This window comes from Gadus chalcogrammus, chromosome 7, assembly GCF_026213295.1.
Source record: "Gadus chalcogrammus isolate NIFS_2021 chromosome 7, NIFS_Gcha_1.0, whole genome shotgun sequence".
NCBI classification, from domain to species: domain Eukaryota; kingdom Metazoa; phylum Chordata; class Actinopteri; order Gadiformes; family Gadidae; genus Gadus; species Gadus chalcogrammus.
The window spans coordinates 23,607,079-23,678,294 of NC_079418.1; the positions used below are offsets into that span (position 1 = coordinate 23,607,079).

The 71,216-nt window shown below is 44.1% G+C and overlaps 3 protein-coding genes across 6 annotated transcripts in view; 1 reads left to right on the top strand and 2 right to left on the bottom strand.

Annotated features, from left to right (window-relative positions):
- Positions 1–10,869: 10,869 nt before the first annotated feature.
- Positions 10,870–31,716, top strand: dtx2 (deltex 2, E3 ubiquitin ligase). 2 transcript variants are annotated; one of them, XM_056593647.1, is made up of 9 exons: positions 10,870–11,542; positions 12,722–13,310; positions 15,512–15,570; positions 17,532–17,900; positions 19,428–19,489; positions 20,255–20,422; positions 21,734–21,895; positions 22,677–22,766; positions 28,750–31,716. In XM_056593647.1, the coding sequence occupies exons 1-9, from the start codon at positions 11,230–11,232 to the stop codon at positions 28,984–28,986; spliced, it is 2,049 nt and encodes a 682-aa protein (XP_056449622.1). In that variant the 5' UTR covers positions 10,870–11,229; the 3' UTR covers positions 28,987–31,716. The 2 variants fall into 2 exon arrangements, with proteins under 2 accessions (XP_056449622.1, XP_056449623.1); XM_056593648.1 differs by lacking the exon at positions 17,532–17,900 and having other exon boundaries at positions 28,750–31,363.
- Positions 30,739–57,497, bottom strand: gtf2ird1 (GTF2I repeat domain containing 1). The gene is made up of 27 exons (XM_056593646.1): positions 57,208–57,497; positions 51,829–51,958; positions 50,701–50,842; positions 49,386–49,577; positions 48,238–48,421; positions 46,007–46,356; positions 45,817–45,912; positions 45,208–45,291; positions 44,627–44,810; positions 43,740–43,765; positions 42,260–42,422; positions 42,065–42,108; positions 41,723–41,803; positions 40,615–40,797; positions 38,849–38,902; positions 38,640–38,717; positions 37,105–37,288; positions 36,872–36,933; positions 36,260–36,331; positions 35,547–35,814; positions 34,943–34,971; positions 34,788–34,835; positions 34,589–34,666; positions 33,876–34,068; positions 33,577–33,614; positions 33,354–33,463; positions 30,739–33,128 (listed from the first exon to the last, which is right to left on the bottom strand). The coding sequence occupies exons 2-27, from the start codon at positions 51,952–51,954 to the stop codon at positions 33,060–33,062; spliced, it is 3,138 nt and encodes a 1,045-aa protein (XP_056449621.1). The 5' UTR covers positions 51,955–51,958; positions 57,208–57,497; the 3' UTR covers positions 30,739–33,059.
- Positions 57,498–59,149: 1,652 nt separating this feature from the next.
- clip2 (CAP-GLY domain containing linker protein 2) overlaps positions 59,150–71,216 on the bottom strand; it is a 26,872-nt gene continuing 14,805 nt past the window's right edge. The window contains exons 6-18 of one of the 3 annotated variants that reach the window (XM_056594662.1): positions 69,610–69,807; positions 68,541–68,644; positions 68,171–68,231; positions 66,921–67,025; positions 64,932–65,309; positions 64,202–64,771; positions 63,988–64,042; positions 63,815–63,898; positions 63,376–63,532; positions 61,580–61,751; positions 60,858–61,046; positions 60,504–60,563; positions 59,150–60,403 (exon numbers count right to left, since the gene is read on the bottom strand). In XM_056594662.1, the coding sequence (XP_056450637.1) occupies positions 60,377–60,403; positions 60,504–60,563; positions 60,858–61,046; positions 61,580–61,751; positions 63,376–63,532; positions 63,815–63,898; positions 63,988–64,042; positions 64,202–64,771; positions 64,932–65,309; positions 66,921–67,025; positions 68,171–68,231; positions 68,541–68,644; positions 69,610–69,807 (2,160 nt within the window). In that variant the 3' untranslated portion in view covers positions 59,150–60,376. Of the gene's footprint in view, positions 60,404–60,503; positions 60,564–60,857; positions 61,047–61,579; positions 61,752–63,375; positions 63,533–63,814; positions 63,899–63,987; positions 64,043–64,201; positions 64,772–64,931; positions 65,310–66,276; positions 66,328–66,920; positions 67,026–68,170; positions 68,232–68,540; positions 68,645–69,609; positions 69,808–71,216 lie in introns of all 3 variants that reach the window. The other 2 variants (XM_056594659.1, XM_056594661.1) reach the window with 2 other exon arrangements.

Consider the following 71,216-nt stretch of genomic DNA (forward strand, 5'->3'; position numbering starts at 1 on the left):
TTCCTCTGGCTGTATATTTCTGTGTGTGTCTGTCTACCTGTGTTCTATCTGATTGCCTGTGTTGTCATTCTGCCTGTATATCCTGTCTGTCTGTTCATCCTATCCGTCGGTTTGTCTGTCTGTCTGTGTCGCTCTCGCTGCCTGTGTCCTGTCTGTCTCTGTCGCGCCATCTGTCCACCAATTTATCTGTCTCTATTCGCCGTTATTTCTGTCTATCTGCCTGTCTGCCTATCATGTGTCTGTCTGCCTGTTTCGTGTGCATCCCCGTTTATCCGTCTGCCTGTTTATCCGTCCACCTGTCGGCCTATCCGATGCAGAAACGTCAACAGAGCTGCGTGTGTATGCAGCTCGTGGTGAAGCTGTCAACGAGATCCACATAATTTTGCATTAACACCTTAACCTAAATAGGATGCATAGCAGATGGAAGATTGATACTGACAAATCTTCAAAGCCCTCAGCTGTTTGAGAATGAGCTGTATACCACCGCATGGAAAAATATATTTAGAAATATGTTAGAATGCGGGATGTGGCTCATCATAACACCCTAGATTGCGATATGGCGCCCAGACTGCTATCTTCACCACCAGCAAATGGAAGAAACAAATTATCGAAGGGGGGGCAATATATATATATCTTTTTACATGAACCACACGCACATGTACTCCAGCATGACAAGTTGTCTGCTTGGCCATGCCTCCATTGCCTTAATGGTCGGTGATTCTGCTTGCCCCTCCACTGGCTAAAGTTTCCGAGGTAATGACAGGGGTCATCGATGCAGCACTAGTCTCCCTGTCTTCCGAGAGAGGAGTTCTCCGTTTAGACCGTCCTCACTGCACGACGCCTTTCAGATCGACACATGCGGTCAACTGGGTCTGAATCGCTTATCAGTAACCGATCCACTTCAACACACAATGTGGTCCACCCCAAGAACATGCTGTCGGGGAAATCGCAGATCCACCCTTCATCTCTGGAGAGGACGAGTCGTTTATCGAATAAGTCCTCATTATGTCTCTTAGTTTGGCTCCTTAACTCTAAGCTGTCGTTTCTAGTATTCTGTGACACGGTATCATATTGGTATTAATGGGTTTCCAATGATGCACACACACACACACACACGCTGCTAGCAAAGGATGAACTACTAATGTCTCATGGCAGACAATATCAAATCTGGGCAAATAGGGTTTCGGTTTTCTTTGGCTTCTGATTTATTTAACCAATCATCTTGCTGGGGGCAGGGATCTAAGGCTGCATGTAACACGGAATGGGTCTCTACTGGATAATACCTGCCCGGCAGAACCATAACTAACATCATATGGCCGACCATTAATCTTGGGTCCTGAAGAAGACTGATAACTAAAACGATAGCATCCTCTTCCCATTGTTGGTATCCCTCCTTGGCCAGTACTGGTAAACTAAAATGAAGAATAAAACGTCCTGTCCGGACGTGTAGTAGACATCATCTACTGAAACCTTCCTCTCCAGCACAGTGAATGAGTTTATCTTCTGAAGAATATATCCATAACCAAACTGGAAACACAGCGCAACCCCGCCCCTCACATTTTCAGTTTTCCGTCTCTGGCGCTCTGAAGTCTCCCTCTAGAAGTTTGGCTTTAGCATTGTCAAACTTCTGGGCCAGAGCTTAAGTGCAACTCATTCTTTTCCAATAACATCACCCAGGATATTGACCTGTGTGCATCCAATTCCCTCGCTGTTAACGCGATGCTCGGCTTCTCGATTGCTGGGTAGGTGACCTACCTCAAATTGGATTTTCTCTAGTATTCAGAATGCCGATTTTAGCATTTTCAACTTCGGGGTTATTCTGCTTTCAGCCAATATACCGTAATTGCCATTTTCTGACATATAAATACCATTCATGCCAACACACAACCTGTTGATTACACCTAGGAATTTGATATCCTCCAAAAGCGCTGTTTATATCCAACTGTTCTTGTTTACACACTATTCAAAGATGCCCCTGGAAGAAAAAAGCAACAGCTTATATCTGTTATTTTGAACTAGATGGTCTCAAAAGCACTGATACAAACTCATAAGCTGCAATGATCTCCCCCCCCCCCCTCTGTCTTCCATTCACATGATATTAACGTACCATTAGCCTCCTATAGGTACACATGCAGTGGACAAATATTTAAAGGTCCCATGGCATGCTACTTAATGGATTCTTTAATGTAGATATTAGTGGGCCCCAAACACAGTATTTGAAGTCTTTCCCGAAATTCAGCTGTTGTGCTGAATTACAGCCACTACGAGCCAGTCGCACATTGAGCTTTACCCAAATGCGCCGTTTCGGTGTCTGTAGCTTTAATGAAAATGAGGAGGAGAGAGGCGGGTCAAGGAGGAGGGTGGGGGTGTGGCCCTGAGCAGCTTGCGGCCACGGTACCATGTGCTCTGTTTATAGTGGATGTATCGCAATGACGAGGCGCACACAGCCTTTGGCCGTGTTCTGTAAATATTCTAGATCATAGTCATCATATTATACATAGATATCTATATCATATAATATATATTATCACGGCCAAATGCTGTGTGAGCCTCCAGACGATATTATGAATCTCAAACGACTGTGTTGTTCTTCCACGTCCACATCAATCTGAAGTAGACTGAACCACGACATGGAGGAGAAAGGGATTGTTGACCGCGGTTGTCTCCCGGAGCCTCGGTGCTGAGGGACCACCGCCTCGGCAGCGCGCAGCGCTTAGGCAACACCCGCCTCCTGCAGCAGGCAGCGGGCAGCGCCGAGGCGGTGGTCCCTCGGCAGTGGGAAGCTCAAGTGGGAGACATTTGCGGGCAACTTCCCTTTCTCCTACGTGTCGTGGTTTATGTACTTCAGGGAGTCAAAGCCAAAGTTCCTTTCCCCTAATTCCTTCTCAACCATGGCTGAGATAAGCCCCACTACTAGTCTCATTGTGGGAATACCAGAGACTAGAGTCCGATGTGTTATGCGCCATAACACCAACAGCAGAACGGTTATCCAAATAATAAAGAAGTGTAGAACACTTGCGTGACAGTGTGTGTAATCACATACACACACACACACACACACACACACACACACACACACACACACACACACTCACACACACACACACACACACCCACACACACACACACACACCTGGCGCTCGCACGGTCGTAACTCATTGGCGGGCCAAATTCTCTGGGCTGACAAGGCAGAGAAAGGGGAGTTGGCATCTTCCCTTATGACGACATACGGGAAAATTCCAAAACGGCGTGTCTTAGCTTCGTTTTTTCAAAGGCAGAGCAGAATGCCTAGTGCTCGTTATACACCCAACGGAATTTCGAGCTACTGGGGGAGCCTAGGTAGGGTAGGGAAAACTCATATTAATGTTAGAAATCCTCAGAAGGTGAAATTTTCATGCCATGGGATCTTTAATGACCCCTTTTATTTGTACAGATCGCAGACATATTACAGGTGTGAAATTTTGAACTTGATTAAATGGAACACACACTTAATGAATGCTAATGAGCTACACCTGTGTCTTCCCCCGAGACCCTTACTGTTAATTACAGCAGTAGAAATATAGGAATAACAAGAACATTCTGTGCTGGTTTTCTCCTATAAACTACACAACAACAATTAAGAGAGAGAGAGAGAGAGAGAGAGAGAGAGAGAGAGAGAGAGAGAGAGAGAGAGAGAGAGAGAGAGAGAGAGAGAGAGAGAGAGAGAGAGAGAGAGAACCTTCTCTTCACATTGTCTGATCAGTGGGATGATTCTCTTACGACTGTGTCTCCCACCCCCATTATCTTGAATGAAAAGCCAACCAGCCTTCCTCCGTACCCTTTGTCCTAATTGGAAACCATCTCCTGCCTTCACCCTTTCAAAGTCCAGTTTTCCTCTTCTTTTTTTTTCTCCATTTAGTTGGTAAGTATATATATCTATCTATCTATATATTTATATATATATATATATATATATACACAGTATATATATATATAAATGTACGTATACGTTGACAAGAAGTAATTTGACGTTGTTACCTATTTAACTGCTTCACTTCCACCGAATACTACCTACATCCTCTGCTGAAGTACCCTGTATTTAGGGGGAATGAGGAGATTTTATTTCACTGAAGTTGCTTGTGAACAAAATAAGATCCAAGTTTTTCATTCACTTGTTTGAAGAGTAATACATGATTGCATCTCAAACATACAGCATACAGTGTAACTGAAAACAGACCCAAAATAAACACATTAATGCCTTATTTATCCTGACAGAACCCCTAAGGAAAAAGTAAATGCAGGACAACACGAAATTTGGTATCCACTGTGTAAAATCCATTTCATGTGTCTGGATTTAGGCCCCTTCGTCTCTTCCCCCTCTGGCTTTGCAGTGCCGTTTCTTTTGGGCTGTAGAGAATGGGCCGGTGTAACAACAGACATGCACTCTGCTGTGCTCCTTCTTTGAAACAAGGAGGTACTTAAAGGTAAAAAAAGAAATGTCTGGAGTCAGCTCTGGGAATACCGAGATTAGTGCGCAAATGTCGATTTCCTGAATTGCAATCTCCATTTGAAGATATTTATATATGTGTGTGTGTGTGTGTGTGTGTGTGTGTGTGTGTGTGTGTGTGTGTGTGTGTGTGTGTGCGTGTGTGCGTGTGTGTGTGTGTGTGTGTGTGTGTGGGTGTGTGTGTGGGTGCATGTGTGTGTGGGTGCATGTGTGGGTGGGTGCATGTGTGGGTGCGTGTGCGTATGTGGGCCTGTATGTGTAGCCATGTCTGTGTCCTAATTTTTTCACCGATTGTCTGCTGTTGAGGTGTCGGCTAACTTAAGATATTAATCCCCAACAGTGATAGAAATAGATGTACCAATTACAATATAGCTTTCAGACTAATATCTCATAAATACTCATATATCCAAGGTATAGAAATATGATCAAATGACTAATAGCACATAAGGAACATGACATTGTCTTGAAGGAAGAAACGTGGGATGTTTCTATCGAGGTCTGTGGTGTGAAAGTCATATGATTAGGTTGTGGTATTTATTGGCAAAATATTAGTGTTGTGGAGGCGTTAGAGGAGGAGGAGCAATATTAAATGTTACATCTAATATATGTGTCCTATGCATTATAAGTAGGGCAGGACTATTTGACCAGGGGTACAAACAGTTGACTCACTTGGTTATCCTACAGCCTTTCAATGCTTAATGTGAGCTATTGCATAACGTGCACTGCATGAGATTTTATATTCTAGTGGGATGCTACTCAGTGAACTACCAAATAAGTTATAGCCATAGCTCCATTCAACACAACGCATATTCAAACAAGCATTAAACATGGTTTTGCAGCCTGGCAAAGTATGGACGAAGACTCCTGAACAATGTACGGATGTTGAACTGATATAAGGAGCAGCGAATAAACCCAGTTTATATTTATCCCTGAACGTCATTATGTTTGACAGTTGCTGCTGCTTAGTAGCACCGTTCAAAGAGGATATCATGTCTAATAGCCCAAGGATGACTGCACAAGGGGGAATGATAGGGCGTGAATATTATCAACCATAAATATCTTATTGGAAGCATAGGATCTAGGGTCGGTGATCAGCACAAGTTGCCCCGAGGAGAGCTTACAGCAGTCAATTAAAATCACATGATCTAGGGCGCCGAACCCTGCCCGGAGCTCTCCACTCCCTCTCTTTATTACAGCATGTGTGCTGCGGATCAAAGATCATTTCCAGCTGAACTGGCTAATACGGGGTCAAGGCTTTCCCATCGGATGTTGGCAGATTTCTTTTAGCTCTGTATAACTAGGGGTACACAGACCCCCTAGGCCATGAAATTATATTAAGACTAGGATAGCAACAAGCATCTTTCTCCCCTATGCCCGTATGGTTCAACTTGTTGTTGTGAGTGAATAGAGTACAGGGGGAATTACCAGCACTGGTTTAGAAGAGGACTGAATATGGCCTTGCTGCGCTGCCGCAGTTACAAAGAAGGATTATAATACAATATAAAGATATAGGAGCTATGCAATATGTTCAGCTATAAAAAAATGCCAGATTCCATATGAAAGTGAAAGTTTAACCTCTAGCTTGAAAAAGCTAGAGGTTCAACAAGATGTTTTCATGTCTTTATAACTCTCGCTGACGTGTGGACCTACTTGGGCGCACTCATCTCGCTGCGTGAATAGTGTTCATAGAGAATAGAATCATCCAGAACACCTGACTTTAATTTGGGTTATTAATTACTGTTCAGATGCTTTTGTCGTGTTGATTTCACAATCAAAAGACTGCTTTGAGGTCATGGTAAAATTAGAAGAATATTGTCATAACTTTGAGTTTGTCTTGTGTCATTAATGGAAATGCCTTCTTTGGTTTTGTCTGCCATCATTAAATTAATTGCTAATGATGAAAGGCTTTTCTCAGGATAAAATAAAGTAAATGCATAAAAAGAATGATGAGTCAATATTTTGGTTTTATTAATCATATTGTCTTCAGTGTAGATTCTAGGAAAGAGTCCATTCCAGCAAAAAGATGCTAGGTTTGATTCAACTATTGCTTGTTTGTCTGGTATGCTTATTAATTCCAGTTATTTTCTATTTGTTTCTGCCTATTTATTCTGTACATTGCTCCACTGCAGACCGTCTCATGTTTCCTGCGAAGCTGGCCGGCTTTCCTGAGCTTATTGTTGCCCCCAGGGACTTTGAATAGGTGAGTTTGTCATTAATGAAAAGGCCTTCTTTAGTATTGTCAGGCATCATAAAAGGAAAAAGAAAATTGAAGAAGACCTTAGACTTTTCTCAGGATTAAATAAAGCAATTGCATAAATATAATGATTGAGTCAATATTTTGGTTTTATTAAGCATATTGGTTGCAGTGTAGCTGTAATTGATTCAATAAGTTCCAATGCAAGACTTAATAAAAATAACAACAATTATTCCCCAGCTTCTAAAAGAACAGACAGAACCTACTATTCAAACTAGTAGCTGCGCAATTTTAACAAGAGAACAGCAAGAGAATTCCATGCATTATTTTCCATAGCTCTTCCTGGAGGATATACATTTCACTCAGTGTGTGTCCAGGGGGGTCTGGTCCCAGGAGGCCATGCCTGATGATCCACCACAAGAGAAAGCTGCCCGGCCAGCACCCAGCCAGCACTCAGCCAGTACCCAGCAAGCACCTGGCCAGAATGCAGGCAGCACCCAGCCAGCAGCCAGCCAGCAGCCAGCCAGCAGCCAGCCAGGAGCCAGTCAGCATCCAGCAGCGGAGGCTCAAACTCTGAGGTCCACATGCACCACTAAGCACCTCACCCTATCGCCAAGGGTAAGAACAGCCGCAAGCAGAGGAGGAGGAGGAGGATGGGGGGGAGGAGGAGGAGGAGGAGGAGGAGGGGGAGGAGGAGGAGGAGGAGAGGGAGGGGGAGGGGGAGGGGGAGGAGGGGGAGGGGGAGGAGGAGGAGGGGGAGGAGGAGGAGGAGGAGAGGGAGGGGGAGGGGGAGGAGGAGGAGGAGGAGGGGAGGAGGAGGAGGAGGAGGAGGAGGAGGGGGAGGAGGAGGAGGAGGAGAGGGAGGGGGAGGGGGAGGAGGAGGAGGAGGAGGAGGAGGAGGAGGAGGAGGAGGATGGGGGGGGAGGGGAAGAGTGGGGATGGCTAAGACCAGGAGGTAGGAATGGTAGAATGGCTGTTAGTCGCTTTGGATAAAAGCGTCTGCTAAATGCCCTAAATGTAAATTTAAACCTGTTGAGAAAACTAGCACTGCCCCTGTGATCCTCCATAACTTCCACCATCACCAACACAGCCATCCAGTCTAGGGAACACTGGTCACACAGGGCCCCCCCCCCCCGGCTTTGAGCAGTCACGCCGTCCATCCCACATGATGTTGGTTTTGAAGTCAAATCACTGCATGACGTGTTTAATCGTTCTCCAAATGTACTGATCTACCCATCACACACACGTCTCGTCTGGGTGAGCAAACTCCCACGGTCCCTTGGTTGATCTGTGAGAGATTAAAAAGATTATAAAGTGTTCAACTGTACTGCAGCCTGGCTGGAATCTGCATTGGTCAAATATTGGCCTGGCATAAGCTTTAACCCCCAAAGGCTGAGCATATTCATTCTGAGGCCCTGTCTTATAAGGTACATACTAGACTGGAAGCAATCCGAAAGATAAGTTTACTTTAACAAAATATGAGTACTTAAATATGAAGTGCAGTTAAATATTAATTGCACTTAATTTGAAGTCTAGGCCCCTTAGTTTTTAAGTACACTTAAGGAGAATCATATAAAACTTAGTAAGTTGACCGCACTACACTATGCTTTCATGACTTTTGGTTTGATTACTATCCTACTTCATAGATTTTGTATTGATTACTGTTGTTTACCATTCTAGGAGAGTATAATACTAAAAGTACTTTGCATACTACTTCTTTATTTTTCTTGAAGACAATTCCAGCAAATAAACATGTTGAGAGGAGAAACAGGGTGTTCTCAAAGAAGAGAGACACCGAGATGCCTCATTGGCTGTGGGTCCAAGCCTGACAGTGTCCTGTATTTGTAGAAAATGTATTTATTTTATTTTATTTTGTAGATAGGAGGAGCCATGGTAACAGTCAATTCCAGCAGAAAGGTGCTAGGTTTGATTCACCTATTACTTGTTTGACTGGTATGTTTATTGATTCCAGTTTTCTTCTCCCTATATATTCTGTACATTGTTCCCCTGCAGATTCCTCTCATGTTTCCTGCTAAGCTGAGTGGTTTTACTGAGCTTAATGTTCCCCTCAGGGACTTTAGGTGAGTTTGACGGTATGGTGGCTTTAGGCTATATCAACCATGGCAAGTTGATCTTGGTTGTGCTTTTTTGTTTCCACTCATCACATAGCTCTCGCTTTGTCTCTCTCTTGTTTTATGGCCAAGCTATTTTTTAAGCAAAGCTGGAGGCTTTAATGTGCACAGATAAAGTTTCAGAATTGTTTATGTTGGAACATTTGTCGGTTGTAACGCCACTCTGGAAGTGCGTTTCAAATGTCCTAGAAAGAGTTGAATTAGGGTACTTTTCTTGCCCATACTTCCAATACACTGTGGCTTGTAAGCGTTATTTAGTCCTACTACACTTTAGGATGTAGGTACACATCAAGCCTACCATCATGTTTTTTTAAATGTATTTGTAATTATTATTATTTTTCGGCACTCTAACACTCTGACACTCTAAGAATGTGTATTTGTGTGAGTGTGAGTGTGTGTGTGTGTGCACGTCTGTGTGTGTGTTAGTAAGCATGCACGTGTGTGTGTGCGTGTGTATCTTTGGTTTGTTGCAGCAGTGACTACTAAAACCCATTTGCTTTGATAACTTTGCATCACTGTCGATTGAGATATTCAGCCTGATTTCAAAAAAGTGAAAAGTGAATTTATCCTTTAGAGGATCTAAAAGGAGGAAGCGTGATAGTGGAAGCAAAGATGTTGGGAAGGCTGTGTGCAATGGGATTAGAATGTCAAAAATGACCTATCATCAGTATAAAAAGACTTGAAAATAAATATATAAATTTTGAATTACAAAGGCTTTCATGATGTTCAAGGCTTCAATGCGTTTCAATTTCAGAATCCAACTTGTACTGCTTTATAAAATGCGGAGAATGCTCTACAAAATTTTACGAATAACCTTTCTCTTTTAGAAAGGGTTGATTACTTTGAAAAACTATTACATTTCTTTTTTGGGCCAACATTGGTATGAGCAGCATACATAATACTATATACTATCAATGCATGTTTATCTTATTGCATCTCTTTGTCATTTTATTTGGAAAAGTTTTGCCTTATAACAACAGATATTTGTAATGCTGAAGAATAGTCACAATAGCTATTGCATGTAGCAATACAATAGCTCTACATTGAATATTTATAAATGCACATATATATATATACATACAGTATATATGCATTTTTGTATCTATATGAAACAGATAGTGGTTTGCTGTTGGTCTGTCAGTCATTGCCTGTATTCCTCTAACACAGAGAGATGTTTTCACCTGCAGCAGCTCAACGTCACATGATAGATTGATGCTGACATCTATTAAATAAGGAATCATGTTTCTGAAGATCGGTTAGAAAACAAACATGTCCTACAAAACCAGTTTTTTTCATTATTAAAACAATTGATCAAATTATTTATTACACACTCAAAGACACTATCAGAGGAATATTTGATACCCACAAAAGCAAAGCACAGCTTGCACTGTACACTATCCTCCGGTGCGTGTAGAGAAGATTGGATCTTTGTGCTGGGATAACCCTGTGGCACATTAGTACAGTTCATTTACAATGCATACATCATTTGAAATCATATGGGGCATATTGTATTCATCAAGGCATGAAGCTGGAAAAAATTATGTATTATTTTATGTAAAGGCCTTCAGTTAATTGTAACAATGTTCAGATTTGTAGATCTAGAAAGCAATTTATGTATTCCATCCTTTGCTATTGTCTGAGGGTATTGTTTGTTCTTTTTTCAAAAAACAATGTGTTGTTTCTAACTTATTGACTTCTAACTTACAGTTGAATTAAACAATTCAAGTTTTCAAAGTATTTCAAGGAATAATGAATAATGATTAATAATGAAATAATAATCAATAGATAATAACATGAATCCTTGTTCATTATGTATTGCTTCTTAATTCATTCTGTATTCCTTCGAATAAAGCAAATGTTGCATTCATTAATATCATGCATTGCATTATAAAACAAAACTTTTGTAGGACCAATAAGCAATGCAAATTATTATATTTTGAAGTGCCATTATGACCATAGATACTTTACTGTATGGAATGCTACTATCACAGTGGCGCGTCATAGCATTTCATCTCCAGTCGAGGGCAGCAATATGCACGCAGCCAGCTCCACTGCTGGGGAGAAGAAGGAGGCGACAGGAAAGGAAAACGAAGAAGAAGAATAACAAGAGCAGGAAGAAGAACATTGGCAACAACCTATCAACTTCCAACCTTACTACAGCTCGGCTGCCTGTAAACGTATTACGGTCATTAGTCAACATGCCTTTGGATGTTCATTGTGTCCGTGTGTTGTTTGTTGTGGACACTGCCATCGCCACAGACGCATGCAAATGAATTTAGAATGGCTATTTTTAACGAGCCGAGCTAGCTGTGCTAGCTAGCAGCTATTATCGCTAGGCTTTGTCGTGGCAACGGAGGTAACTAGCTCGTTATTGGAGTGAGTTATTGTTATCAAACGTTAAGCAAGCAAGTGTGAATATGGCTGTTGTCTCTGGATCATGTGTTCGAGTCAACGGGTCCCGAAGTGGGCCCTCTGTGTCAGCCTCGCCCGCTGGGACGGTGGGACAGTCCCAGCCCATGATAGCGGTGTGGGAATGGCAGGATGATCTGGGCCACTGGCGGCCGTACAGCGGCCAGGTGAGCGGACACATCGAGCGGAGTCTGACCCCCAGACAGGGCCCGAGCGGAGGGGGCCCCAGCCCCACCAGCATCTGTCTCGGACAGTCAGACCCTACGCTGTCACCCTATCTCATAGACGTACCCAGCTTGAAGCAATTTCGGCAAGATACAGGTAAGACGGCTGGTGGCAGATGCTCATTTGCATACTGTGTTTGCATGTTCAATCCGGTAGTGCCTCGCAGAGGTCCACGAAGTAGCTAACAGGCCTTATGTGGGAAGTGGTTTAGCTGGGGGTTAATCTTACCAGTAAGGTGATCGGTGATCAGTCAACGTTATCTATTCAAACATCGACCTTGGGGTCCTTATGGACAGTCTATTACCACTGTCTTTTTGTTGTTGGGGATAGTAACAACTTAGTGTAGCATTCAATCCATTTGAATTTTTTAGCTGGTTACTTTAATTATTTATTGGCCTATATTGTATGTTTGTTATGTCTTTGTTGTTTTTGTTTGTTCTGTCTCACATTGTGCTGTGTTTTCTTTTGTAACTTATTTTCATAATTTATCTATGAATGTGAAGCGCTTTGTGACTGTGTATTTAATAAAATGCTTCATAAATAAAGCCTTATTATTTAACTTAGTTACCAACTGTATCATAGCCTAGACATTTGTGTGTTGACCGATTCAGCATGACTGTGCTCAAAACAGGAGGCAACAGGGCATGGAGGCCTAATAATAGAGCCGACAATGTCGTGTGTGAATGTTGCATCTGTGATCCTAAAGACTTTGGACAACCATAAATTATTCACGGAAACGTTGTGTCATTGACTTTAATTAGATGTCAACAATAATGCATATGTATCTAATTTCCTAGACTTTCATGAGCAGGCCCTAGTCAAGGGTCGATATGGTATAACAGAATTAATTGATCCCTGGAGAAATTGGGTCACATTACAGCTTGTTTTTAAAAGAACCAAACAACATGGTTTCACTATCTATTTAAAAATGTGAAACTAGTCAGAGGTCACAGGAAATGACAATGTTCCCAGTTTGTAAAAAACCCAACCCTAACACTGAGTCACCATTGTATTGTGTTTGATTATGTTACAAATAATTAGTTCAGCAACCAAACTGTAAGATTCACCTTTCTGTGTAAATTGTTAGATTGATATCCCTTTTTCTTTTGTGAGGCATGTACTGCTGTGAGACATCTGTGCAGGTCATAGGTTGATACCCATGCATAACTAAGTGAACACTTATCCATAAAACCCTCCTATGAAACATGCCTGAGTTGCTGTTTATAAGGAAGAAAAACCCCACAAATCACCAGAATTGTGTCGTGTTTCCTCCAGGGAAAACGCGCTCTGTGCGGCGCTCCCTGTTCCCCCAGTCCTCCGGGCTGGGCAGCGGCGTCTACTGGGAGTGGGCCAACGACGAGGGTGGCTGGACGCCGTACGAGACGCGCACCTCCATCCTGCTGGAGCACAGCTACCAGGCCCGGCAGGGCACGGCCGACCTCGGCCTGCACGGCTACAACTACATCGTGGACCTCACGTCGCTGGCCCAGGTCAACAAGGCCAGCGGCTTCAGGCGCCAGGTGCGGCGCCAGTGCAGCCTGCCGTACCCGCTGGCCTCCGCCGGCCACGCGGCCGGCCCCTCGGGGCCCGCCTGCTCCTGCCACCAGTGCTTGAGCCACAGCAGCACGGGGCCGATGCCCAGCCGCTCCCGCCACTCCCTGTCCTCCAACCAGCTCAACCGGCCCAGCCTCCAGGGGCCCGGGAGGGCCGTGGCGGCGCACCCGGCCTCCGTCTACTCCCCCTACCCGAGGAGACCCCTCTCCGTCGGGGGCTTGTCCTGGGGCAGCCCCTGGCCTCCGCCGTCCACCGGCGCACATGCCTCTGGGCCGATGCAAAGCAACTCCGGAAGTGCAAATGGATTGAGGTAGGGTGTCACGCTTCTGGTCATCCCATTGTGTTGTTTCAGCGTTGTGTTGTCGAGTGAATGCTTTTAATGTTTGGCTGTGAGAGGAACTCTTGTTGAAACCTGAGTGGGCATTTGCACATTGAGCCCAATCTTTCCACAAGTGAGTACTGGAGAGCTCTGCTGAAATGCATGTTAAATTAAATGAGTGCAGTCTGTACAAGATACAAACTGGATACCAGATAGTGGCTCCGGTAAGGGGGACTATATTTCCTCATTTGCCTGCGTCTTACCGTCTCATGTCAGGAATTGAGTTGTGCAGAAATATGAAACATTTCTTGTGAGTCAAGTTTCCTCGTTGTGATGAAATATCGTCTGGATGTTTCCCCAGCGCATACAGTACATTTTATGTTCGGTTGTAACTTGCTTCGGAACAAGCCATCGAATGTGTGTTGCAACAAGGTCTTCTCAGAGTGTGTAGCTCAACTGATCAGAGCCAGACACAGTGCTTTTTGGAACAATAACAAGGAAGATGATGTCCAAGATTGGATTTCAGTTCACGACTTGAAAGTCCCATCAGTTCATGTTGAGGACCAAGTGCTTTTAGCAAAAAGTCAACAACCAATCTTCTCATCGTCAAAGCTTTCCTTTTTTATAAAGTTTAAAGTAATGTGTGTGTACAACCCACAATACACAATACACCAGCACATCACATGCTAGGGCTAACAGTCCCCCTGCAACACGGGGAAATTAAGCATGAACAATTAAACAGAACATCTGTTGTGATTGCAGCAGCGCTGCGAACATTCCCTTTGCTGTGCTTAGCTTGCTTCATGTCGTAGACGGGCATATTATTCATCCCTGCTCGCTCTCGGTGCATCATAATGCCTGCGATGTGAACTTAAAACATGTCTATTTAGAGAGTGGTTAGGCTAGCACTCATCAAAAGCTTAATTTCGATGCTAAAAGCATTCTCTGCTGATGCTTGGAGCAGCTGTGTAGTGAGGTAAAAAGGACATGCCTTTCACATTTGGGAACACCAACTGTGCTCATCGTATTGTCTGGTGCTTTTCCTGTTTCCTTCAGAAGTGTCTGTGCTATCTGGGAAATGTTGCAATTGTATTGCTGGGCCCTTTGATTGATGTCTGATTGTATCACCGTTCGGGTTTCTAGACGCAAACATCTTTTGTTGGGTTGTTTCATGTGTTCTGATTTGCAAAAATAGAAAATACACTGCATAGCAATGTATAGAATGTGAGCAGAGCACTTTTTTTATCGTCATGCAGGCATTGCTTTGTCCTTCGGTGCACGTCTTTGTCTGTGTCTCTCTCTCTCTCTCCTCTCTCTCTCCCTCTGTCTCTGTCTGTCACTCTCTATCGTGGGCGAAGAAACAAGCTGTTTAAACTGATCTTGTGTTCTTTGTAATTTTCAACGCATCAATGAATTGCCACGTTGGCTGATCGTTGCCCTTAAGAATGTAAACCCGGGGTTCTGGACTGATTGCGAGATAGCAGATGCTGCATCTGTTGCACATTTCAAATTTAGCACCACGCTTTCATGAAACGGCTAACATAGCAGTAAGCCTGTCTGCTGCTATGTAATCAAAGGTTTATGGGGATTGCCTTCCGCTTAACGTGACAACTTCAATGGGGATGGAGACACCTGGAGTGCTTGAACTGTTGGCAGCTGATCGATCTGGACGATTCCCCGAGGGCAGGCGTAGCCTTAATGGTTCATGGGACACAGCTAGTGGGGAAAGGAGCGCTCTGTCACCGCAGAAGAGCCGCCAGGTGGGATGTTTCAAACACGGGTCGAACTCTGGGATTACTTTGATTTGGTATTCATGGCAAAGTGTTTGTATCGCCAGGTTGTTTTTTTGTTCTTTCAACCGATTTTTAGAGCAAAAGAAAAAGAATATAATACCGCTTGTCGAATTAATTACACAGGGCGGCTAAGCGGTTTGCATCGTTAAGCGGTTTCGTGGTGTCACGGGGATGAGGCCGCGAGCGTAAGAACGACGCAGGTACATGGGGAATGAACCGACGAACGACGAGACAACGGCGCTTTCATTTAAACATTTTAAGCGGTCGTCGAGTTAAGCCACCGAAGCTGATGCCCGCTTCAAACTCTGAGGCCTTACCGTGCGACTTAGCAGGGGTTGTTTACCTTGTGCATCTGATGATTTGAGTTATTTCCCCCTTTTTCTCTTCCCTTTCCTGCAGTGTCCCTGCAATCCCTGTCCAGCTGAGCGGATCCACCAGCATGACCTCCGCCCTAGCAGGTAAAGAGGTCGCGGGCCATCCGTCCCAAATCCCGCTTCCCCTATTCTGTGCCGCAGGGCCCGCTGTCAGCCACCCCTCCCCCCACCCCCCCCCCCTTCGGCTAGCTTACAGCTTCATGATCTGGGTTTATGCTTTGCTGGGGGCTAACTCTTTTTCTTAATCAGTCAGCCTGCATAGGAGTAGCGTTTGGCCCCCGAACAGACGCCATGTACGGGTTGCCATCAAGTTTAGCTATGAAGGCAAAGTTACATTAAGTTTAGTTTCTGGTCATTTAGAAGATTTGTGTGTCTTGTTGGAGATGCCAATAACAAACCAGTTCAGGTGGTTCTACTGCCCGGGCTACCCTTGCAGTTGATGCATATACTGCTGAACAATAACAAGGGGTTTGTCTGCATTCAGCACTTTTTAAAACGCCATCGCCTGTACGTACATATGGAGCTTGCTCGCCCACACTCAAGCTTCACAGATGAATGTTTGTTTGTTTGTTTCCTAAGCAGCTTTAGTATTAATTTTTTCACGGAGGGGGTGGTGGATTTTTGGTTTACCCGACAAATAGGATATGTTTAAAGGATTTCCAATGAACTGCTAGCAGTGGGTAAGCGCTTACTTTTTATTGTCACTGCACTTAAATGGATTCATCGAACAAAGCCATTGTTATTTCTTTCGGAATCCATAACTAATATCACATTGAGCTTAAATCCGCCTGGTGTAATTTGTTTAGATGTGAACCAATATTGTATAACAAATATATAGTCAACGCTGATTTAATTGTGGCAGGCTTTGGCCCCGACTATTATTACTATTGAATGGTGACCCCGTCTTTGGCTTTATCAGGCTCGCACAATGAAGTGAGTACAAAAGCTAATGTTGTGACAGCAGCATATTTTTAACGTGTGACACAGGACTTGTTAAGTACTCCATCGTCTATTACAGGAGAAAGCGCTTGCTATAATGGTACAAGGGACAACAGAACTTCCCCTGAGGGGGACATTGAACATCTCCCACGTGGATTTCAGTTCTGTTGACCTTTTTATGCTCAAAGAACAAAGCCGTTGCGACTCGTTCCTGTTTTTTTTCCCTCCTTAATGCCGACATCCCCAGTGAAAGGAGCGCAAGCAGTCAGCAGACAGTGTTACTTCCTGCGCACAAGTCCCAGTCTGTCTAGCCGACGGCAGATGGATGTGTTCCTTCTGTGCCGTCGACTTCCATTGTTGTCTATGCCATAGTGTTCCGGTACTCTTTTCTCCCTCTTTCTCCCTGCTAAATAGCTGTGGAGACCCAGTGATGCAGGGCTTGCTGTTTTTTTTCCCCCTCTGCATTGATGGATGACTCAATTGCAAGGATGTCTCTTGTATTTGGTTTTTTGGACAGCAATGGAAGTCTCGGGACACCATAGTTTGGAGTGGTCCACAATAACAAAGAAATGTACAGTGTGTTTTTGGGCTTTGAGGATATTGACTGACTGAAGTTCACATTATTAATTGATCAAGTGCATGAAATGTTTATTCAGAAAAGTTTTAGTTTATATTGTATTTAATCCTCAATTTATTTAGTCTGACCAAATAAATAGTTAATTAAAGTCATTAAAAGGAAAATGAAGATTCCGTGCGAGGTGGAATGACATCTCATCTCAGAGGGAACATCAGACAACCCGCCTCGCTGACTCAAACATACAGTCCCGTGTGGCAGTTGAGGAACTGCCCTCCCTTCCCCCCTCCCCCACGCTACCGCTTTCCTCCAAAAGACTCCTACATATCTCATACCTTTTTGATTTCTTCCTCCTCCTTTGCATACCTCCACTGGCTCCTCCACACCCTTGCCTCCTTCCCTTTCCTTCCCCTCTATCCTGCACCCTAAACCCTCCCCCCCCCCCCCCCCCCCCCCCCTCCCCTAACAACACCGACCCCCTCCTCCCTAACCCACTCCCCCCACCCCATCATCCCACCCTGCTCCACTCCAGGCATGGCCTCCATTTTGATGTCCGCAGTGGGCCTGGGCGTGCACTTCACCGGCGCCCCCCTCCATCACCAACAGCAGCCGCAGCAGCAGCAGCCGCAGCAGCAGCAGCCGCAGCAGCAGCTACAGCCGCAGCCACCCGCGCTCCTTCCTCTTCCTCCGCCCCTCCTGCCCCCAGGCGGCAGCAGCAGCACCGCCAGCACCACCAGCAGCAGCAGGCCTAGCAAGGCCCACAGCACCAGTGGCGGCGGCGGTGGTGGTGGTGGCGGCGGCGGCGGCGGCGGTGGTGGTGATGGTGGGGGTGGTAGCAGCGGCACCACCAGCAGCAGCAGCAGCAGTTCAGTTAGGAGAGCAAAGAGGCAGCACAGGAGAGGTAGCTACTGACAGCCAACAACACCCCCACCCTCTCCTTCTCCCCCCGCACCCTCCCTCCTCCCCCCCCCCCCCCCCCCCTCTCCCTCCCATTACCACCGCAGATCCGACCGCCTGCCCGTCTGTCCGCCTGCGCTCTCTGCCACCCTCCGCCATTTGCCTTATGGGGGGCCGCCCATCATCATCATCATCATCATCATCACCATCACCATCACCATTCCCATTGCTACAATTTACATCCGTCTGCTTTTGCTCCACTTTGAGTTCTGCCGCAGCAGCGCATTCCCGCATTGAGAGCAGGCCGTCCAGCAGCCCAGGAAAGATGTTCCAGCATTAATGTCTTTTCTAGCGGAGCGGGGAAGGGTTGGAGGGGTTGTTTGCGTTTATCGGCTATTGGCCGTGGTCCCCTGACCACGGCCAATAGGGTTTCCCTCTCTTTTCTTTGTATTAATGCAGTATATGAGTTTTCATTGTCCAGGCTAATAGGATGGGCTATAATTGTCTCCAACTCTCAAGTCCTTCACAGAGAATCGCCAAATTAGCACAAACACAACACCATTGGAGTATGTGTCTGTCTAGAGAGTAGTAGCACTCTCTGAGGCAGAGTAAATATGTTTTTCCAGGATGGTCATTTCCTGTCTCGATTAAAAACTGATAATATGACTCACTTTATAAAATGCGGGAGAAATTTGTTTTTAAATAAAAGTTTCGGTACACGTCTTAACGTTTAAGTAATTTATCAATCGTGATTGGATGAATTTGTCTTTCCTTGTCCCCGCATATTTATAAGCACACATTTATTTTTTTCAATCTCCTTTTTAGGAATATTTGCATGTTTCTTAAGATTTGTATAAATAATTCATCGGGCTCCCCAAGTGTGCATGCTGTGTGTAAACAAGTCATTAAACTAGTCGGGATCAAATCACAGGATTTTAAAGTCGATTCACACTCGCTTTAGTGTAAGGAGAGTGACTGAGAGAGACTGATGGAAGAAGAGCGTGAGAATCAACATAAGATATGCAGCACTAGGGGGAGACCTGACGATGGCATGTCTGGAATCTCTTCGCTCCTGTAACCATCGCTGGCACTAGCAGTAGTTCTGCCAGCACATGGTGGTAGACTCGGCGCCTTCCCTGCATGTTTCACTTCTGCATGGAGGACCCTACTCTGTTCCACTGTGCAATTTGCCAATCAGCCATGGATTCTTCTACTCACAACGCTTGACCATCCACATGCTGTTTCTTGCGTAAACAGAGTAGGCCTGAAAGAGATGTTTGTTTATTTTCGTTCTTTCCCCTCAATCCCTACGTGAAGGAAAATCCCTTCACTAATCCACCTCACCTCATCCCATCCCATCTCGGCAGAGTCTCATAAAACCCTTTTGTTTTGTTTTGGTGTTTTTCCACCCTACGGATGTCTCACTGAAAACCACCTTTCCTTCGGGGGGTTGATGTTGTTTTGATCCAGCCCATTCTGTTCCCTGTTGATTCGGTCTCCTTTACCCTCCACTCCTGTGTTCCTCCATCAGCCTCCAGACCAGAAGACGTCATCCAACGATACATGGAGCACCTACCCCTGGCCCCCGACGAGGTAGACCTTTTCACCTCAAGTTTTCAAAATAATCGATCACTCTCTATACACAGTTTTCATATTTCTGCTTCCAGCATTGGATTAGACCGAGAGTCCTGCATTTCCTTGAGAAAACGAAAAGGGCCTGTTTTTTTTTATTAACAAGATTATTATCTCAGAACTCTGAGAAAGCTTTCCAAGAAAAAAAAAATCTGCTTCTGCTTTCTGAATAACGAGATGATTATCTCAGAACTTTGAGAAAAGTATTCATGGTGAAAAGAAATGGCTTTTCCGAATTAACGAGATGTCTGAATGGACTGACTTAAAGACACAAATATCTCCCAATGCTTCAAACACCAATCAAACTAAAACTGGATTAAACCAAACAGGCAGGATATGTTTGCCTCCAAGCTTCCCTTTCTGTTTGAAATCAAGCTCTCAATTGAATGACGGCTGCTCTCGGGTTTTTTAAGATATCTCATGAATTCATGATATCTCATGAATTCTGAGATAATAATGTGATTATGAAAAAAAAGCAGCCGACACATTCCTTTCCGATATCAACTTTTCTCTGACTACTGAGATAATTTCTTCTGAAAGACGGGTCAAACATTTCTGAAGCGCACGTATTGCGCCCCCAGTAGGATTCTATTCGCGCTCTTCTACCTGATGTGTTTATTCGGAAAAAGAACAGGACTCTGGGGTCTAGATGGGAAACGTGACCTGACCGGTCCGTAACAAAATAACACCCCCTACCTCCCCGCCCCCGTTCCCATTCCCATGCAGGACTGCATTATCTGCATGGACCATCTGTCCAGCCCCTCCAGCTATGAGGCGGTGTCATCAGAGAGCGGCGGCCCGTGCATCCTGCCCGAGACCGTGGGCAAGTTCATCACGTGCGGACACGCCCTGCACATGCTCTGCATGCTGGCCATGTACAACAATGGAACCAAGGTGTGGACGCAGCCGCCGTTTGTAGTTTGTTTTTTAGACGGTTTGACGGTGCATGGATTATTGATAGTACGGTCACATTGGGTAGACTTTAATCTCACAATTCAGACTTTTAGCGGAATTTTGTAAGTTCCGCTTGGAGATGAGCTTAAATCTAGGGGGAGCAAGGCATATTTGTTTTTATTTGTTTCATATCTGTTTCAACCAATCGGGTTGCTTCAGGCATGGATCTGTTATCGTCTTATTCTGTCTGAACACTGAGCTTCTTAGGCAAAGGGTCTGTAGGGTTTTAAATCGACACCTTGTCTTCTTGCCACTGTAGAAATGCACTCGATAAAATCCCCTTCTTAAAGCTTCTACCTGTCACTCATATGAGTTTCTCTATTTCGGTAGAATACCTCAGAAACACAACAGAACAGCCAGGCGTAACTCTGCCCATTTAGGTTTTGGTATCCTGGCCATGCTCTGTGCCGTCTCCCCCTAACTAGGACTGCTGATCTTGTAGAATCTTTTAATTTGACCACCAGTTCGAGGCCAGGGAGGAACAATTGTGTGTTCACTTCTATCGATGTCACTCTTTGTCTCTTTGTTTTAGTCCTTTTGTAGGAGTTCTTGAATTTTATTTTATTTTATGAACGGTTTGTCCTTGGTTAGAGTTGATTTTAATTTTATAAAAAAAACATTACCTGGTGAAAGTGGCTTCAAAGTATTTCCCGATCCAATGTTAAGCCCACAGTCGTTGCTCAGAACCTGTGCCAGCGTGCTCCAAACTTGCCAGTTGGTGCTCCCAGAACCGTGTCAAAGGATTACCCCAACAAAATATAAACAAGTTTCAGGCATGCCAGCTGTGCATGGCTGCAGACCAGACCTTCCTCCCTCTCTCCGTCTCTGCCTCTCTGGCTTCCTCTCTGTCCGTCTCAATCAATCTCTCTCTCTCTCTCTGGCTCGCTCTCGCTCTGTATGTCTCTCGCTCTCTGTTTCTCTCTCTCTCTCTCGCTCTCGCTCTGTATGTCTCTCGCGCTCTGTTTCTCTCTCTCTCTTTCTCACTCAGCAGGTTGAAGTGGTCAAGGGTTTCCATATTATTTATTTCCTTTTCTCTCAGCCAAAGTTCCCCTTTGAGAATTACTTAAATATTTACTAACTTAATAATATTACAATTATTTGTTCCTTTATTTAATCAGGTTACTCCAATTGAGATAAAATATTGTTATTGATATAAATACCTATTTATTTATTTTTCCAAGATGGCAGCCAAGTTGTCTTCCATCTGGTTGCATGGTATTTATTTCCCCTGCCTCATGTTTGGCCCCGTAGGACGGCAGCCTCCAGTGTCCCTCATGTAAGACGATTTACGGCGAGAAGACGGGCACTCAGCCCAAGGGCAAGATGGAGATTTACAGCATCGGCCAGGCCCTGCCAGGCCACCCTGACTGCGGCACCATCCAGATCATCTACAGCATTCTGCCGGGCCTCCAGGTGCCTCCAAGCTCTCCCTGCTCCCCCTGTATTATCTCTTGTTGCCGTTGAAATGTTAGTTTAGAGAAATGCATTGTGTAAGGCGTAGAAGGACTTGTTATAAATCCACATTGCTCTTCGAGTTAGAGGCCATCGATATTCACATCACCACATAGTTGGGTGAACAGTTTATAATGCATGTCACTTGAATATGCAACATTAAAAAAAACAACAACTTTTGACTAGTAATATATACATACACTGGCTTTTTCACATTCGAAAGAGGCAAACAGTTCTAGTTGTAAAGTAAGCAGCCCTTCTCTTTGGCTGCAATTGCCTTCAGATCTTACTCTTAATGCATATCCCCTTCATACCAGCAAAAGTATCCTTTTAATGTAGTCTATAATTGAATGGCTAAATATAATCTCTTCACGGACCTCATAATGATGCCTATTCCTATGTGTTTGGCAAACTCTAATAGCCAGGTTTTGCCTTTCCATTAATCTCTGTAATCTCTGCGGTAATGTAGTCAATATGTATGAATTAATGCATTAGAGAAGCGTTTTTCCGAGCATATGGATGCCGACACCTCACAGATGCGCTTTTGTGTCGCGAAAACAACAAAAACTGAACATGCACACCGTGTGTGTGTGTGTGTGTGTGTTGTGTGTTGTGTGCGTGTGTGGACGTGATGCCAGCTGGTGTGCATGGTGTAATTAGCTGAGACAGGCCTCAGAGCTACTCGGTCTTCCATCGCTCCCAAGAAATGCAGCTAATGCATGTCTCCCCCCCCCACCCCCAGGGCCCGGAGCACCCCAACCCTGGCCAGCCGTACACCTGCAGGGGCTTCCCGCGCTTCTGCTTCCTCCCGGACAACGACAAGGGCCGCAAGGTAAACTGTCCGGGGCCCCCGGGGTTGTGTGGGTTTTAAGCGTGTCCAGCAGTTTGACCCGTGCCTAGTTTAGTACCGTGGTTTAGCCACCCTTACAATTATAAAATGTTTATTAGACTATATTTATGGGTAAAATGATGACCATGATATCGATTTACATTTAGGGCATTTAGCAGACGCTCTTATCCAAATTAACGCATCTCTTTTGAGGATCATCATCTCTATTCGGACATGAGAATGACAACTTCTTTGCCTATTTCATCCATCATGGCACGGAAATGTCAGTGGAACTTCTGGTTTAGCGTTTTCTGAAAGCCCAGATGTCCTATGAAATTTCCTACATGAGGCTTGATTCCAAGTTGAACCTCAGTGTATACAGCTACGTGTCACCACAGAGCAGCTAGGGGTAAGGCCTCCTGCCCAAGGATGTACCCAGGTAGACTGAAGCTGGGGGACGCTGGCTAATGTTTGCAGATGGTTTAGTGAGGTCTTTGCTCCAGCGTGGGTATACATTGTCTAGGTTGCATTTCGGCTAGGGCTGGGCGATTAATCTATTTTTGATCGCGATTTCGATAATAATCGAGTTTTTCGTTAAAAAAAATAATAATAATTTAGGTTTTAGGGAAAGGGCAGAACAGCTGGATACATATCTGTATATTATTTTAGATTGGAACATTTTCTTTTTGACCATTTTGTGTATTCTTTTAAGGCAAAATGTCAAAGTTCTGTTGCAAAGTTTTTTCTGGGTGAGACATGCTGAATAAATCCAGTGTTTCCCCTATATGCAACGTACCGCCGCTGCTGAATTTCTTTTTTTTAACAAGAGGAGAGGAGAGCTTCATATTAACGGAGGAACTTCCGCAGATTCGGAGTTTGCGGTTAAATAGATCATCAGTGAAACATCGTTGCGACACAATTGAGTCTAGTAACCCAGAGAATCAGCTACAACATTGTTTTCATCCAAACGAGCCGTCTTTAGCGAACGGTGAATTGCATTAGCTTCTACGAGCAGCCGGCTTTCAGCCGCGAGCTTAGGGACCGTCTGCAAAGTGCAAAACTGAATTGCATTGGCTTCTACGAGTAGTCGGCTTTCAGCCGCGAGCTTAGGGACCGTTTGCAAAGTGCAAAACTGAAAACGACCACAATGGTAAAATTTCAATAGCGTCGCCATTATTGAATCTAGAGCCCCAAAACTTGTTCCATAGAGGCATGGCCTCTTCATCGTCCTACTACAACCTTTAGTTTTGAAAAATGTATCTCATATCTTTTAAGATTTTTTATTTAGGAATAATTTTAATAGCGTTGCCATTATTGACTCTAGATCCCTAAAACGTTTTCCATACATGGGCTCTTTATGGTCTTACTGCAACCTTATGTTTTTGAAAAATATATCTCTACTTATTTTTAGGAAATTTCTTTTTAGCAAAAATGTCAATATACATATTTTTTAGAAACATTTTCAGTAGCGTCGCCATTATTGACTCTAGAGCCCCAAAACTTGTTCAATAGAGGCATGGCCTATTTATGCTCCTACTACAACATTTGTGATGGGGAGAGGGGAGGGAGTGGAAAGATGCATTGGTTTGAGGCACAGACCTTTTCGATTGTTGTAGTATTTGGGTTATGGGATTTTCATGCATAGGGTGGTTGTTGATATAAAATGTTTTTTGTTAAATAAATGTAAAAGATGGTTTTAAATATTATGCTTGTAATATGTACAATCTCCTCTTATTTCCCCTGCTCATTACTGTGCACAAATGAACTGTATGTATGTTGCCAGCAGACATATAGAAACCTCCCGGCAGGGTGCGCTTTGCGAGCACACAAAAAAAAATGCGCGCGAAAAACGTAACATTTCACCTCCGCTGCTGCAACTCCATCCTAGGGGAAACACTGAAATCCATGTTTTCAAATTCAAAAATAATCGTTTGAATAATCGTGATTTCAATATTGACCAAAATAGTCGTGACTCTTGATTATGATTTTTCCCATAATCGAGCAGCCCTAATATCGGCCCAAAATCAATTATCTTATATTATACCTCTTCACAAGATGGTATCACGTCTATAATCAGGGAGATTACCGATGGAATCGCTGTACAGATATTCATCTTCATTATCTTTGAGTGGGAGAGTTTCACTTCCCTCAAGGGCACAGTTTTAAGTGCAGTTTGTTGTAAAGAAAATACTTTCTTTACTTTGCTGTACTTTATCTTCTGCTGGGTGGGTCGATCAGTCTCCTCGTGTCATCTCAGGGTTGGCAACGTGCAAACACACACACATATACACACAATGCAAAAAAGTCTTTGGCCAATTTAAACGTACAGCAATATATCAATACAACCTTGGGAGGGGCTGGGGGGGGGGGGATTGAAATTGCTGTTGAATTGTTCACGCTTGCAGAAAGGCGTAACTAAGTATGAATGTGCAATTACCTCTCGCCGTCTGCTGCTGCTGTTGTCAAAGCCCTGACTGCAGCATCCTTTAAGCCTGTTTAACTTATGGTAATTAATCATCAGAATCGTGTAAATAACCCTCTTTTTAATTTTGTTAGAACTACAAGAAACCAGTTTACACTGTCTGAAAGGGTTATATTGTTTTCCCTACACACATGCTACATTAATTTTTTCATTTCAATTACATTTTATTTGTATAGCCCTTAATCACGGTCGCAGTCTCAAGGGGCTTAACAGCCCATACATTAATGACACTCCTTGACCCTAGCCCCCCAGAGGGCAAGGAAGAACTCCCTTAATTAGCAAGGAAGAGATCTTAAGGAGGAGCACGGGTGTCGAGGTCCCTCCCTCCAGGGATTGGTTAGGAGTGCAATGGCTGCCAGAATTGAAATGCATAGTAATGCAAGTAAAGATTTTTATTCATTAAAAAAATCTATGGTGATGAGGTGCTGGCCAGTGAGCAGGCTTGTTACAGTCAGGGGGGGTCCAGGCATCCAGTCAATCACTGCAACAGACCATACATCCAGTCAGTCATCGCAACAGACCCGACATCCAGTCAAAGTCACCGCATTAGACTAGACATCCAGTCACTGCAAAGTCAAAGTCAGCTTTATTGTAAATTCCAAAATATGTACAAGAAAAATATAGGAATCTAAATTGCATTTGTCTCTGACCCATAGTGCAATAAGTAGAAAATGATACAATTATGAAAAATTAAATTATATAAGTAATATTTCGATAAAATACATTTTAAATTGTGCCAAAAAAAATCAAAATTGGGCAAACAAAATTGGGCAAACAAAGCTGTTAAACAACACTGTATATATACAATACAATTAAAAAAGTAAAAGGTCCAGTGTTCTTGGGGGCAGATGGGAGGGGGTTTCAGAGTCCAGAGTTTGTGGGGGCAGAGGGGAGGGAAGGGAGAGAGATAAGTTTCCTTACAGCCTGGTGAAAAAGTCTGGTGGAGCCGGCACGGAGGCTGCGGTACTGTCTCCCAGAGGCTGTGTGAGGGGTGGCTGGGGTCCCCCACAATGCTGGCTGCTCTGCGGGAGAGGCGGGTTCCGTTGATGAGTGGGACACCGATGATCCGAGCAGCAGCCTTCACTCTGCGCTGCAGGGTCTTGCCGTTGGATGCAGTGCAGCTCCCATACCACACAGTGATGCAGCTGGTCAGGATGCCGGCAACAGACCAGACATGCAGTCTCAGTCACCGCGACACACTAAAACAGAGGACACGAGACCCTCCCCGACCTTCTCCATTGCACTGCTCAGCCTATGGGCGGAGTTCAGTTCTATGAGAAACGGGATGTTCTTCCTGGGGAAAGGGAAGGAACTGATGTCCAAGCACACTCCCCAGTCCCCACAGTGCATTAAGAAGAACTAGCTTTTGCCAGTTTGTATTATGGTGCAGTAAGCTGCCGAGACAAGTCGACAAGCAAGTGACCGGCTGTGATCCGAGCAACCTCAAGTACTCCACCCACAAAGAGTGGTGGTGCGGTTCACTAGAGGCCGAGCGTCAGTCATGAAAGACAGATCTGATTCTGAATTTCCCATTTTAAAAAGTTGGTGGCGGTTGTGTTCAGCTTATAAACACAGACCATTACTCTCCATTCAAACAGGACACATCGGGGATGTTGGGGTACTTTAAGGGAGCCCCCCCCCCCCCCCCCCCCCAACTCTGTTCATTTCTACAGCTCAGCGCGGTGCCGAGCGACACCGCAGGCCTTTCACAGCGTGCTCATGTGAAAAACGGTATCTTACGGTGTGCAGGTCTAGGTTATTTATTGTCCCTTTGTCACCTAGCAACCCTGTGGGTGCTGTCCGCCCCCCACGCGGGGCCCGGTGCGCGTGCCTTCGCTCCGAGGCCCCAGCGGTGCGCCCGTCTCCCACGGCTCTCCATCTTAAGGGTACCTTAAAGACTGAGGCTGCAGCCGCCCCGGGGGGAAAGCTCCAGAAAAGATTCACTACCGCTCTGCCCACATGAAGCAGCGGGTCAAGAAGAGTCCAAATCCCAAAATGAAAATAAAATACCTTTTTAAAAAGAAAATGCAAAAATACCCCCTTTAAAAAAAAAAACACATGCACACGAAAAGGTTTGTTTTCATGAGAAGGATATAGGTTTACTATCGGTCCATAATATACACATAGAGGGAGGGACAAGCACAGAACAACAGAAACAATGATCAGTGAGCATATATACCATTTAGCCAGTGCAGACCGGTGTTGATAATATCGATATTATTTTTATACTAAAAAACCTTCTAAAGTACACTGTTTCCTTCCTCACCTGAATCTCCTGCCTTGTCCTTTCCTTGTTCCCAGCCCTAGCTTGTACGTCCACATCTGGTAAACGACCGCATGTAAATGTTGTGGTGGAGCGGCCCGCAGCCCAGCCTGTACCCAGCGGGGTTAATAACGAGGCCTTCACAACAACGCCATTGATAAACGCTGATGAACGCACCCTCTCTCGCACAGGCTAATGGCCTCCGAAATGATGCTTCTTCTCTCACCCCCCCCCCCCTCCATGGGTGAGAGAAGAAGCATCATTTGTTTTCTGAGCATGGCCCTCGCCGTCACCGTCCACCTAGCCAGCCCATCTGTTTTCCACACCTCTTTTGTTTCTGTTCTGTGTGAGGTGTATGCAACGAGGGGCCCCTCATTCCGCCAAATCAGTCTTTCAATCAGAGCTCACCCAGGTGGACCCCTCCCCGGCCCCCGGCCCTCCAATGCACTCACCCTCCCGTAACGCACACCGATCTGTGTTTTGTGTTTTCCACTTGAAGCAGCGTGAGCCACGGCGGTTGGGCCGCTGGCCACAGGTGTGAATTGATGGGGCTCGTTTAGACGCAGTAGACTCCGGAGTCTGGAGTCTCTCTGCTGGGTCTGAACTACTTCCATCTGTCAGCTCGCTACCAGGAGATGCACCGCCCGGATAAAGTGGTTCCTACCTTTTTCTTTTGTTTATTTATTTACCCCCCCTGAGTTCTTGTTGTTGTTTGTTGAGATTAAAGAACAGAGAAGCCGGACGGCGTAGCCGCTGTCGGACGACGATCACCCCGTCGGAATAGATTATTACGTGGGCGGTGTTGTCGCGAGCCGAGTCTATTTCAGGGGGGCGCGGGGACGGGGAGTGACTGGCCCCCCCCCGGTGCCGCTCCTAAACACGCCGCTCTCTTGATTTCAATCTGGTGAGCGCGACAAAAGACACGCTGCGGCTCCACGCCTCGCCGGAGCGCGGATCCACTTCACTCGCGCTCTGAGGCTCAGCGGCCTCATCTCGCCGAATGAGAAGTCGTTTTCCCTGCCGAGCACTGGCGCTTTGGCTCAAACTCATCTGTCTAAAGGGTTTATATTTTTATTTTTTTAAATGTGCCTAGGTGGGCGGATGGTAGTTTTGTTTGGTACACTATTTTTTATTTATTTTTTAAGGACTGCTAAGGACTGGGCTTTAATGGTACGCACTCTACCCGGTGAACCACAAAAAAATGTAATCCAACGTCTCTGTGTGTGTCTTATAAACGCCAGGTGCTGGAGCTGCTGAAGGTGGCGTGGATGCGGCGGCTGATCTTCACGGTGGGCACGTCGAGCACCACAGGCGAGCCCGACACGGTGGTGTGGAACGAGATCCACCACAAGACGGAGATGATGTCCAACCTGTCGGGCCACGGCTACCCGGACCCCAACTACCTGGACAACGTGCTCTCGGAGCTGGCCTCTCAGGGCGTCAACGAGGCCTCCCTCAAACACCCGGGCGGCAGCTAGGTCCGGAAGGACCCGCCGCACCCCCAGCCCCCCCACCCCCTCTCCTTCTCCATTCGTGGACCACTAAGACTGAACCCCTCCCTCCCCCGACCCCTGATCACTGTTGACTGTTTCCCGGGTTCAACCTCAATAAACAGCAAAACGAATGAAGTGGCTTCGATGACCATCCAACGGCACGGAGTGGTCGGGTTTGAACTGCGTTATAGTCTGTTGTTGTCATTGTTAGGAAAGGCGAGTTAAGGCTCTGCAGACTACGCAAAATCTTCTGGAGGATCCTGTTGTGAGCTACCAGACGACTGTGGTCAAACCCCCCCCCTCCCGAAGTCTTGATGCCCCCCCAGAACAGTGAACGGCGAGAGATCCTCGTGGAGCACCAACCCTTGGTTACCTATATTTCAGTTTTTCTTGTACTCCACCAAGTGTGGAAAAAGAGGAAAAAGGTAAACGTGGATGCATTCAATGCTACTGGCTACGGAGGATATTTAGGATTTATTATCTTGTCCGGTTTTATTTTTTTCCATCGAGAGTCTCGTGTATACCGGCGTCATGAAAATGGCAGCTTATGTGGGAGATTAAAAGATCTCATTGAGCACTTTAGTTCTCGCAGTGCAACTAAGTAACATGGTTAGCTTTTCTTTTAATGGTTTGGGGGTTTCTTAATAGGTCATTTATGCAATGAAAAAGAAATGGAGTATTTTGTTTAAACCTTTGTGTTTAGTGCAAGGGCACACAGAAAAATCTATTAAGTAATGAGCGTATGTTTATATATGCCTAATTAATTGTCAAGGCAATATCTTTGTTGTACATGTTAACCCCAGTTAAACAAGCCTTTGATAAAAAGAAAAAAGACAAATAAATTATGAAAATTGATCATGTACTACACAAATACCACTAGAGGAAAATGCATTAATTATGTATTGTTCTCACTATTGTGTGATTAATCACTCATTGATGACATTATGGGGGTTATTCTTTCTGTAAAACCAATATCTGGCAGTTGCCATTCACAATTAATGGGTTCTGCCCAGACACGTGGACTGTGTTTTAGTCCGAGGGGACCAGATGGGACGAAACGTCAGTTGTATCGACAGAGCCTCGGCTATGTGAACGACACGTTGTGACAATCAAGACAACAGAGGGATAAAAAAAGCTCTTACTCAGACAAAAAGCAAATGTATATTGAACACCAATGTCTTGTTCACGGCTGGCCCACTGCTGCCTGCTCATCTGATTGTTAGCCTGTGTTAATCCTGCCTGTGACACATTGCAGCATTGTCAAACTGAGTCTTGAGATGTATGCAAACCAAGTATGATTTTAGGGGTAAAAATTGATTTCTGCAATAAAGAACGTAAACTGTAAAAACTGTTTTTTTTAAATTAGAAAGTCGCTGTTTGGTCTCGCTCCATCCCAAATTGATGTTGTTTATTCAGGACTACTTTTGCTCACTTACTGGTCAAGAACTGAATACCATTTAATTTGATTGCTGGAAATCAACACTGACTGGAAAATACTTTTAAAATAGAATCAACACAGGAAAGAAATCTTGTATGGATTAATTTACCTTTGAAATCTAGCTTTCTCTGGCTCTCAAATCACATATCCTACCTTTTAAGTCTGCCTGTGTTATTCACTTTTATCAGTGAGTACACACTTGTGTCCACAAACACATTCTTTTTGCTTGTGTTACAAAATTTCAAAAACGTAATTTCATTAAAAAAATTGTCCATTCCTGCAAGTAAGGTTTCCCTTTTTCTAAGGGAATAATTGAAGCACTTGCTGGTCCAACTACAATTTGTACCAGAACAATTTTGCCAAACTGGTCTCATGCTGGTCCGCATAATGTTGAATGAGGAGTCTTTTATTTTACACTTACCTGCTACTATTCCATTTTTTAAAGATATTTTACTTTTAAAATATATATTGCTTTGTGGATTTTTTTAAATTGTAAATGCTGGTGTGTATGAAAAGTTGATGGTGTCCGACGGTGGGGTCGACTCCTCTCGATCTTCTGGTGACCCTTATGAGGTCGACTCCGTTTAGCGCCCCCTTCTGGCAGGTAAAGGCAACTTCCTTTAAAAATCTATTTTTTAAGACGGTTGCATAACCAAGTAATCAAAGAATATCATGCTTAACAAGTATTGAGGCATATAAAAAAAAACAGCTTTCCCATCTTTTAACATACCTTTTATGGAAAGAACCCCAGGTAGTGCAGATCTATTACACAATATTGAAGTTGTGTTAAATAGAGATGCACTTATCCGATACTGGATATCTTTATCTCAGTCTTTTCTTATTGCGAAACCAAAAAAGATAATACAATGGGGATTATATTTTGTAGAAGTTTATTTTCAATTCAACAGATCGTTTTTTTTTGTTTTTTGTTTTGATAAACATTTATAGCATAAAATACTGTCCATTATTTTTTGATGGAGTTCAGAAATGGGCCAGCCTTATAAGCTTTTAAATCGAAAGAAACCTATTGGCATATGGGATCGGTTCTCTGCGTTGGCAAATATGTGTGTTGGTGCAACCCTCATGTCTATACTCTCCATGGTTGGCTAGATCGAAGGGGAGCTGGGAGGCTCGGAACCCAGTTAATCAAATTCTGTGGGTCAAATTTAGGTATTTCGGTCCTTTGTTAGGAATGACATATAGTTGTCTTGCACCTATAGGTAATATGAGTTTTGTAAAGGGAAAGTAAATTAAAAAAGTAACCAGAAACAACCAAGCTCACATGGCTAAAAATGTCACACAAACTCCTGATGCCTGGGTGTGTTCCTGAAAGGTGAGTTACACAAAAATACCTCGATGTGGAACATTTCCAGTGATTACTCCACCCGACAAAAACCCAATTAATGTTTACATGCTAAATAATAATGGTAATGGGGTATACTAGGGGTCATAATGGGGTTTGAGTGCATACATTCTTTGTTGGGGGCAGCTCTAACAAGGTTGTGTCATGGTTTACAAACACGCAAAAGGTCCAAGGCAACACATTTTATTTAAAAGGCCTAATTGGCATTAAGGTACAGCATTATTAAATATTGTTAGTCCAGAGACGGTCAATTGCAGAAATACACATACCATTCATTTCCTTTACATGTTACATTCAGTTTGACTTACATGAGTTATTTTTACATACTGTAAATGTGCTACTAACAAAAATGAAAAAGTGAGGCGGCTATATCTTTTTTTTTTAAAACATTTATTTTCTTAAAAACCAAAAGGTTTATCGTGGGCACGGCTACTACTGCAATTCCAACCATCTGGATAATCTTTCCACAAATGTTTTACAAAGGCTGATAGGCGAAATGTTCATGTTTATCATCCTGTGTCCTTGAACTCCTGATGGCTTGTGTGGGCCCGGTTAAGACACTTCAATGCCGGCTGTGTGATCGGTAGTCACCTCTTAACGCCTACGCTACGCTATGCAGCACCTCTGCCGTTTAGTGTCATTGGCCGTTCAGTAAGAACTTGGTATTCTTGTATTTTACATCCCTGCACATAATTTTTTTTCCATAATAAATATAATAAATAAAAAATACAAATATCATAATCAGTGGAACCAGATTGTTATCAAAGACTTGCCTTTTTTTTGTCAGTAAAGTGTTGCAAAGCAAAAGACGGATCCACACGGGATCCACGACGTCACCCACGCGGATGGACACTCAGTTAAATGCAAAGGGGAAATGCATTGTTAGTAAGAAATTACATGGAGCTTTTTCAAAACCAATGACACGGTCGCATCAATCCTCTTTTTCTTCTCCCTCTTGTCTCAGGTAGAAAACATTTGATAGCCGTCTCTTTGCTAGCTAGCTTTTCGGCAGTACTGAAGCCATCCAGTGAGCCGGCTTGCTGTTGACTGATTCAAAATACATTCCATAGTTCTTCATTCCTACTAGGTGGGTGGGGGGGGGGGGGTAGTTTTTTTTTGTGGGTTTTTCTTTTTTGGTAGAGAACTTTTCAGCAGCGGCACTCAGGCAAAGTGTAAATGTTCCCTGTGGAATAGCAATAAATACCAGGGTCGTTTCTTCATCTCCGTCCCTTGGACGTCACGGAAAGCTTAACTCCGTCAGTACTTGACTTTCCCTGGAACCTGCACATTCACTCCGCTGTAGTCTACCATGTACATGGGCCATTGCTGGAAGAGAGAAAACCACGTGAGTGATGCTGATAACTTCGATGGGGCTTTTAGCTATCGCATCGCAATCGCAAACCGGGTGTCAGTTTCTATTTGAGATGATGGTTTGGAAACGGATGTCACAAAAGGTCCTTATCATTTTGGTTTCTTTTAATCAGCAGCGCTCTGGACATCAGAACTCTTTGACTCAGCGGGCATGCTTATATATGATTGTAAAATACCCACCATTACTGGAATCTGATTAGGCGATACTCCCGTGTTGGATGATTCAGGGAGTCTGTTGCACTCCTGGACCCGCTTGCGTTTGCGTCGATTAATGGAGACCTCTGTCCCCTCTGAGATCAAAACCAAAACATAAAAGGCACATAAAGGCAGGCCTTTCTAAGCACTTAATGTTTCATTTCATTTGTTCAAAACAGACCCCCAAAGGCAGCCCAAGGTTACGTACCTGTGTTGCAAGCTTCGGTACATATTTCTGCAAAAGGCCTGCGTGAGGGGAATACAAGAGAGCTCAGATTGTGACCCTTTTCAGTTGGAAGTAGTTTTTTCTGCCACATCTACAGGCAGGGCTCACACCCAGAGAATTCAAGTTGAGTTCTCTGGGTGTGAGCCCTGCCAGTAGATGTGGTGAAAAATAGGTAAAACAAAAAATATAAACGTTGAATTTCAACGTTTATATTTTAATCCTGGCAAGAGAAATAAAGAAGAGTCCATAGTCAATGTTACTCCGATGGTGGGTCCACTCACTGTAGCTGGCTCTTGATGTCAACACTGACTTGGTCGGAGGCTTGGAGGATCTTCTCGAGGCAGAGCAGGTCGTAGTTGTTGGGGTTCCTGAAGGGGACGCCCTCGGGCAGGCCGCTGACCTCCACCGACTCCGGGCTGGCTCGGATCAGCTTGTACGGCACCACCACGGGCTGGTCCAGACCCAAAGCCTCACCTGAACCCACCGACGTCACACGTTTCAAACACTCATGCATCACATCATATCACATCTTCTGGAGGAGCAGCGAACTACGTGACTTATCAGGCCATTTCTCGTCTTTCTTTCTAACTTGCGTTTGCGCGTGCATCACCATTTGAGGCTGCTTGAATCAATTAACTTTTTGAATATTACTTGGGGGGGGGGGGGGGGGGGGGAATCTGCCAAGATCAGTTTCTTCAGCATCCCAAGGTGCGTTTGAAGTTGTAAATTAAGACACTGTATGCTGTGTGATCGTATACACGCATCCGTCTCTCAAACCAAAATAAACCTGTATTCACCACGGGGATTTTTTGAAAGCTTGTGGGCTATTACCGTTAATAATAATAACCTTGGGAGCTGATATTATATTGACATTAATGGTGTCCACACCGTAGCGATGAGCTTTGATAAAACCATGCTACACAACCCCCAGCCAAAGTGCATTGATGCATTAAGCTGCTTTCACACTGAGAGAGGTTGTTCCAGTTGTGCCCACCGTATTTCCTGTTGAACAGCTCCTTGACCTGCTCTCGAAGCATCACTTTCTCCCCCATGCGGTTGATGTCTTCGTCGTCTGTGGGATGAAGAGCACACCTTAGTGGCACCGTACACACTGCATAGTGATGGCCTAACCCTAACAGCCTGGTGCCGTTACACAAAGTCAAGAACAACGTTGGTGTTAATCCAGTCTTTACCGCTTATGGAGCCGAAGGCCTTCTTGAGTAAGGTGACACGCCTTGGTGCTGTGAAAGAAATACAAATGAAGGTTTGTTCATATCAAAGGGTAAAGTTTTATGGAGGCTTATAGGTACAGGGCAAAGAACTGACATTTTCTTGAGACTTTACTCACCAGGTTTTGGAATGAGTCCTTGGAAAGGTCTGCAAAAAAAATAAAGACATGCTGAGCATAAGCAAATAAAAAGGTTTAATGGTGGCTTTTTTATTACCAGGCATCATCAGCAGTGCAAATGAAACAAGTACGATAAATTATCCAGATAAATTGTTACGACATTGAAATTATGGTAAATTCCTACTGCGATACAAACACCCCTATTGATTCATTCTTACAATATGGAACATTTAAACAGTCTAAAATGGGTAATGCAGTTGGAATTCACAACATTGGAGAGTGTCGCCGCCTGGCCTCCCCTCCCCAGACTCAAAGCTCACGCGGGTTGCCAGGTTGAGGTCACTGAATTACCCCAAGAAAAGCAGAGGACTACAATATATATTTTAGAGAGGATCCCAGTAAGTCTATTTTGATTGGACAAGCTACGAGGACTTCTGCACTGTAAGGTGATCGGATGCCACATTTTCTGACCAAGAACTTAATTCAAAAAGTAGACCATACTGGCTGTAGCATTGTGGTCGGTGCGTCACGTTCATCCTCCGACACGACATCTGAGTGTATTCACGGACACACCGAGGCGTCCCTTTAAAGCCACAAGTCTCACCTGGTGATGGTGAAGCAGATCTTGTCGGCCACGGCCAGGATCCGCTCCAGGTTTTGCGAGCCGAAGGTGCAGGGCTTGCGGAAGGGGATGCCCGGCGGGAGGCCCTCGATGAGCACCGAGCCCGGGTTGCTCTTGATCCGCTTGTAAGGCACTTGCACCGGGTACTTGATGCCCAGCGCCTCGCCGTACTTCCGGTTGAACATGTCCTGCACCTGCTCCCGCAGCGTGTTGGCCAGGTCGGCCCGGGAGAGCTTGCCCTCCATGCACTCTGTGAGTCAGAGAGAGAGACAGAGAGAGTTGGATGAGAAGGTTGTATGTGCTGTGGTTTAAGTGCCACATCCGCTATTAGAGCAAGCCTCAGCTGCCGTGGCTTCCTTAAGTGCTTCACTGGGCTTGCGTGATATACCTTTTACTGACATGTGTATGTGCAAATGCTTGTGCATATTTTTTTTATGAAAACCCCCCTCAGATGATGAATATAAAGGTTTGCTTGGAATCTCACAGAGAGTGGATACTCTTTCTTCCTAAATATTATAAATTTGGCACAAACTGAAACAAAATTGTTTTTTCTTTCAGTTCTTTACAAAACTGAAAGAAAACACTACATTTGTATTTTCTATTCGCTATGTTTTTGTTATCTATTTGCTTTAATCCAAGGTTACTTGTTGACAGTGAGTCAGACATGTTTTTCTGTGTGGGTAGGTGGTGGTTACCTGTGTAGCCAGGTCTCTTAGATAAAGGGATCATATCATCCGATGTGGTTAAGGCATCCTTGTTATCCAAGTCTGCATGGAACGAAAACAATGTTTGTTTATTGATATTAGTTTTCCAGAAATATCCGAGATCGGAGGTTTGAGTTTTCCTTATTTCAGTGACACTATCAAACTTGGTAATACGATAAAAGGCAACCTGAAATGATACCCGTTTAAATTATCTTAATAAACACAGGCTTTAAGGCCAAGAAATTGCCACTTCTAAAGGGCATTCAAAAAGGTATTTGGCAGATTCAATTTCTCCCCAACCTTTGTTGAGTGCTATCTTAACATTTTAAAATGCCTGATCCATATATCAAACTTCACAATAATGAAAGTTGAAAAATGTCTGCTATGCTTGAGCAAGCAGAGGCCAGTGATATTTGCTTCATAAAACTAGCATCCAACTCTGTAAACACACACACACACACACACACACACACACACACACACACACACACACACACACACACACACACACACACACACACACACACACACACACACACACACACACACACACACACACACACACAAAATATACTCGTATCACAGGCAAGTAAAAAAAGCTACCTGCATCACAGAGAGGAATGGGGGGCATCTCCTGTTTAACGAGCTCTGTCAGCAGTTCAGGCCTGCAGTAAAAGGAAGCAGAATGCAAATCAACACAATTCAAATCCTCACAAAACAAACCTTTTTTTTTTTTTTAAAGCTATAGTATAGCCCATCCATCCAGTGGGTGGCGCTGTTCTCTCTTTCTACCGTCTCAGCTCACTAAGACATAATCCTGCTGGTCTCCTTCTTACCTCCGGATGATGAACTGGATCTGACTGCCGACGGCCAGGACCTTGCGCAGCTTGGCCGCCCCGAAGCAGTTGGGCCTCCGGAAGGTGACGCCCTCTGGCATGCCGGTGACGTACAGGTCCTGCGGGTACATCTGGAACTTGGAGTAGGGCACCTTGGCCGGCTCGGGCAGGCCCAGCGCCTCAGCTGGAGGGGCAGGAGGACAGAGAGGAAGGGAGGGATAGGGTTTATCGGTCTACAGCCCAGGCTCTCTCATCCAAACTTAAGGCTAGGGTAGGCAATGCGGAGATCCCGGCCAGAGTAAGCTCAATTTTGAAAGTCTCAACTTGAGGAATCTGAGCGACAGCCACAGCCACAGATGCAGATAATTATTTTTTGTCCGAGATTCTGATTTTGGATTGCTGTTGGGATGCAAAGAGAATTTCAACAAATATGACCAAAGAAAATCCTCCAAGATAAATCGTCTACCCTAGCGTAACCAGACTGTGACGCATTAATCTCAATGCTCATCAGAGCAACCGGTCCATATAAAAAAGTATAAAAGTGCGCACAGTGCGCTTCATGTGCACTTATGTCAAGGCGGGCCATAAGTGCAGGACAAGCACACTGATGCGTTTTATTCTGAGATACGCACTAAGAGGCTGGGATCTTAGGAAACCATCGATTCAAGAATACCAGGTTGTGCGGTTAAGATAAGTATATGAGAGCACTGCACGCGGTACAGAGCAGAGTTATCTGTCCGTATTCTGTCTCCAGTTTCCAGCTCCAGCTCTACAGCAATGTAATCTTAATTCACCCCGCCGCCCCCCCCTTACATTCTCCCTATCCTTACCTTAATTGTCAATGAAACACAGGTACTTCAGTACACATTGGTTGTGTGGTGCAAAGATATTTTTTTAATGATTTGCTTAACCACAGAATCACAGCAGAGGAAGGCCAAACCTCCAACATCTTTTGTAAACACTTGCTCAACGGCAACAACATCCCTCCCAGTGACCATCAACAGGTACTTTCTATTCTGAATCGGGGCGCGCTATGAAAGCCCGCAGCGCGGCGGCAATGAGGGCACCGGCGCCGCCCAGACAGCCAAGGACATCAGCGCTTCAACCCCAGTGGGATCCGGCTGTGAATCCCTAACTCAAAGCACTGGGGCAGGATGTGCACTGTTTGAATTTTCAAACAGCTCCCTCCCATTACGAACACGCACACGCAGTTAAGACACATATTCTGACAGTATTCAAATATATGTCACTCTACCCGCTGAGATTCGTGTTGCTTTTCGTTTGCTACGCCGTTTGAAAACTTCATGCTGGAATGGTTATAAAACACTGAATATTGTTTCAACTTTCAAATGACGCATCCAATATCCCTAATCATCAAAGACAAGGGTTGTTAAAATACTTGATTGAATACACTGATTGTGCTCAATCCATGAAAAGTGCATTAAAGGGAAAGTTGCAAGTTCTTCACAGTCTCCAGGACGACAGGTGCGTACATATATTGGGGATAAGCCTTCCCTTTGCTAAAACAACCTTACCGTACTTGATGCTGAAAAGGCTCTCAACTTGTTTCCGGAGCTGGAGAATCATTTCACCAATGTCCTCCACAATATTCCCTATCGGGGAACAATAAGTGAAAAACAAATGAGACCAAACACACACATTGTAGAACGAGGACAGACACTCTTATTGATCTATTGGTGCGATCAGGAAGGAACCAGATCTTCTTGTGAAGGATGTGAAGTACCTTCAGAGAGCCTTCCGGTGCCGTAGGGGCCTGCTTTGGGTGACATATCTTCAGCTGAAAGATGAAAGCAAAAACACTCATTGGACACTGGCTACACTCCCCGTTCCCGACCCCTTCAAAGCCTCCACCGCGGGTAAAGAGGCCATCATGGCTCGATGGTCTGAAATAGGGAATTATAAAATTAACTATTTCCTTAAGTTGCATCAATAAAAAACTTTTTGTGTGGGTTCTAAAGTTCCCATCCCGGTGCAGAGACGAGGGGATCCAAACATTCCTCAAAGTTGCGCTCATGAAAGCCCCCACTGCAATAACTTGGCACAGGCCCTCCTATAAGCCTCTTTAGCTTTAGCTAATGTTTAACAGAAACTTCCAGGAAAAGCTTAAGGGCTTGCCAGGCGTCGACCGGTAGCGGCGGGCGATAACCTTGCCAGATGAGGCTTTTTTTTGAGCATGGAGATATGAATCTTGTGATTCAGATGATATCTCACCCCGCAAAAAAAACTCAGCGCTTGGCTAATTGAAAACACACGAGGGCAGGGTTCCAGCTTATTGCCACAATATGCCACAGACATATTCTGATCGATGCATGTCTGTGAAATATTGAATCGTTTCTCTTTTTACTGTTTATAACTAAGAGAATATCTAAAAAGGTCGCTAACTTTTCTACATACACCAAACTCACCTTTACTTCACTCCTTTAGTGGTCATTTGTGAAAGAAAAAGAAAACTTAAAAAGATAGCAGAAGCAAATTAATAAAAGGAAAATACAACTGAGTCACTTCCAAAGAACTAGAGCATTTGAGGAAAGGTCCTTGGCTAAACAATTCAATGTTTTCCAGGCAGTCCCATCGCAGGAGCTACCCTGATCTATTGCCGCACTAAAAATGCAATATATACCCCAATTAAATGCAATATATCCCCACTTAATTGTGCTTTTCTGGACAAATATGCCTTATTTAAGCAAGGCGATCTTCTCAAACACTCTTGGTAGGCTTAATTAAGAGAGAGCCACTGAGCCATTTAAATGACTCACACATTTAGCCAGGAGCTAGGGGTCAGGATTTAAACAAGGGAATCTGAAGGGACCGCTTTGGCGCACAGAATTATTCAACAGGAGCCTCAGGTCCAGGACGGGAGGAGAAGGAAGGCTCTGCTCCCCCTCTGGAAACACGCATAATAGTCTCTACTGCAAATAGAGAGATTTCCCTGGATTATGACTTGACTTTCGCACCGGTGAGTCATAATTCTGTTGATCTTTGGATTTCGAATGACCCGATTTAAGCCCTGGATCACCGTTGCATAAAATGCACGTGCTTTTTTTCCCAGGGTGAGAGCAGAGCGAGGATGAGAGGCGCTTGCTGGTGGGTCCGGGCGAGGGGGGAAGACGCTAGTGTTCTGGGAGGCTAGGCGCTACTCGGCTACGGGGAGCGGTGCTGGGAGGAGAAGGGAGTGGGAGCTGCAGTGGAGAAGTGGGGCAGAGCTGGGGGCGTGACAAGGTGTAGGGGAGGAGGTAGTGCCTAAGAAGTGGTTCCATACGTGTGGCCGCGACATGTCAACCCCGAAGCGGATGCCGAGCGGGAGCAGGGGGGCCCCAGAGCGGCCTGGTGGTGGTGGTGGAGGTGCTGGTGGCGGTTGGAGTAGTGGTGGTGGTGGTGGTGGTGGCGGGGGATTGTGTTGGGGAGCGGTACAGGAAGAGAGAGGGGTGGTGTGTGAGGTGGAGGTCGGGTCGGGTGGGGGCACGGTTCGGGGGCGCAGGTGTGGGTTACCTGCGTGGTTCTCTGGGAGTTGGTGATGGAAGAGAGGGTGGGGGTGAGGGTGGAAGGGCGCAGAGGAGGGGGAAGTGGTGGCCGGGCACACGGCTGCGACCGGGGTCTCCGCCTGGGGCTCGGGGGGCACCTCGCTGGGCTCCTCCCCACAACCACCGCCGCTGCTGCCGCCGGCACCGGCATCTGGCCAGAAGGACATAGACAAGATAGAAGATAAGAGGAGTACACCAGAGGACACAAGGAGCGACGGTAAAGCGGCCCAAGATGACACCCTCAGAAATGTGGTTTCCGCCCTTCTTCCACTCATAACACCAAGCCGTTTAACTCCCTACGAATCAAATCACGCATCAACACTCGGGTGGAACACTGTTGCACGTCTGCAGGGATCACACAACATTTCGGGTGAAACAGGGAGAAATGCAGTTGTGGGTTGTGATTCAATTATTGCCGAACAATTTCATTTGCCCTAGTTCGGATTGTCATCACCTGGCACCAATTAGAGTCAATTGCCTACAGCTACGGCAATTAGCGGTTGTTTGGTGGCCATCCTGTGGAGTTGAGCCCAGGGTTGAGGGGCTCCCCCGGGGATTGAGGAGACTGCAGAGAATATCCCAGAATTTGTTATGCATAGCACAACATTTGTTATGCAATGCTACGCTATGACAACCCCTGCAGTACGGTAGGCCACTGATTTATTGGCCGTTGGCATACGTCTCAAGACTTTCCAAACTACTCCATGCTGCTCAGCTCTGCAACGGGGTGAACCAGTGAACTCGTATTTTTTTTTGTTGTTTTTCAGAAACAAATGAACTCACTGAACCATATAAGAGTTATAATAAGCTTATCCAAGAAATTATGTAGTTGACCCTTTTGTTGCCGGTCTAATGATATCATAGCATTATGCCAAACATTTTCCTGTTCTGCAATTATTGTCAACTTTCCAACTGCCTCAGGAGCCGGCTAGAGAGAAGTGTTTACAGTTTGTTCATTGTGTCAAAACTAACCCTGTGACCCCGAATTATGTCAACCACAGAATCCTTTACCACAGTGAAATAGCAACGCTTCAAGTGTTGTCACCGTGGCTGGAATGAGAAGCACCTTCCCGTACCTGCCACCGTCACCTGAATGATGTCCTCTTCAGAGGGCTCAGTTTTGATCCTCTTCAAGGGAAGGCACTCTCCCGAAGGACCTGGAGGACAGGCGGCAGAGGCAAAATAAACAGGTGGCACAAGAGGTCAAACAGCTCATCTGAGTCTGGCTTGCTAATAGGCCCGCTACCAATGCCAATAGCAGGCCTCCGGCGTTGGTTCCAAATAAAGAGAGGTTGTTTGTGTAGGGTGCCTATGTTTAGATATCCAGGTGTTGTGTTGGCGAGATTGAATGTCAATGCCCCATGGGATGCAAAGGAAAAAGTGAAACCAAGTCATTATTTGTGTTTCGTTGCACTCACCGGCCTCACAATCGACAAAGGGACTGCCACAGGCACTGGTTGATCTGCACCAAAAACAAAAACAAAAGATCATGTTACTGTGAACAGACAAGCCTGGCGGGTGTGTGCGTGTGCATGTGTGTGTGGTGTGTGTTTTTGCATGTGTGTGTGTGTGTGTGTGTGTGTGTGTGTGTGTGTTTGCGTGTGCGTGTGTACCTGCTGCTGCCATGAGGGTTGCTGATGAGCTCCAGGGAGGAGGAGGAGGACGCGACGGCGGGGATGTGCGGGAGACACAAGCTGTCCGGGAAGCCGTCCTCGAGCGAGGAGCACATGGAGCTCAGGTCGTGGCGCCCGTCCTCCTTGGCCATCTTGCCGGCAGCTTTGTGTTTTTTTTTTTTTTTTAAACAAACCCCACAAAGAACGAAGAAGACAGAAAGCGGAGGAATAAGTCAGTTGACCGAGGGGCTTGTAGTTCTTTCAGCACAAATGCAGCCCTGTAATTGATCAGTAGCTGGAGTTGAGCAGTTGACAGCCTCAGCCAACACACACACACACACACACACACACACACACACACACACACACACACACACACACACACACACACACACACACACACACACACACACACACACACACACACACACACACACACACACACACAGCTGTGTGGCCATTCACTTGAAAGTTAATGTCAACAACATGTCATTTTCAGGGCACTCTTGCATAGAGGCTTCCCGAGACGGCATGTCAAAAGTTGGTTGAGTTTTTATCAGCTATGTAATTCTTCACGCAAAGGAAGGTTTTTACACTATGTTAAAATGTTTTTCATCTTTTCCCCTCATAAACCCGTTCTTGTTTTCCCATTAGGATTTAAGGGTCCTTTTTTATCTATTGGTGGACGGGTTGTGTGCCAGGGGAGTGTTTTTTTACGCACAACATAAAACCTCTAGCATATCTACGGTTGCAGAAAAAAGTGAGACGCCCTTAGACCTCCAAATTAATCTGCAGGAGATTACGTGCGAGCTCACAGTCCCTTTGTTAGTGTGGTTACATTGTTCTCTGATGGGCGTACGGTCAGGTTGGACCGAGAGGGGGAACAAAGTTAATCAAAAGTAATTTTTGTGTTGTTATTGGTCGACTCCGTGAATAGCAAATTACTTACAAAGAAAACCCATTTCTTTTGAATAGAACGATTGTCTGGCCACCACGCAAGGTCCTGTTTTAATAACACCTTTTCTATGATTCAGTCCCGAGTGATAATGAGTTCAGGGCCAGTTTGAGAAACACATCTGCGGCTTTCTGTGGGACTGCAGAACTGGGCAAACATTGACAAATTGAATGGGCATTTGAATTATTCTTTGAGGAGAAAGAAACCAATATGCGGGCTGAAGTTAGTTTCCTGTGTTGCTTAAACTCTATTTATGCAGCATACTTGACACCTCGTTTGTTCAGCACAGACAGACTTTTAAGCATAGCCTAGACAAAGCAACTGTTTTAACAACCCGTATGTAGGTGGATAGCTGGTCCGTTTTGAGTAACATCATATTGCTCTGCCAATGGCAACTATTGCAAGCTTCTGTCCTGCTACATGATGTAACAACCTCGGGGATTCAAAGTCCAGGGGAAAAACATGCAACTTTCTCTTAATATGCTGGATACATGTTGCATAATTGTTAATTAAATGTAGCCTTACCTGTGAAAATCCTTTCATCAAACATTCTGGAAGAAAAAAATCAAATCAAATAGTGATTAGTAATTGTGGTCACAACCTTGGTTCTCTGGACATTTGGCTGCATTCAAAATAAACTAAAGTAGCATTTCCCTAACTGCACACCTTTGGAAGATAATAAAGAAGTATTTTTCCTTCTGTGGCAACACTTTTTACCGCAATCTTTGGAATTAAAGGCCCAGTAACAGCTAATGTTTATCTAATTGTACATTGAGTGTGTGTTTAGGTTACTAAAGTAGCATTGCAGCTATCGACAATGCTACACCAAAGGCCAACATTGCGGCTGTAATCACTACCATAAGTAGTAGGTAAACAATAGTGCCTCAATCTCAGTACGGCAATGTGGGAAATTGAGCTAGATTTAACTTAAGACAGAAAGAGGGCTGGCCATTCAATTACAGGGAGAAACCTTACAGCAACAGTTTAGGTCTGTGTTAAATGCCCCCGATTACCATCAGTATTGGTGGCCTATTAACAATAACTAACACTAACGAGACAGCACAGCAGCAACCACATTTCCGTTAATTGTAATCATCCCATATAGCAGCGAACAGGCAGAGTAGTAACAAAGAAACTGATTGCATCAATTGTGCAGACTATCTCTTCAGGAAATATGATAACAGATGCCTTTTCACTTTCCACTATAATCCATCTAATAAGCTGTGCACGCTTTGCTCAGGAATATAAATGGCACTCGAGAGTGTATTGGGACTGGTCGGGTAATGAATTACGGGACACATTGCAAATGGTCTCACAGAGCTCTATTCCTGCGAGGTGAACCGGGATTATTAGGAACACGTCCACGCTCATACTGCTGAAGTAGTGGACGACTACTAGGGTCCAAACGTTACCGTTTGACCACGAAGCGGATGGCGTGCCGTTCGTCCAGGATGCGCTTCAGCTTGGGAACGCCGTACGTGCACGGTCTCTTGAAGGGGATTTGGTCCGGGATGCCGAAGATCTCCACCGCCCCGGGGTCGCACGCAATCTTTCGGTACGGCACGGGCACCATGTGGTCCAGACCCAGGGCCTCCGCTGGATCGGGAGAGAGAGAGAGAGAGCCCGAGGGACGAGCAACAGGCTTTAAAGGGACGAAGAGTATTGTGGCCATTGCTTCAGTGACAGTCCAGGACTGTGTGACTGCAAGACGGAATACACTTCTGCTGACACTAGGAAAGTAGACATGCTTGCAGAGAGTCCAATATTAAATGACAATTAATTGACTATTTTGCAGGTAAAATAATGTCACGTTTGCACTTTAGAACAATGCTAGGCCAGTAGAGTTCTCCACTCTGGCAGCTAAAGAGTTTGGTCCCTGCCCCTGGGATTGAAATTATTTAATCCCATGGGAGCCCGGTCCCGACAGGTTTTACCTATAGTCTATGATGCAGGCGACCTATGGAAGCTATACAATTGTGGAAGACGTGCTCACCATATCTGCTGTTGAACAAGATCTGGACGCATTCCCTCAGTGTGTTGATGTCCTCCGTTTCCCGTATGAACGAGTCCCACTTTTCTGAAGAGTAGAGCAGCACAGTTAATAGGCGAATCCGGAGGAATGGTTCGTAAATCCTTTAAGTGGGTGGGAGGGCCGTCTAATAAAACATACCTATACGAGACGAACCAACTTAATGAGAGATTTCTCTCTGGGGGCGAAAGTTTCTTGGTTTAAATCACTAGGGCCATACATGGGGAAAGCGTTGTCTATATTGGCATAAAATGGCTGCGTGTAATGCGATTCTGGATTAATCTTCTCCCATCTACTCATTCTTTCTAAGAATTGTGTCTAATCGTATTAAAAGATTAGCCTTGACATTTAAACAGCTTACCCCTCAATAGTTTAGAGGTTAGTATATTCCTTTGGCTTGTGAAGGTGGTTTATCGTTAATTTTTTCAGTCCAAACTTTTCAGGAAGATTGGACTGAATGTTTAATATACACACACACACACACTGACACACACCCAACCACACCCACACCCATACATACATATAGCGGATATCGTCAAATATTCCTTTGGAAAACCGGCCCATTCTTCTCACCTGATTTCTCATGCACTATGGAGAACAGCAGTCTCTTGGAGATGTGGACACCGGGTGGGCTCTGTCCTAGGTCATTGGGCACTCCGATCATCTCTTCTGAAAACACACAAACATATATATAGACCCTCTGGCTTGGGAACAGAATTTCAGGTGAGTAATAGCCTTCACACACTACAGTGTTTCCACTCACCCTGGCAATAACCGTCCCTGGCCGATGCGCCTATGTCACCCCCGGTCGCCATGGCGCCGGCCCGTTCCTTGCCCAGGTTGAGGAGACAGACGGGCTTGATGTCCAGGTTGCTGTCCAGGGGGTGGGGCTTGGAGGACATGGGCATGCCGTACAGGAAGCTGGAAAGCACCGAGTTGCTGGCAGTGATGGAGGAGGAAGAGGAAGAGGGGGGGCTGGAGGACGTGGAGGGTCCCTGGGGCGGCTGGGGTTTGGCAGCGTTGCCATGGGCGCCCGGCGACAGCTTGGCCGGGGAGGGGCTGTGGTTGAGGTCTGCGGCGGGCCTGGACTCCCGCGGCGAGTCCGCCGACGGTCTGTGGAAATACAGAGAAAACATTGAGCAAGAGCACATCCAACCTTATTGTGGGTTCCTTCTGGTTTCCCTGAAGTGGTGCTCCCTCGTGTTGCACGAGAGCTGCCCTTGCATGGAATAGAACGCCTAGCGGTGAGTGTCCATTTATTATAACGAGAGCGCACATCCCAATTACCTTCATATCCAAACCCTGAGGGACTCGTTGTTGTTTCTTTGGAACAGTTCTTCATGGGATCCTTTCTCTAAAGATGTATTAACAGGCTACGGAGTAGAGATTGATCGGTTGATTCCAACTTGCGATAGCAAATGCGTGCAGCATAATCACCGTCCCTTTTCCAACATGGAGCAGCCATGGCTTGATATTAAATTGGTTTTGTCTTCTTCCCCGGGATGTATAATCTAGTGTCCTTGGATAATGATATCACCTTGTCCTGTGCATCAATATCCCACTGCTGCCCCCTCCCTCAACCCGCCCCCCCCCACCCCTCAGGGGGATCTGAATGTTTTATCTCATCTAATCAAAACAATTATCTTCTCCATCAACAGCTCATCATACGCAGGGGCCCAGACAACCTAATTATTAGATAGACGAAGAGAGATGGAGACCGAGAGAGACACAGAGAGAGACCATGAATAAAGCCTCCAGTTAAGTTAATTTTAGCCAATTTACCAGGCATAGCTTTCCTGCTTTTGCCCCTAACTCCTCTTTGTCTTTGAGGGGAAGGGTCACTTATATATCTCTTCTTCCTGCACTGTCTATATTTTCTGTGTGCTAGCCGGCTCTCAATTATGTAATTTATGTAAAAGAGAACGTGTTAGTTATTCAGCCTCGAACCCGATTGAATTAGCCTTCACAACATGCTGCTTCAAATAATGAAGCCATAGCAAATTTTTACCCTTTAAACTAGATTGAAATACCACAGCGCCATTGCCGGTAGAAAAATTATAGATTTTGTCTAGAAGGACAAATTGGCTTTAATAACACCAAACGCAATGAATACATAATACTACTAACATTTTAGGAAGTGAGAAAAAAAAGAGAAAATAAATCCAATGCAAAATGCTTATCCTACCCACCCATCTTAAAAATTGTAAATCCTGTTTCCTTGGTTTATAAACCAAAGGGAAGACTAAATAGTAGACTATTTACTACTACATTATAATGAACTAACACTATAGTACACTGAAAACAACACACATTGTCTTCAGTGTTTTTCGCTTGGTGGTAATGAATGACTTTGCATCCTTGTGAAAGCCAGTGTGTCGAATGCGGCCTAATCACATTAAACTCTATTACCCACAGTGTCGGAAAAGAACACATTAGGTTTGTAGGGGAGGGAACGTGAGACATCTGTGATGCTAATGGCGAGATGGAGCCTTCATCTTCTCAAAATGGGACAGAAGTTCTTCTTTTTACAGCTTAATAAAACAAATGGATGTTTCGGTGGCTGCATTAGCCATGAAGAGAGGCTATTGAGCTCATGTAATTCCTCCTTAATGAGCCAGTCACATTGTATGTGTTATAGAGGAGCTACTAGGGCTGCCATTGCGGGGAGTCTTTCAACCGGGGGGTTACAGTGTAAGCTACGAATAAAGAATTATCGTAAGGTGTCTTCCACAGGTCGTTTAACAAAAGACTTAAAAATCGGTCGACAAACTCAACAGAAATTGTCAATCTTTGACTCTTCCGGTGGCGTACACAGCAGCAGACGCTCAGCGAAATCCCAGCGTTGCCCGATTCAAAACAGTTGTGAACAGCAACACTCACTCTGCGCTGTGGAACACAATATCAGCAAATTTTTTCCCACTCAAATTCACCATTGAACAGCACAGCTAAAACCGATCCCGCCGTTACACAGACGCGCAGTTTCGTGAGACTCACCGCTTGACGGAGAAGTGGATGCGGTGGCTCTGCTCCAGGATCTTCATGAGGGTCTTGGTGTCGTACTCCGAGGGCTTCTTCAGGCAGACCCCCTCCGGCAGCCCGTGGGCCACCACGCAGCCGGGCTCTTTCTGGATCCACTCGTAAGGCACCGGGACCAGGCTGCTTTGTCCAACGGCCTCGCCTGCAGGGACCAGGGAGACGTCACGGTGAAGCGGACCGCCTACTACTACTTAATACTACCACTGTCCCTCTCAGAACAGGGCAACCCCTTAGGCTCTGACCTGGAGGAGTTCTGCCGAAAACTGGCTTTTGGGACACGGAGGAATCAACGTTTGTTGATGGGGATTTTTTTACATTGGAAAAATTAATAATAAAGTATTTCGGCGCATTATCCTCTGTAGCGTTAGTAGTTGGTTTTCTTTTCAATATTAAAGGTATCTGCTTATTTCAGAATACTTGATAATAATAAGCTTGAAGTATTCAATCATTCCCTTTAGACGGAGCACATTCACAATGGTGGGGCAGGAGAGGCAGTGGGTATCCATATGTGACTATCAACTTCAAAAGAGAGGTTCAATAAAAACCTGGGTAATTAGCTCAGCTTCTACCCCATGCTTGGAATTATGATAATATCATATCACTGTTGTAGCATCTTCAGAAGCGCTGTCAGTCACTTCTGAGGTTCACAGTTGAAAATGATTTTTCAGATCTCATCCCCTTCTTCCCCTCAGAGCTTCTCCTAGGGGCCTCTGTGCCCCTGCAGCATTACGGTCCTTGTATATCCAGCCAAGGTCGACACTCAAAACTTTGATACCAGAAAGAGAGTTTTCTCTTAGGCCTGCTGTGGTTTGGTGAGGAGGAGATCAGCTTTTTGCCATGTTAGCTGTGGTATGGTCTGGTATTCTATTGTTTTCATACTCCTTACTCACACTCATTCCACCGATGTTGCCCCTGCACATTTTTCATTGTCTTTTAATCTTTTCCCATTCTATGCTCGTTTCGGATCATTACAATATCCTGTTTTCGGCACTAAGTGCTCATAAATATACTCTTTGTTGTCGTATTTATTTGAAAGAGAAAACTAAATTATCATGGTAATGTTATAACACTATTCCTAATAAAGAGGCTTCACGGCCTCTTCTTACTGTAAAGCACGGTGAAAACTTCCTCCACCATCTTGATCAGGACAAAGATGTTGGACTGGGGTTCCGAGAGAGACGTGTGGCTGGGCCTCTGCTTCAGGGTCTCGCCCTCCAGACTCTTGCTCACATCACCCTCCTGGACTTTGATGTGTGTGTTGGCTGGCGTGTGCGTGGCACTTTGCAAACATGGCACGCCTGATGTTATACAAAGAGAAAGAAAAAAAGATTACATGGTTTGCGTCTGCCTTGGCCGATGCATTACCGACTGCGTTACTTTCATTGATTCAAAATTAAATGTATGTCAAGATGAAACAAGCGCATAATTCAACAACCATGTGGTGAAGATGGAGAGAGTTCACAACGCGACTCCGCAGCAGGGAGAGGGTATTTGCATTCATAGCAATCAAAAAAAGTTTTTGGAATTACAGTACAAATTTTTCCTTGAGGATATCAATAACAAATCATTTATTTGGTCTCACTCCCGTTCTCAGGTCTCACTCCAGCACCAACTATGGTTCGCACACAGAGACAGAGGCATTGAAAGATGCCTTTAAATTAAATTAACAGCAACAGTATAGGACACTATTTATTTGTTTATTTTGTGTGTAGGTATGAAGATCTTTAAAAGACATGTTCATGTTGAAACCAATATAGATACAAGTTGTCTCTTGTATTGGTTTGCCCTCTTATGGGCTTAATAGTAAAAAGATTATATTCAAATGGATCCGACCTGTGTGTTTTTTTAAGAGGGAAAAATCTTCCAAATTTTTGGGCCAATTTGTAGAGCCCTACTAACTAAAAATATCTAAGATTTTTTATTTTTTTTTTTAATAATAAAAGAGTCCCCTCTTTTGAAGAATATTAATGTCTTCCCTTTAGAGAAATAATCACGTCACAGGCAATCTAGTTGCTTTGTACCTCCACGGGCACATAATGTTTCTGCACTTTGATGCATTTGTGGACGATTTCAACTACCATTTTATGGGAATATGATTGTAAATCTCAGGATATTGTTAACTTTTCCAACTCACAATGCACCTATGCGTGGAGTTTATTTGTTGCCAAAACAATGATAATGTGTTGTGTCTTCAAGCATCCCATCATTTATTAGTTTGGAAAACTAATTTCACGAAGGAATGCAGATTGAAATTGAGCACTGTTTGCACAGCACATCATTTCCATAAATAGAAACGCTAGCCATGCATACACGTATTAATTTCTATCATGTGAACCAGCGTTTCCTCCATAGTCTAAAATTACCCAGTTTAAATTAATTTTTAAATACATTTAAAAAAAAGTTTAAATATTAAGATCTTACGGCAAAACTTGAAGAAGTCTGTCTGGATTTCCCGTCGAGAGTTGAGGAACACCCTGCCCTTTTCCGTGCCCACGGCGATCACACTGTCCTCGTGCACGGTGACACACGCCACTTCTGCGTTCAGCTTGGACATGGCCAGGCACTGTAAAGACAGGACAGCCATTTATTTACATAAAAACTAGTCAAACGTCACAGAAACCAAGGAGTCTATTAGGATGCTTATAACACAAGTGGGTCATCTTTTTGTGATCAACTGTGAAGAATCTAACACTTACTTGACCGTTGACACCAAGATTCTTGCAATTAGCAAAATTAAGGCTAGATAATGGGTTAAAACTATACTTTCAGAATACAATAATGTGAACTTCAAATGAAATATTAACCACAAATAACTGACATGTTATCTAGTTTAGCATTATATCTTTGTCAGTGTTTTAAAACGGTTCAAACTTTCCATTGGTTGAAAAGCATTCTGGCGGTACATGATAACACACACAAAGGCGTTTATGAGTGGAAAGCTCTCCATTCATAGCTGGGGGAAAGCGGGGAGCTTCCCTCTTCTATCTAGTATCTCATACTCCCTAGCTAGGAGCTGGGAGCTTGGCGATTTATGAAGTGAGCTCTCAGCCCTAACAAGCTAAACGCTACTTCTAGCATTTGTAGGTTTATGAGGTCTTGGAGGTCTGGTCCTTGGCCCTGATGATAGTCATCGAAACAAGCATGGATTTGATAACAGGCTGAGCTAGAACCTTTGCAGCTGCCTAGTCTAGCAGTTGTACTTGGTGGAGCTGGAAAATATAAGCCAAATAACATAATTTACATCTATATAACAAAGCTAAAAGGACTATATTTTATGACATTTTAGAGTAACCCACATATCCCAATGAGAGCATGTGCATGGTTGGCTGTGTATGCTGAAAGTTGATCAGAAATCAAACCTGCTCACTCATAGGCTATACAGTCATTGCAGCTACAAATTATGAACTCATCCTCAATAAATCTCCAAAATAGAATTACGGTCATAGTCTTCATTGAACGGCATGGCTGAATACTGACGTATGACCATAATTGCAGTATGCAACGATTAAAGTTGTTGCCTATTGAAACAGGGATGCGTCGTTTACGTACCACAGAGTCCAGGGCGGACACCAGACTGGTGAGGATCTCCTGTCTGGTGGAGACCAGCGGGCCAGCATGGTCCGCCCGGAAGTTTGTCCTTACACCTTCACATGCAGACTTTCGTATCTGAGCCATGCCGCTGCAGACAAGACATACAGACGGACAGACAGACAGACAGACAGAGAAAACAAGATGTGGGTTGATTAGTGATACGCCTTATGTTGATATGATGAAAATATCTGGTGGAAACGGTGCAGGACAGTGGGACTATTATGGCCAGTCCAAAAATCTGATTATGAAAGGCAGGGAAAAAAACATGTTATAGCAAGTGGTCCTGTGAGCGGGTGACAAACACTGGGTTCTGGCGCGGTTTATATTCAGGCGCCCGTCAAACATGGCCACAGTTTTCATGTTTTCTTTCTTGTGAATTCTATATTCACATTAAGGAGAATTTAAAGTAAATAAGCACACATGTAAAGAATGGCTAACCACACTTATAGTTGGAGTATTATAATAGTAGTGTTATAGTATTATAGTGTTTTTTCTAGGTATACTATACTACAGAGAAGCATAACACCTATACAGCCAACTCACTTTTCTTTGCATGTTCAACCCAGATTTAACCGGTTTAACATCCAAGGACAATCTTATCTAATTATATATTCCTGTAGCTTTATTCTTTGCTGTTGTCCCATTTTAATAAAATAAAAAAAAGGTATCCGATTCCCAATAATCGACTCTAATCTGAAAGGACTGATTGAACCTAGCTAGATACCATGGATACATAAATAAAGTCAACAATTAAAATAAACATGGCTGGGGAATTTGCTAAAATAAGAGGCTTATGTGATGAACAGCCTTATTTAAGAAAATAGCCAAGACTGCATCAAGCAGGTTACATGAAATGCAAATACTTTCTCCAAAAATTTGAATAAAAAGCAAAACCAGATTCACTCTCTTTATCCTTGATTTACTCCTCTGAGAAGGGACACACATTGTAAAAAGTTAGGCCTACCTCTCAAAGGAATAACAAATACAATATTTATCCAATGTGCTAAAAAGCCCATCTGCCTTTTGGCTTGAACAGCCATGTATCCGGATGACTCCTATTACAGAGCACTGCTGACCACCGAGATTAAATTAGATTAAATTACATTAGGTTGCAATTCAATAATCCCTTTAGGGGAATTGGGTTGTTGCAGCAGCCATGAATTGGGGCAGAGACGGGCATTGAACAAGGATGACCACAATACTGAAACCTAGTGGAACCACTGTAGGCAAGGACATATCATTAACCAGTTTAATAAGGGATATGTGAAGAATACACAGCACCGTCTATTAATGAACAAATGAGATTGATAATTGTAAATAGTAAAAGACAGAAAATAAAAGAAGGTAATGGGAGGAAAAAAAAAAGAAAAAGGGTGCCATCCTAAAACCAGGCAGTGTTTTCTCATGGCAACTGAAATCCGTCACCTTGGAAACTAATCTCTGGGCATTCGAACAATGCAGGTCTGGCCTTTAATCTCTTCAGACACTAGGAGCCATTATGTTAGCCTCGAGCGAGCACCAAAATCCACAGACTTAATGGAGAAGAGAGGGAGGGACTCATCTGCACCGGTTGCAACATGCCAGGTCGGTTTGCCCGTCTAAATCCACCTTCCCTGGGGGCCACGGTAAACATTAGCCCCCCTCTCTTAAATGATGACGGCCTTGAAATAGACGGCCTCCTCCTTCCACTCATGTACTGAAAGCAAAGGGAGCAACAAGGGAAGCAGAGATGAGAGGCATGCGTGCATGTCGTCGTCAGCCTGTTTATGACAGAAGGGGTCTTGAATGGTCTAAAATCTGTGTTTCCCCAGCACTGTATGGTTAAGGCCGCCTTAACAACAATAGGGCCCCGCCTTGACTACCAATGTATGAAAACATATATATATATATTAGAAAAATAAAATAAAAGAAAAAATATAAATATTTTTTAATAATTATGCATTAAGAAAGTATAAAACTCTATAGGGTAAGAAAACATACTTCCATCAGGTATAAAAAATAAAGTTAAATAATGCATCAGTAATACCGTTCACAGCAATAGTCGTGCCATAGAATTGAAACAGACCCCTGTTGGGTTCCAGCTTAGTTTAATTTAATTTAATTTAATTTAATTAAAAATTACATTTTCTATATCAACCAGGCTCTGCATGGTGGTGTAAATATCCATGTTGGAAAACACTTGTGACTTCAGAAATTTGGCTGATTAAAAATACTATTTTATCAAACCCATATAATCTGATCCTGAGAATAGTAAGGCTCACAAACAAGTCACTCGTTCCCTGCCGGTTGTTGAAAGTCTGCCTTCATTGATTTATCACTGGCCAAAGATAGGTTGTGTGACGTTCTGTAAACAACATTCTGTTTGAACATCATTGGCATACAGAAAATATCGGAAAACAATTGAGATGGTCAGAAAAGGCGTAGGTTTCAAAGAACGGTTGGCAACGATGTTTCTCAAAACCACCCCCTTAGTCCTCAAACCACTATACAAATCCTAGGAGCAGAAAATGCAAAGTCACAAATGTTATCTAGAGGTAGAAAATCTCCTTTGATACATCTGCCCCCAGGCAAGACCAAGCAAAGGCCTACCAATAGATCCCTTCTCCTGTAGATGAAAAATGTCCCAACTGTAACAGTATGGCAGTATAAGAAACTGTTTCCTGACAGACTCTTTCCAAACTTCTAGTAGTGTCAGTGTAATAACCATATCCAAGGGGCGGAAAATAGCTTGTGATAATCGTTCTACCGATCCTGCCACGTGAAAGACTCTGTCTATAAAATCTCATCTACTAAAATGTTGTCAATGAGAATGAAAGAACAGCTACCATTTATATAACTCAACGATTTTTGCATCACCCGCCATAAAGCATGATGTTCAATGATCTGCAAATCCTGCTTTAGGTTTGGAGAAAAATAAATCCACCCTGAAAGGAAGGCAATAAAGCCTGGCAGAGTTGGACTTTTCCCCGACAGGATTCAATGTGTAGCATGATAACAGAGATGTTGCTACCAATTATTTATGAAGAAATCCCCTTAAAAGAAAATCTTCCAGATGTTAAACGAGTGATAACAACTTAGAATGAAGCTTTGGCATCTAGGTTTCCTAATATTAAGACTCTTGTCTATTAAAAGTGCTGCGGTTGCCGAATGCTTGTGGTTAAAACATGCATACAATAACCAGGGAAAACCATTTAAACCACTGCTGAGAGAGGCAAAAGGTGAAAAATGATTCATGGCACCATCGCAAGATTATGCATGCACACATGTGTGCTTGCATATCGACTCATTGAGGGTTAGGGTGATGTCAATAGGTCAGGGTGTCTCTGAATAGTCTGTGACTATCAGCATCTGGAGAGCTTGTACATGCATTCCCAGCTGTGGTTAGGGTTTATTAAAATCAAATGAGCCACAAAACACACCGAAGCTTTGGCAATGTTTTGTGCTGGTATGGTCTTTATTGCTGTTCAGTTTGACACTAAATCTGAAAATGATTGTGGGGACTATTTGGCTTTAAGAACAGATGGTAAAATTGCATTGCTGCTAATCGATTCATATGTTAGGCAATAGTATTTTTGTGTATCTATATTTGTATCAAGAATAGATATTTATAATGTCTCTCAAGATTAGAAGCATTGGAATTTGGTTTGAATAAGGGCAGCGGAAGTATGCAGCGACCATGACTAAAATAGCTCATGTAATCTTGAATGTGCCAACGTTGACCATCCATCATGCAATTGAATGTTCCATAGGCTTGTATACCTTTCATAAGAAAACAAGAATGTGAGCATGTAGATATATACAAGGTTATACCACATGTTTGGGCTGTTAAAATCAGCAGCAACCTAGTTCCATGTGTGCTGCCTGACTCGTTTATCAAAACATTTAAGAAAGCAAACATCGAAAGCAGGAGGTTCATTTTCACAACTTGAAAACAACCCAGGCTGACTAATCTTAAACGAAACAACTGTGTGTGTGTGTGTGTGTGTGTGTGTGTGTGTGTGTGTGTGTGTGTGTGTGTGTGTGTGTGTGTGTGTGTGTGTGTGTGTGTGTGTGTGTGTGTGTGTGTGTGTGTGTGTGAACATAGGAATAGTACTTGATCGATGAGTAATAGTCGGGGCAGGAATTGAAAGGGACTAAGACAAAGCGTCTGGAAGTGAACCAATAATGATGGACATCTTCAGAGGGTCAAAGAGGTAGACATGACTTGAGAATATACAAGACAGTTGACAAAATCTGTGATACAGCGTAACAGTCCCAATTCCCAGTAAGGCTTTATGTCCGAGGCATAAATGAACAATAGAAAATAAGTGCTTTATCAATCACGTCCACCTAGTTTGAAGATACATTGTAACACTGCGTATTTCGGTTGGCTATGGGCTGTGAGCTCCCTTCACTTTGCTATCAATATCTTAATATGAACAAAATAATTATTCAATTATATATAGGCTTAGGCTTGCCTACATTGAATAACTGCCTCCTTGGAAACTTTACAGGTGTACGAATGTGTGGCTAACATCTTCCCTTTAATACAAACAGGAGAGCTGCAGGTAGAGTTTACGTCCACCGAGGACACATGGATAATCTCATTAGGAACCGCTCATTTCAATAAACCCCTATATTCTACAAGCCTATTGAAGTTTGTAATGCTGGCCAAGTTATTACGAAGTAATACTGGTGTGTGTGTGTGTGTGTGTGTGTGTGTGTGTGTGTGTGTGGTGCTTACTAGACTGCTGAGATAGAGTTATATTTACTATGAGGTTCTGTGTATTTCAAGAGAGAGGGTGGGTTTACAGTATTGTAGTGGCTAATTTGTTATTTTCTCCTACTAGATAGCTTGCCGTTAGAAGAGCAAGCACCATGACAGCGACGGCCAGCTTTGTTGTACCAGCGGTTTAGCCATGCATGGATAATAACGCTACCTCTCGGAGCTTTACCGCAAAGCTAAACGAGCTAAAGCTAGCTTCCATGACAGACAAATGAATTGCAAACAAAACATAGTATTGCTGGTGAGTCCACTAGCGAGGGGTCAAACGGACTGTGCGCGGTGGCAAAAGTCATGAACATTGTCATTCCCTTAATTAGTATGCGTGTTTAATCACGTAGGCTAATTAACGGGCTCCTCAGAACGTTTATCTAACTAGCCATCTTAACTGGTTAGCCCCTCTTTGCGTTAGCCTCCATGCTAGCAGACGTTAGCACTCCGCTTTCATCTCCTCCCCGCTGTCGAATTGGGTTATAATCTGTAATTTCAAAATGAACAACCGTGAAAAGTCACGTGCTCCACAAAGACATACTATTGGCATGTTGGTTGACACAATGAATTCTTAAAAACCTTACCTCAATTAACGATTCAATATCTCCGTCGCTACTGTCAATCCCGGAATAGGTTTATTCCCCGTTTTAATCCATCAGAAACGCTCACTATTCCCATCTACAATGTACCGCCGCCGTCCGCTCAAACACCGTAATCTGAGGCATCACAACAACACACTCGGTCACAGGCCAGTTTGTTTATTTGTATATTTCAGTTTCTTTTTTTGAAACAGCAGCAGTCTATCCTTTCCCCTTTCTTTGTTCTGTAATCCAGTAAAATTGAAACTCATTCGCTTTTGCTAATCCCAGCCCAACTCAACAACATCATCTATTGGCTGCGATTTACATATAGGATTAGGGCACCTCTGGAAGGGAAAGAAAACAATGGAGGGAATTTACCTGGAATAGGCTGAAGACGTGATGTAATTAACAAAGCTCACATTTAACTTGACCTTAATGTAATGTAAAAAAAACAAAAACAGGTTTATTATGATGTGTGGCGTTTACATTGTACAATGCACTGCGACCGCATCGCATTCGTTATAGTTATAAACGAAAATAGCCGGTTATAAACATGCGGACCTATTGAGGTATCAAACAGAAAAAGTCAGAAATAGTGAGGATCTTTTGTCAACTAATAGTGTGTAAATACTCGGCACGCAAGTCTCACAATAACACGCACGCACGCACGCACGCTCTCTCTCTCTCTCTCTCTCTCTCTCTCTCTCTCTCTCTCTCTCTCTCTCTCTCTCTCTCTCTCTCTCTCTCTCTCTCTCTCTTTAAAGTAATCAAATTACCTAATGTCATTATTGTCTTAGAATTGTAAAAAGCAATGTTTTAAAGATTAACTAGATCTTTGAAAGTATGGAAAGATGCATATGAATGCATATTTTAAACAGTTTCACTCTTATATAGATGAGGCCAATACAGTGTTCCACCTGATCGTCTGACACTATGGTCATTGTTTATTTGTTAGAAGCAGAAACGCCTTTGACTATGTTTGCTGGTCATACATGTGTAATAAAGTAGGCCTACTTATTTATATTTACTAAACTAATACAAATTCTATCGTTATCTCTGAAGTAGTGGTGGGACAATATTCTTTAGATGCTTATCCCATTCCGACATTCTCTGAATTGATCACTTGATTAGTAGAATTGATCTTACTGAAAGGCTAATTATGAACTTTATACTATAGCCTACCTCTTAGTGTTAAATTAACATACATCTACCTACACAATGTCAATTAAAATTAATTAACCCATTTTGGCATGCATAGTAAGGATATTTATAATTTCATCAAGTAGGACGTCATGTTCCAACATTTATGAACCTATAATCCAACGTCCAGTCTCATATAACTTGCCTCTCTCCTATCCAGTTTCTTCACCGAAGACCCACATTGAATTGATTATAACCCAAACCTTTATTTGCATTTCAAAACCCTCCCAGCAGAGGTCTCCTGAAAGCCATGTACTGACTAGGATGATTCGTCTAACTCTGTATAGTGGTTGGGAAAAACAAGCTGATAACAACAATCCAAATGTTAGTTGGTGAGGGGAGAATTATGTATTTTCACTTTAAGAGAGATGTAAAACTCTACCAAATGTGCTTAAAACACTTCAAAGGGGACCACTGTGCTTGTGTATAATAATTAGGGTTTGGAAGACGGACCATTACTTAATGTTCTCCTTGCTGAATGTAGGCGCTATAAATGTGGAAGGATCTGGTAAAAAATGTGTTTGATGAAGAAAAGGTTCTTGGTGAATGTATAAGATAGTGATAGGTTTTACTTTTATAGAGGCTGGTTAAATCTCTAGAATAATTTGTATTGTTTGTGATTAATTGTTTCTTGTCCCGATTTTACTACACATGCCTTTGACCTCTACTGATACTGTGTATTATTTCTCTTAATTTGACTGTTAGAAAGAAGGAACCTTATTAATAAAAAAAAAGTTAATTCAGTCAAAAATTGAAATATGACTGGGCTTTAATTAGAATAAAGTTTGAGAAAAATAATGCACTGACAAACTGTGAAATAAAGCACCACAACACTTTGCCCACATTGTTAATATTTAATGACTCAATCTCTGAAACCGTTGCAGCAATAATCAAGGGTATAAATCTTCCATTGGAGAATATCTTATAAAGTATTCAATGAAAAACCAGAACATTAGCTGACCGAAGTCCCAATACTGATAAGAATTTGTATCAATGGCTCCCAGAAGGGACCACCTAGCGTCAGTCGCCTATCCTCGTTTTGCGGTGATTTGGAAATTACAACATTTGGAAGACTTACAGTATTTAGGTTTTGGTAGCATGTTGGAAAATAATAGCCAAGGTGAAGAACTCCCATTGTTTTCCTTCTACTTTAAGCCCTTTTGTATCTCTACCGCAAAAGAAAGGCCTTGATGTGCACAATGTTCAGCATCATATTTAATCACACGAGGGGGTATGAAGGGAGTCATATGAACAGGAACACGGGGGAAAGTAGGAGAACATCACTGGAGGCAAGAGGTATAATGGTAGTTGATTGAGTTTTTATGGAAGGCTTCATTACAAAATGACTCGTTAGTCATTCCATTGACACAAGTGGACATTGGAAACACAGCAGGGCTCTCGATTTAATTAACATCCATTTATTTTCAGTCCTCAGATTAAGCCACTTGTTGGAGGGGGGGGGGGATCTCGCTGGCCAAACACCACTGACTTGACAGAGCATTGTTACAAGGCATAGTAGCAAAGTATGAGCAATAAATAAAAGAGGCGGGGTGCATCGGACCCCTTAGGTTCTTCTCGGTCGTTGTCCACCAACTGTCCACCAACTGTCCTCAAACTCAGGATACAAGATTCAAGATTCAGGAGTTTAGGGTTGGTTTCCCTCGGAAACACACATGGATCCAAGCTGTCTATCACAAACTATCCCATACCAATTATTTTATTGTGAAACGATAATACCATGTCACCTTGAAGTCCATTTGCCATCCACATTTCATAGTACATTGAGCTGACTCTGTCTGCGATTGGCTAATAGGTGTTTCCAGTAACAGATAAATTCAGTTTAGAAGGATCATTGTTTTGGTATTAACTGCAAACGGAAGAAGAGTTCTTCAGGAGTCCATCACAGCATTAGGCTGAACATCAAATTGTCTTTACTTTCTCATGTTGGAAATGTACCTCTGTGTGACCCAATTCAAGCTTCTCTCATCCTGGCATGTTCCTGGGAAAGAAAGAGTGATGTAAGAGGTAGAAACTCTGCATGAATGTAATCATGTATTATTAACAGCCATGATAAATGACAATAATAAAGAAATACAAACATCTTGGGTCAGGTCGGCCTCTTGCTGATGAATGCCATTAGCTGAATTTGCCCCATGAACCTGTAAATCGTTGAAAAATTATATATGTTAGAATGGACACTGGAACAGTTATAACCAAACTTCATAGAATTTGTCAAGAATATAATTTCCCTGCTGATAAAATACCAGCACTATTTAAGTGTCGGACAATAATTAAAACTAGGAGCTACTTCTTGGAGTTAATGCAAATAAGTGGATAGATACCAATGGTTTTGTTTTTCTGTGTACCATTGGAGCTGTTCCTTCATACCCTAGCTTATCTTGGGTGATGTCGTTTTAGACACCACCGGTATTATGGCAACTTCAATGTCTTACGGGGCTTTTGTCGGGGTGTCTGCCCATGGCCTGCACCAGCTGGTCCACGTGCTGGTTGTGCTCCATGGCGTTCCTCAGGGCGTCCTCTGTGCTCAGCAGCCTCTGGCGCAGCCGCGTCACCTCAGAGTCCAAGGTGGAGGGGTCCAGCATGGAGAACCTCCGGTGGTCCGGGGAGGAACGCTCCCGACCCTGGGGGGGGTGTTTGGTTGCGTTATATTTTATAGATCCCAATTGAAGACTATTAAACACAATATATGTAGTTGCATGCATGGACTACAGATATTGTATTTTGTTTTCGTAACAAGAAATGGAAACACCTTAATCTAATACTCAAAATGTATGTTTTCAGTGTTAACACATTCATTAGGATCTGCTTAAACACAGTGCACTGAAAATGGTTTATATCTTAACGTAAAAAACTTGACACATTCTCTCATATAGTGCTTGTGTTGTTGTAATTCAGGTATAACTCAAACCAATGAATGGATTTTTTTGAGGAGAATGGACTGATTTAAGAGCAACCACAGGGAAAGCCAGCAAGTTGAGTCGATCCCGGGCTTCAAATATAACCCCCTCATATCGATGAACTCAAACTCGTTTGTTCACCAGAGACAAGACGCTGTTCCCCAGGCCTCACTCGAGGATTTGGTTAAAACCATCAAGGACACTGTGGACCTTCGAAACCATCCTAGCACTCCCCCCTACAACCACACCCTCTTCACCAGTAGGAGCAGCTTGTCACGCAGAGTCTTGATGTCCTCTTGGAGCTTCTGCTCCTTCACCCTCCACTCTGCCTTGTGGACCTCCCGGCCCAGGTCCCGCTCCAGGTCTCTCTCCATGTCCCGCGAGTGGCGGTGGGAGTCCAGCAGTAGCACACGCAGCTCGTTCAGACTCCTGGTGGGGAATAAAAGAGAAAGACCATGGTTGATAAAGGGGTTCCCAAACAACGGTACGCGTACCCTTGTGGGCAATGTGAGTAGGGTCCAAGGTTTCCTTAACATTTTAGCTATACCTACAAAACTTAAATTACCACAATCAATATTTATATTTATTTAGAATGAACTTAAACTTGAACTATTCTTAAATATTGTCAATATTGACGAAGACCAGAAATAGACGCATGCCTTTGCTTCTTCAAATTTAACAGTTTTACAGTCGTTTTGGTACATTTCTCAGATCAGAATTGAAATTTGAAAACAGTAGGTGCATTTCTCAAAACAATTCGTACAAATAGCAAAACACCATGGATTTCATGAAAAAGCCAGTCTTTTGCTCAAAATCCTTAGTTTGTTTCTCAAAAGTAAATATCTGTGTCAATGAACATGTCAGTGCCATCACAATGACAAGTCCTTGCGTCATTGTGTACAGATAAGACAGTCAAATTGCTTAGTCATGTTGTCAATACAACAGTGTACTCTGGAGGGATGTTCTGATGTAAACTATGGCTAAAGTTTTGAAGACAATTATTGTAAATTGTAAGTTACACCGTTATTGTATGTGGGAGATTGATTGCAAGAGACTGGACAAGATTCACATTTACGCTTTGACTGTTTGTACTGTAATTTGTTGACAGACCATGTCATTGCTAGAAATGTGAACGTAGGAAAATCTCCTTAGGGTAAACTGTGCATGCATTGCTGTAGGAATTACAGTGCAGTCTTCCTACACCTCCTGACATTCCTGTCTGATGGGCCACACATTTTCAGCCAGCCTCACTCCTCTTCCTCTTCTTCTTCTCTCTGGCTGTTGACCCTGTCCAATTCCTTGTCCTTCCATTGTCAGACAATGTAACATTGTGTTGTGCTCCAGCTATATATATACTTAACAGTTCATGGTTCAGGAGATCCACCAAAGCCAAGATTCACCTGGTAGCAATTTACCAATTCAGGACAGATTTCGAAAATAAGTCTAATGGAAATGTATAGAAATATGCTTGACATATCAACCATTTTGCATGTAAAGACTTATGCAATAAACTACCGGAATGCCTAAATGTTGTGGGGGTGAGACTATTCAATAGAGACCCATTACAATACATTTTGATCAACATGACATAAGCAATTGATAATGTAGAAAGAGCAGAGAATTGTACATAATCATTTGCATGAATGTACACGTGTGCCTTTGCAACTTGTTCAAAGGAATGAGAAACTGCTTTTTTGATGTGCACCATTGACACAATGATGTGAAGATTGAACAGGTAGTTTTGAGAATTTCAATTCTGATCTGAGAAATGTACCAAAGCGACTGAGAAAAACTGTAATATAATAGTTATTCATTAATGGACATGGCAGCACTTGATGTGTTGGTTTATTGGAAAATGACGTGAAATTATGTGGGTCTGTATATGGATGCACACCAATCAAAGTGGGTTTTCATTTTTGTAAAATTGGTTTTAAATTAGGTGTTAAATAATGAGCACATGCTGCAGAGTATCTAGGCAACATTCCTAAATTAAAGGGGCTGTCCAATTAGATAAATTTGTACATATGGGTTGGCCTGAGCAGCAGTTGCTCACCTCTCCTTTTTCAGTAGCTCCTGGCTTATGAAAACCAGCTGCCCAGATGCATCATGGGACTTTTTGGTCATGCACTCAAGGTCCGCCTCCAGGCGCAGCTTGTCCCTGGCAAGGGCGTCGGCTCTCTTCTCCCCCAAGCGCACCTTGCCCTCCAGAGCTGATGTGAAGGGCACACCATAAAAGTGTCATTGTTTATGGTCACTGTTTTACATGGTTTTACATGAGATGTTAAACATTACAACCAACACTCAAGATGCAAAGATAAAAATCAATCAATCGCTAAACATTTCAGAATCATTGTGAACTTAACTCCCAAACAAATAAATCATAATAGTCATGCTAGCCTAGATAACACGACCAATAAGTGATCATTATAATTATGATGTTACATGATGTTGTATATTCGGTTATTACAAACTTGCACATGAATTCAGTTTACCCGAGATCTGTGATTTCAGCGCATCCACGTGCGTACTGAGAGTGGAGACCTCTTTTTCTCTTTTCACCAGCTTCTCCATTGTTTCTGAAATAAAAAAAAGTTTTTTTTTTGCCGTTTGTCTTTTTCCGTAAATAGGATATTTGATTATATTCTATAAATAAAATACAAAGTACCTTCAATATTCTGTCTTCGTGTCTTTTCATCAGAGAGCGCGTTGTCCTCTATAACCTAAACAGGAATGAATGACATTATGGTAGAAGAAATTAAGCAACTTTTGCGGGCGGAAAGTGCAGTTGTCTATATAATGGCACAGACATGGGTATGTTCTCTTCCCATAGCTGAGAGAGCATGTGAACATCTAGACACGACTATCCCCCTTGTACCCACGTTGGCATCGTGGGACATGAAGCGGTCCGTCTGGATGGCCTGGAGTCTGTTGGCCATCACCCTGAGCTTCTCCTCCAGCTTCTGGATCTCCTCCCGGCTCTCTATCTGAGCCTTCTGCAGGGCTTGGTAATCGCTCATCTTTTTCTCTGACAGCTCCAGCCTCTCTCTCAGATCCTGGCCGCTCCTCTCCTGCTCCGCCCGGAGTTCCTCCAGCGCCGCCAGCCGGTCGTCCGCCTTCTGCAGCTTCTCGTTGGCGGCGCTGAGCTCCTCCGCGGTCTCCCTCAGGCCCCTTGTGTCGGCGGGCGCGCCCTGGGCCAGCTGCTCCCGGGCCTCCTGCAGCCTCACGCTGAGGGTCTCGTGCTCCTTGGTCAGGATGGCCGCCTGGATCTTGTGCTTCGCCTTGAGGTTCTCCACCTCCAGCATGTGCTCCATCTTCAGGCTCTCCAGGGAGGCCCTGAGCTCCTGCGGGTCCTGCTCTTGGCCGGCCGGGGTGGCCCGGTCGCCGCTCAACGTGGCTTTCAGCTCCTCGTAGGAGCGCTGGTGGTCACTGACCATGGTCTCTAGCTTCACCTGTCAGTCAAACGCCATGGGAGAGGTCAGTTTCACAAGGATTTGATGTTTGGATTTGTGCAACACATTTCAGCAGACACAAAACTGCCCTTTTTAGACCTGCTTTCTACACAGGGGTAGCTATACTTTTTTTACATGAAAAAAATAAATCACATGTTACCTTCCAGCTGTCCATCATCTCCATGTTCTCCCTGGTGGCCTTTTGGACCTTCTGCTTCAGCAGGCCGATCTCCTGGTTCTGCCGCTCCACCAGCGCCCTCATCGTCTCCATCTCCTGCCGGCCGGCGGCCAGAGCCTCCTCGTGCTTCTGCTTGAGCTCACTGCTCTCCTTGAGGCGCTCGCGGCCCGCCGACAGCAGCTGTTCCCGGAGGACGGCCTCCGGCTGAGCGGCCGTCAGCGCCTGGGAGTCCTGCTGACCGCCCTGGCCGTCTTCGCCGGTAGAGAGCTGCTGAGCCTGGAGCTGGGCCACCTCGGCCTGCCTCAGTGTCAGCTCCTCCTCCAGCTGCACGATGCGGCTCTTCTCCTCCACCGTTGTTTGCTGAATAGAGAGACAAGGGGATCCGTCATGACGAGAAGACTCTAGTATCAGGGGAGAGGGGGGGGGGGGGGGGGCAGAGATAGTCTGCCTCCTGTTCAAAGGCGGTATGGGGAATTGGTGCCACACTAGCTAGGGTGACACGATCAAAGCAGAAACACCCTGACATATTTTGAGGTATTTTGAGCAAAAAGCCTGCCACCTTTAGAGCAGCAGAACATTGATACTTAAGAGATGTTCTGGTGGATAAATCATGAAAATCCCACAGTCCAAGAGAGTCATCATCAGTAACAACCCCAAAATATCGGAACAGTGGCAGATTGTTTTCTGTTTTAGCTCCCGCTGTACTAAATATGTATTAAGCAAAAACATTTTTATTTATAACAATATCTCAAATTACAAGGAACAACGTTTTTTACCATCAGATTACATTGTGTCTTTCTTTAAGGTCAATCTATTATGCATTTTGCAAGTACAAAGCTAAAAGACAAACCAATGTGCCACTGTATCAAAGATTTGTAGGGCCTATTAAACAGGAATTGTGGACAGCAAAAGCCATTCGTATTGCCTAGCAACTGCCAAGCGAAAAGGAAATAAAACAAAGGAGAAAGACTCAAACAAGCAAAGATCAAATATTGTGGCATAATTCTGCCAACTACATATGGACAGGCACTACCAAACAACCTAAAATATATACCAATCACTCAAATGTCAGAGAAAGGGAAAAAGAGAGGAGAAAGGAGTGTAGATGTTATTTAAACCACCAGGGCACAAAGTGTACAACATTGCAGTGTTGCGGTGTTGATCGAGTCTGGCGGCATCAGATTGTGGACCAACACGCGATAGAGAGAAAAAGATGAAAGGTCTACGAAAGGTCTGACATCCTTGACGACGTCGCAGGGCAGTTTGAAGTCAAGACATGAGATAAGTCAGCAGAGAATCAATGCCACGGCGTAGGTTTTCTTTTCACCTTGGTTCTCTTACCCAACCTCAAGGCCACTGCATCATGGCTGGGCCTTCCCTGTTGGCAAAAGCAGACCTTTTTGTTTTGGATTTGGATAGACGTGTCGATTGTTCCGAGATCTCTCAACCTTTGGGTGCCATGGTTGATGATCAAGGCACGGCCGTTTAAACCGTATTTGAATTCAACTTTACATATTTTTTACTTTTGGACCTTTTTTCCTTTAACTTACATTTGTATGTCTGCAGAGTTCAACAGAGGGATGATTTAGAATGTCAGAGGAAGGGAGAGTCACCTAAGTCCACATGTGCCAACCAAGTATGGACGAATATTGATTGCCATGAGCGATTTTAAACTCAAATCTTGAAAAACGACACGATTAATATTGTTGTTTCATTCTGTACAAGGTCTACACAGACATCCTACTCCATGCTTAAACACACGTTTGGAGACTGAGACAATAACAATCGGGGCAAATGAAATGGGAAAGTACAACGATAAATAAAAAGAGCGGTGCATGATCACTCGGAAATGATGTAGCAACGAATGCAACCGAAAAATGGGTGCGAAACGGCACGACAAAAAAAGCAACCAAACAACAGGATGTTCTGGTCGAACGAGGCTACAAGCACCGGGCTTCTCGGGGGTTTTACCCTGTTGGTTTCTAAATCTTTCTGGAGCGCCCCTGCTCTTGATTTCTCAAGCATCAGGCTCTGCTCCAGCTGACGTATGCGTGCGTGCTCCAGTTTGGTCTGAGTCTACAGAGAGAGGGGGATAGAAATAGAGAAAGGGAAAGGTGGAGGAAGTAAGAGAGGTAAAGAGGACCAAAAAAAACCGCAGGGCAAGAAACCCGGAATACAGATAGAGGAGATATCCCATGGGGAAAAAAGTTCAAAAAGGGAAGAAAATCCCATGATATTTTAATCGGATAAAAGTAGGAATATGTCCTTGGGTATGTGGTTGTGCGTTACCTCTACTCAAAACAAATGCATAATGTCTTCCAAGTTAAAGGAATAAGTGAGTTCCAGTAAGAAATACATGCATATATCCAAATTGGTTTTATCGTGTTTCTCCTGTGTTCTTGTCAGACCTTTCATCCCATGGGATTGGAAATAGAAATTAGAAATGATACAGACCACAGGGTAATTGAAAGAAAAAACTTGCCAGTGGGTTAAATTATCAGCTACAGCGTAGTTGTTGATGTTGGATCATTCAGGGCTTTGAACTGCCAGTGAAGACCCGATGATCACTAGAGTGAGTGGGTGGAGGATGGTGGTCGGGGAAGGGATTTGGATTGAGGATTTAGGTCAGAATCCCTCTCAATCAAGATGAAACAGAGTCCTCCTTGTTAAGATTGTACTTACCCATGTCATCGATACTGTCAGACCAACAGAATATAGCACTTTGCCACGGCGCCATGGCACGATGATCAACCAATAGGAACTTGAGTCTGCCTTTCCCATCAGATAGAATTTGAATTGTAAATATAGCGTGCCTCATCCTATTAGGGTGCTTTGCCAATTATCTGTTTTATCCTCCTTCATAAGTCAACATTGCTTGCATATCGGAAACAGTACGCAAATACAACACACGGTACAATACGGCGCACACACAAAGTATACCAAGCACAAGCTAACTTGTGCTTGTTTACAAAAAAGTTGGACATAAATTGCCCAATGAGATACAGCCGGAACAAATGTTGGCCAATGAATTTCAGATAAATATGTGAGAGACTGGATGGGAACGCACCCATTGTGTCACATGGTGAAACAAATATTTATCAGATTCTTCCGTTGTTTTTATCAGTCAGACCATGTCTGCCCATCAATATTGTGTTGTCTCTCATGAATCCACCCGGGATGATCAAACGGGTGTCTCGTGTTTGTGTGTGCTGACAGAATACCTCCAGATCTCCTTTTGTAATGGACTCCTCCTCCACTCTGAACTGGAGGTCCTCCACCTTCCTGTGAGGACAGGAAGTCATGGTGAGGTTACAGAATAGCTTCCCACTTCCTGTCTACCTCCTGGCCTCTTCACTGTCAGGACACTGTCAATGCAACCTTTGTACGGAATATTGTAATTATTGAAACAAAACAACATATTTTAGTTAGCACAAAGCATGACGTGCATCTCATCGTCTGACATGTGTACAATATATATATTTAAATTGTCAGACAGGTGACCTAAACAAAAAAAAGGGTAAACCTTACACTGGTAACTATGCCAACAACATATGCGGTCTAGAAGTTGCCAAGGGGATGTGACTTGCATACCTTTTCTCTTCTTCAAGCTGATTGGCCAGTTCCACTTTGTCTTTTTGCGTGCCGGCTAGCATGTTTTTCACCTGCTGCATGGTACTCTCATTCTCTGAGACATACTGTGTTTAAAACAACAACAAGAAAAACATGCATTCGTTAGTGCAAGGACATGATCGTTTGAAGACGATGTTTCTCAAAGCTGCTCAAAGTTCTGAGAGAATAACAAACCTTCAGGCGGTCTGAGTAAAGAAGAGGTCCGCTAATCAGCTCATTAGCTCCAGTCTAGCCTTCACTTGCCTGCTGTTGCTCTCCAGGCACTGGAGAGGACGGCTTTAAATCAATCAGAACTCGGCCGTGATGCGATCCTCAGTGGGCCTGAATCACCTAGCGGCCATCTTGGTGCTTTACATCGGTGGAACCTACCCCATTCTATTATGATGGCCGCTAGGGGACTTTTCAATATCTTCCTCTTTTTCAACATCAAATGGCATTCAATATTCTAACCCTTAGAATACCAGACCCTCCAGAAGCAAAATAAAACTAAACTACAGTCAAGGAATAATTTAAGTCCGTACATAGCCTCAGGGTCCCTTATTTTACCATCAAGTCTGATGTTAATTAGCCAAGTGCAAACAAAACCAATAAGCCTGATGATGCTGTGACCCCTAAATCCCATAAGTAAAACTGAGAGCTAAAATAGAAATATCATTGCCCATTGCTCAGTTTGGTTTGAAATGTGCTGGGGACAGAGACGCATTCGGTGCATTTTCAGAAGTGCTGGGTACAATAAGGATGCACTCTTTTTTTTCTCTTTAGTGCAGGTAATGAAAGGTTCTGAAAGGCGGCATACCCATGTAGCTTCCTAATGAATGAAATGTATTCAAAAAACTGCGTTTCCAACTCAAGTTTTGGGTTTTAGCGCTGGGTATAAAATGAATCAGGTACTTGTCCCCAGCGTCCCCAGCGAAATCAACGCCTACGCCCATGCGTAATGATGACTCCACTGCCTCAGGTAAATACATCAGGACCTACGTCACTGCTTGCTATTTCATCGTGAACGCCACACACCACAGAAGGGGCCTACCTGCGCGTGCTGGTTCTTGAGGACTCCCATCTCCTTCTCCACCTGGCAGATGTGGCTGGTGGCCTTGGCCACCTCGCCCCGCTCCAGGTCCCGCTCGGCCAGGAGCTGCTCAATGTGCTGCTGCTTCTCCTTCAGGGCCTCCTGCAGCGCCGTGGTGCCCGAGATCTTGCGGGCGTAGCGGGACGACGTCTCCGTCAGCTGAGGGAGGGGAAGTAGCACCAGGGTTAAATGAGGTCGGTGTGTGGTGGTGGTGGCGCAAAGTATATAGTCTGTGAACCACGTATGAGATCAATCGATCAGGAGCGCCGGGATATTATTATTGATTTGGCTAGGTTTGGAAGAAAAATGCTGAAAGACGCATTGCTGCTTTTATTCATCTCCCATACAGCAGCAAAGTATAGGAAGAGAGCGCAGTCCGGGTTGAAAAAATGGGTGTCGTCGGTTGGTGTTGGTGGGTGGAGGAGGACCAGAGGGGCGGAAAATAACCAAAGTGAAGTGCAATACAACATTGGGGCCAAAAGAAAGTGACTGTGGATTTGCAATTAGAGGTGGCCCGGGAGTGCTGTACAGGGTGTCAATGGTTGGATGAGATAAGAGGGTGTTCTATTCTTGGCCACTAGAGGGTACTCCAGTAGTAGACTATTTCAATCCGTTGAATTCAATGGCAAAGGATTTGCAAATGGTGGGTTTTCACTTCCGTCCCCCCTGGGCTATGTTTGAAAAGATCGGCTGAGTTCAGGGAACACAGGAGGGCTCTCTAGCCCAGCAGCACCGAGGGACCGGGGAACTGGGCTTTTCTGACGCCTGTATGGCCTGGAAACCTCAAAAAGAAATGAAGCCATCGCAGCTCTGCAACCAACCTTGAGGATCCCTGCATGCTACAAGCTAAGGAGCCGTAAATGTTGTCTGTTAACTGTTGACATATAAAGCAGTTTAAACATGTCAACAACAATAACATTGCATCTCCAGACACATAACCGCACACATCTTTGATTCGCATTTCTCAAACACACTAAATACACACTGAGAATATTTTATTTGTGCAGCAAATATAACGGTAAACTCAATCAATCAGGAGAGCCCAGACATATTATCTATTCACCCTAATCTAGATGGAAAACCCTGAAAGAGATAATGATGCTGTTATTAGTCTCCCATACAGCAGCATAGCATTGTCCGCATTAGCCGCCGGAAAGGAGTGCGCACTAGCTTGAAAGAGAGAGGTTGGTTGGTGGTGGTGGGTGGAAGAGAGGGGAAAAGTGAGCTGTGTTGTAATGAGAAGTGGACTGGGAGGGCTGTACAAGGTAGCAAAAGGATGGATTGACGGATGATGTATTTCAGTTCTTGGCCACTAGAGGGTACTCTAGTAGCAGACCTTTTAGATAGTTTCAATTCAATGGCACATGATTTGCAAATGGTGGGTTTTACTTCCGTCCCGCCCGGGCTATGATTGAATAGAGCGGCTGGGTTCAGGGAACACAGGAGGGCTCTCTAGCCCAGCAGCACCGAGGGACCGGGGAACTGGGCTTTTCTGACGCCTGTATGGCCTGGAAACCTCAAAATGAAATGAAGCCATCGCGGCTTTGAAACCAACCTTGAGGATCCCT

What these genes read in the sequence shown, in the direction of transcription:
- gtf2ird1 (XM_056593646.1), bottom strand. Translation starts at nt 51,954, where the DNA reads ATGGCTCAGATACGAAAGTCTGCATGTGAAGGTGTAAGGACAAACTTC. An exon ending in ATCCGCTTCGTGGTCAAACG is followed by an intron (nt 43,766 to 44,626) that starts GTAACGTTTGGA and finishes TTTTTCTTCCAG; the next exon opens with AATGTTTGATGAAAGGATTT. An exon ending in AGGACTCATTCCAAAACCTG is followed by an intron (nt 34,836 to 34,942) that starts GTGAGTAAAGTC and finishes TTTCTTTCACAG; the next exon opens with CACCAAGGCGTGTCACCTTA.
- dtx2 (XM_056593647.1), top strand. Translation starts at nt 11,230, where the DNA reads ATGGCTGTTGTCTCTGGATCATGTGTTCGAGTCAACGGGTCCCGAAGT. An exon ending in GCAATTTCGGCAAGATACAG is followed by an intron (nt 11,543 to 12,721) that starts GTAAGACGGCTG and finishes TGTTTCCTCCAG; the next exon opens with GGAAAACGCGCTCTGTGCGG. An exon ending in TGTACAACAATGGAACCAAG is followed by an intron (nt 20,423 to 21,733) that starts GTGTGGACGCAG and finishes TTGGCCCCGTAG; the next exon opens with GACGGCAGCCTCCAGTGTCC.